This window comes from Gastrolobium bilobum, unplaced genomic scaffold (assembly GCF_033153095.1).
Source record: "Gastrolobium bilobum isolate Gb01-03AN ecotype WA unplaced genomic scaffold, APGP_CSIRO_Gbil_v1 utg12170, whole genome shotgun sequence".
Taxonomy (NCBI): Eukaryota; Viridiplantae; Streptophyta; class Magnoliopsida; order Fabales; family Fabaceae; genus Gastrolobium; species Gastrolobium bilobum.
This window is the reverse complement of record NW_026898901.1, coordinates 364,965-433,552: the sequence shown is the minus strand read 5'-3', so window position 1 is coordinate 433,552 and position 68,588 is coordinate 364,965. Positions and strand designations below refer to the sequence as shown.

Here is a 68,588-nt window from a genome sequence, read left to right as displayed (position 1 = left end):
ATATTTAATAGATATAACAGTCCATAGTAAGTCATATAACCAATCAAATATTCAAATTTCATAAGATAAATATAAACCAAAATAATTTTTCGTACCTTGTTAATTTTTCATGTCAAATTTCATAACAGAAAAAAATTGATTTATAAATGATTTTTTTTATTTTTAGTTACTAAAATAAAAATAAGAATAAAAAAAAAATAACGTGTCCGAGAGTATCCGAGCGTTGACCACGTGTTCGAAAAAGTTGACTGCGAGTCGGAAAAACTTGTCGGAAAGTTAACCACGTGTCCCAAAATATTGACCGCGTGTCGGACGCGCTCGGACACGGGTCCGACACGCATAATTCCAAAAAAATGACGAGTCCGTGTTTTATAGGTCCTATCCATGAGTTCGAGCATATATTTTTCTCAATGGATTACAAAAAAGGGGAAGAGTGGCCATTTTTTCCACACTTGGCAAAAAAAATTACCAAACTGCCACGCCAACAGTAAATTTTGCCAAAATGTCACGCGGCATATTTTGCTACACTGTGTAGCGAAATATGTTTGCAAGTAATTCGCTGCACAGTGTAGCAAAATATGTCATATCAGGATGCACAGTCAGCAAAAAATGACACGTGTCAAGCAGGCAGAAATTCACTACACTGTGTAGCGAATTATGCTTGAATTTTGTCTGCTTGACACGTGTCATTTTTGCTGACTGTGCAGTTGACATGGCATATTTCGCTACACTGTGTAGTGAATTACTTGCAAACATATTTCGCTACACAGTGTAGCAAAATATGCCGCGTGATATTTTGACAAAATTTACTGTTGGCGTGGCGGTTTGGTAAAATTTTTTGCCAAACGTGACAAAATGATCACTATTCCCAAAAAGGGGGGAAAAGGGGAAAAAAATATGGGTTGAAATAATCATAAAAATTAAGAGTTTGATGTTTGTTATTTTAAATGACATAATTTATGTCATTTTAGGAAAGAAATGAAAATCATGGAAGAGAGAAAGTAGGTGATTTTTTTTAATTTAAATTCTAAATAAAAAATTTATTTTGTATCTTTCTCTCTCCTAAAATGACATAACTTTATGTCATTTAAAATAACAAACACTTTTCCCAAAAATTAAAGATAGTATAAATTTGTATTAAAAAAAAAAAAGGTAGTATAAATCAATGGATCCTGCTCGAACAGCTAGGTCGACTCGAAATCCAATCATCTGACCGATTCAAATTAAGTATTGGATCACCTATGTATCTGACCCAATAAAAATCAGTTTAAACTGGCTGAGTTTTATCAAAATCGATGATCCGATCAGGTTATCAAAATTGGCGGGTCATGCATTTTTATAAATAAATAAAAAAGCAAAAGTTGTCTCATCTTATCATAAAAAAATGTGAAACTCATTTCAAAAATTTTTGTAGTTTTGTTTGCGATTTGCGAATAGTATACTCTCCTGCAGTGGCGGACCCAACAAATAATATTTATGTCTGCATATTTAGGGATGGAGGTTCGGAGACAATGTCCCCGAATTTTTCTTTTTAAAGAAAATTTTAAATGTATTAAAAAATAAAAATAAAAACTAAAAAAAAAACTAGAACTTATTAAAAAAAATAAAATACATTCTGGGTCCTCAATTTATCACTCGTGATCTCTCTGAATTTTTAAATAGACTCGTATTAGTCTTTTTGAGAGATTAATGTAAGTCTTCTTTGAATTTCAGAGGGACCACAATTTTGACTAACAGGATCTATTTTGAAATTTTAAGGGACTAAGAGTCGACTTTTTTTTCTAAGAGTTTAAATTGGGTCATATAATTTTTGTTGAATACTTAAAATATATTTTATTTTATTTTTTAAAAAATTTGTGTGTGCACTTGCAACTAAAGAGGTCCGCCCCTGCTCTCCTACATTGAACTCAGATTTCAGTTTCACAAACGGAACTAATGTGCAGAATAGTAGATTAAGAGAAAATGACCTGTTAATTCCTTGCAAATCCATTTTTATGGGAAAAATTGTTAATAAGTGCCTTATATTTATTAAATACTGTTACTATAAAAAATGTATTTTTTTTTATAATCCAAGATAAAGTTAAAAGCTAAAAACTCATTTTAGGAGCTTTTTTTTTTAGATGGTATGTAGTTTTTTGTGGTCCTCATATTTGTTTTATAATTTTACCCTCGTTCTAAACTTGTATTTACAAATTTTAACTTTAGTCCGAATAATTCATTCCAATAACAAATTTTTTAATCTTCTCTCTTTTAAAACCATAAAAAAATTTATATAATTATCAAACAGCTTTTAACTTTATTTTAATTTTTTTTTAACTCTATCTTTAAAAAAAATGCGTCCAACAAGCGCTTAATATCATGTCATTATTTAACTCTTCTTAAAATTTAAACTATTGAAAAAAGAACACATGAATGATACAGATAAAAGGCCTTTTGTATTAGTTTTTGAAATACTTATATATTCATAAAGATTTAAGACGATCATGAATTTGTGATACAGGGGTGAATACACCCATTCCATCTATTTTTTAAGTCAGGAATGTATTAAACAAAACCTTTTTGTAATATTTTTACATTAAAAATCATATTTGGATTTTCTCTTCCGGAGACACAAGTGGATGCCACTAGGGCTGAAATTGGGCCGGATCGGCCTACAGGGACTTACGGCTTGGCCTACATCAGGTCAAACTTGACCTAGTATATTTTGTAAAATAGGCCGGACTTGGGCTTTGAAAAAACTTGTTTAATAAACAGGCCGTATGTCCACTTTAACAGGGTTTGGCCTATGAGACTATAGGTCGGCCTATATTATACTTTTTATTTTAAATAAAATAGAATAGAATAAGTATGACTTAAAAAAAATATATAAATTTAATCAATTGCAATTGTTTATAACTTAATTATATTCGATTATATTTTAATAGAAAACTGACTTTATTTCTTATGTAAGAGGAACCAACATCTCAACATGTTAGATTGTGTATATGAATATATTAAAAGATTTTTGGAAGAGATTATATTTACTATATGTATCATGATGTGTTTGTTGGATTCATGTAGTTATTTTAATTTACATAGTTCGAATTTATTTGTTGGATCTAATGAAATATATGTTATTTAATTTGAGCATTTTGCTTTTGAAAATGACTTTAATGCAGATTGTGATGAGTTTTGTTGTGATTCATGATTCTGTTTGGACGTTGAAATTGTGACTTTTGGTTTAGCAACATAATTTGAATATTTTGTGAAGTTGATTTATAGTTAAGCTTGGAAGTTAAAAATTAACAGGCTAACGGGTCAGGTCAGGCCATTTATTTTTTTATAAACGGGTCGAATCAGGCTAACAGTTAGATTCTTACTAGGTTTGGGCCAGACCAAGTTGAATTTTTTTGGCATAAGCTTGGAATTTTCAGAGCAAAACTTGATCCAGCCTAGCCCACTTTCATCCCTAGATGTCACTTGTCTCATAGTGGCATTTTGTATTGTAAGAATGACTACAATAATTAAAAATGTTCCATGTTTTTAATGTGATAATGTAATATATCCTTAAGGAAATAAAGTATCTAATGTTATTTTAAAATTTTTTATCTAATGTTTAATAAAATGATGCTATTTTTGGACAAAAATTATGGTGTGCTAGTAATTTTAGTTTATTACAGGGTTATAATAGTTTTTATCATTCTAATTTTTCAATGATTCATTCATTCTAATACATGTGAATGAATGTTTTCCCTAAAATATATAGTTGAATTTATAAACAAAAAATTTGTAAATATAATGAATGAATATTTTTATAATATAGTTGAATTTAAATTAATTTTTTTTATAAAATATGTTTTGCGTGTCAATGATGTAAAAATTTAAATTAGTGCTGTTAAGTAATATAATAATTAAATATAAAATGTATAATTATATAAATAAATTTAATATTTATAATTTAAATATTTCTTAACAAATTTTTTGGCTTTAATTTTTCACAAAAAAAAAAGCAATCTTTTATAGATCAAATCATATATTGATCCAGTGTAAATTTTGAATTATCATTCGGATTGATTCAATTAATTGAATTTATTTCCGTATTGAATCATATAATAAAAACAATTAAATTAAAGACATAATTATTTTATAATCTGATGAATTAAACTAGTCGGTGCAATCCGTATTTAAAACATTGATTAGAATGAACAAAATAAATCCCTTTAAACTAATACAGAAATGTTAAAGGTCTACAATTGGGATGGAGAAAAAAGAGAGTTAAAACTCTTAAGAGTGCACATAAATACAACATCATATGTTCGCAAAAATAAATAAGTAAAACATCAAATTTTCTCTCTCCTTTTTTTTTCCCGTTCAAATAGCTTAAGTTTGTGTTTATATTAAAGAAAAAGTCCTTAAAGAAGTGAGAATGATTTACAGCTACTGCTAGTGTTTTTTTTTTAATAGTGTTTTTTTTTTAATAGATGCTGCCAGTGGTTTTCATTAAAGAATATATAATCTTGCTGTTACTCCCACCAATTCCACCTGCAATTTATTTATCGTTGTTCAATGCTACCTTTGCTATAACCAACAGACACCGTGTCTCTTAGATTAATGTAGAAGCAAGCAACCTTATAACGACAACCATTGAGCCCATCTTTTTTGAATTAACTGAGGGGGCGTTTGGTAGAAGAGAAATTTTTATTAATCCAGGAAAGAATGTTTACTGAGTTATAGTTAAAAATATATTTTACTGACAAATTTGTAAAAAGCTGTTTGGTATGATGAAATTTTCCCGGGAAATTATTTAAAAATTAGTGGGTGTGTGTTTGGTTGGTTGTAATATATTTGTAAGAATGTTATGTAATTTTACGAAAATGTCCCTGCCGTACTCATTAGTCCAACGGCAAAACCTGCGAGCTTCTCTCTCTATCTCTGTCTCAACGATGGCCACTAACTCAGTCCGAGTTGCTGCGGCTCAGATAACTTCCATCAACGATCTCGCTGCTAATTTCGCCACCTGCTCTCGTCTTGTTAAAGTCTTCTTTTTTCATCTTTAATCTTATCTGGGTTCCTTTTACTGCGAGCTTCACAATTTCTGTTTTTTTGTTGTTGTTTGTTATGATTTGTGCTTTGTTGTCATCTGTATGTTCTCCAAATACACGAACAAGTAAAGCAGCACAGCTTGCTCAGGATTTGACACCCATCGTACAAAAATGAGGGTTAATTTAGTCAATTATTTTGCGCCTCAAATCATCTTTTCCCGGGAACAAAATGGTTCCATCTTCAAGATGGAGTTTTCATCTTTGCAATCGGTACTGTTCATTACACTTGGTATGAATTCTCGGGATAAGTTTGTGGTCGGGAAAGATTTTCTTTTTGGTTTACCAAACGCGGGATTCAATCTTGTCAAGTGTTGTTTTCCCGGAAATTGCAAAATAAAACGCCTACCAAACGGCCCCTAAGAGACATAGCAAGAATCGGGTCTTTCTTCGTCAGCCTCGGGCTGGACCCTAACCGAATTAGCCCATCTCACTTTTTTTTGACAAGTTATTAGCACAGATCATTTTAACATTCTATTCTATTGATGATTTCAACATTTAATTAAGTCAAGTAAATGCATAATATTTTTAGTCCATTCCCTAAACTAATGAAATGAAGGCACCTAATCATTCTTACTTTGTTACGATTTTTTATAAGGTTCGTTTTTTCTACCGTAGATTAATTATCTGCAGCAAGTTCAATACGACGTCATTTTGGGTAAAAATCATGGTGTTTTTATAATTTTAATTTATTTCAGGGTTGTAATAGTCATTATATTTATAATTTTTTAAGATTTCAATACCAAAACATCGTTTTGTAAATAAATACAAATAACTTATCTGCAATAACTGCAGAAATACTTTCTCTTTCTTATACATAAAATTTAAAGAAATGAAGGTGTTGCCTTATTTTAGAATTAAAGTATGCCACTAGTGAGATATGTATGCGTGATATAACTACATATTTGTTTACCATGTGCATGGAGGGCGATGTTCATCACCGCCAGCCAACAAAGAAAAAATTTGACAGGTCAATTCCGCGAACTATACTTGAAAGTGAAAATATCTTTGGTTGGTAATTAGGAAAAGAATACTTTGGCACCAGTTGGTTACCTTTACTACCATCAGGGGACTTTTTTCGATTATAAGAAGAGATTCAAAACGACACCTCAGGTCAGCAAATTTTTTTTATAAGATAACGTGGAAGTATATGCTGATCCTATACAATTTCCTCCTGTTATCTTATTCTTACTGTTGCCCGAAGAAAGTACGAAACTAATTTTCATTTGAGAGAGAGGCAATTTTCTCTAATACCAAAAATTTCAAAAAATTATTTTGACTAACATTTAATCACTGGTCAAAGTAAATCTCTGAACAGTTAGTTTCAATCCACCTACTTGGGGGTTGGTGAGTAGAAATATTAACGTGTCGAGCGATCTTTGATTTTAAAAGGTTAAATTTATATTTAAATGTGTCAATTTAATCAAGTCTGTTACTTGTTATAAATATAATTATCAGCATGTGGTCTAACTTATAAAAATCTGATTTAACCTATTAGCTTATTTTAAAAAAAAATAAGACAACAAAAATTTATCCAAACAGAATATAAAATCAACAACACTAATAATTCTATAAATATTCATAAATTCAATGTATATCCAAATAACATAATATAGAACAAAATCATTCAAAAAGTCTGTTTAACCAATAAAATAAGTTTAAATGAATTGAGGAGAAAGATAGAGCCATTGCAACTAGTATAAAAAATATAAAATAATAATAATAATATACTAAGTCAGACTGTGAGGTTCTAAGACTAAATTTTTGAATTGAAGTCTGAGACCTTTTTATTAAACGAGATTTTATACAAGTTCAAACCTGGTACCAACAATCAATTTTAAACATGTAAGCTTAAGCTTTTACAAGTCGAGCCAAAAACCTCTTAGTCGTTTAATATCTCTTTTCTCCGTACGAACTATCTAGTCGGTTGATAAATCACGGGCGAACATTCGAGGGAATTACCTAATAAGCATGTATCATCTACAAAGGGCAAGGGAATAATTGGAATAAACTAAAAAGATACCCTGGCTGGAAATAAATAAAGCAAGGAATCAGGAATATTCGACAACTTAAACTTTCCCGTCGTGAACAATATCACTTTCTTTCTTTTCTTTTCTTTTTTAATTTTCAATTTTCGTTTTATACTTGATTTTGAAAAAAAAAATTAATTTTGACGTGAGTTTTGGAAAGATAGTTTAAGGACATTGGTGGTTAAGAAATCAATCAACCTGAAGCTGGTTACTTAATATGTTTATGATGCAAATTTTTATATTTTAATAGTTAAACCATAAGGTAGCGTTTGGTTCGAGAGAAATTTTTTTTTACTAGAAAAATGTAATTGATAGGGAAATGGTTGAAAAATGGGTTTGGTAGAAAAATGTAAAAAAAGTTGTTTGGTTGACCGAAATATTACCAGGGAAATTTATTTAAATATGCAAAATCTATGTTCGGGAGAAACTTTACACCTGTTTTTTCACTTTTCCAGTTATCTCAAAATACCACATCTCAAGTGGTATTCTGTAACAGTGAATTTCATCCAAAAATCAATACAAAAGTCATTTTCCCATCTATCCTATTTGCCTAGTATTTTTTGAAAAAACCTGAACCAAATGTGGTATTTTCCAATATCCACTTACACTTTCCAATCAATATCAAAATAAACCTTCAACCAAACACTACCTAAGATACTTCAAGATTCAATGTGCCTGTAAATTTTCTGGTACCATACATGTATTAATTATTATATTTTTAGTGTGTATTTTGATTAGATTATTCTATGTTCAAAACAGCTTACAATAGTTGAGAGAGCTTCTGATAAAAATAATAATTGTTCTTAAATAAAAACTAAAACCAAACAAGCACGAATTTACAATGATAAGAGTTGGGTTAATCATAAATGAACATATGATGGGTGGATAGGTGCATGATCTGAATTTTAACTATGTTAATTACTTAAAGATCAAATTGTTAGGAGTATTCTTTTGTACCTACTAGTTTATTTTGGCATAAATGACCTACTTCGACCGAATCAAAGAGTTGGCGTAGTTGACTTGCACCGAGTAAACCGTTATACCATTTGATAATAAAAAGAAAAGAAAAGATTAATGTTTTAATTCTGTTACCAACAAATTGATCTTAAATATTGGTTTATAAGGAAGTATCTATCTCAAAAACAAATACAAATACCAGTAACAACATATTGATAACGCCCATTATGTATGTTGATGTCATTATACATTATGGAATATTAACTTCGTATAACTAAATAAATTACAAAATACATGGGTTGTACATTATGGAATATTAACTTCGTTTAACTAAATAAATTACACAACACATGGAATACAGCCCATGGCCTAGAAGCTCCGGTGAAGAAACCACTAAATAAAAGCCGATCAAATCACAATTGTATCATGCAATCGAGGGCGGCGAACGACTAAATTCAAGATAACTGAACAAAATTGCACACATAAACAAAACAAGACAACGCCATTAACACAAAACATACACATTACAACAACAACAACAACAACAACAAACAAATATAACATCTTAGCTTCCACACCCACCAGTCCCTCTCTTTATTCACTGATAACATAAGACTAGAAATGCCAGCCCAAAGGAACTAAGGAAACAAGCCTTGTTATCAATGCATTAACATATCTGCGGAGGCCATAATGGGGTGAATTGGATAAGGAATCTGCCAGGGGTTGAGGAGAGAATCTGGTATCAGAGGGATCTCATCGGAGAACACATTAACATCTTCAGCGATCTCAAGGATGGAGTTCAAAAAGCGCAATCGATCAGCGAGTTCCATTGTCTGAACCTTCACGATGTCATTGGCTGCTTCCATCTCCGCGTACTGTTCCTCCTTCACCTTTATGCTCTGAGCTAGCTGCTTATTCTCGCTTTGCAATCTGCTCACTTCGTTGGTTAGGTCTTCCATCTGTTTCTGCTTCCTCATCCGCGATCTCCTCGCCGATTCGCGGTTCGACAGCATCCTCTTCCTCTTCCTCTCGTCCATCTGCGGATCTCCACCTTCCGATCCTGAACTTACAGGACGCTGAGTCGAGGCCATTTCTTTCTCTTCTCAACCGATTTGGAGCAACGAGTTTTTCGATGGATGATTTTCTCAAGATTATGGAAATAAAATTTGCGGATCTAATTTGCTAGAAAACTAAAAAAAAAAACAGAGAGATCAAGGAATTGAGAGGAAGTTCATGAGAACACGTAGAACCAGTAGAGGAACGCAACGGAGAAGGAGTGCAGAAGACGAATTCGACGCATAAGGTTGGCGAGGGTCATAGAAATTCCGTAAACATCGAGGTGTTCTGCAAAAGCCCTGTGCTCTCCACGCAGAAAGAAATCTATTAATCTAACTCAGTCCTAGATTGGAAGAACTGCACTGGCTGAAAACACACAATTTTCCGAAAAGGAGAAGGGAAATCACCGATTGAACAAGAGTTATGAAACAAACAAGAGATTGGGTGAATGGTTTTCTAATAGATGGGTAGGTGAAAAGGTTTATTCGAAGAAGATAAACATGAAAGTGAAGGTCAAGTTTTATAGGGAAAAACAAAAACAAAAGGGAATGGAAACGTGCGACGCTGAACCGGTTTAGGAAATATCAATTGAAAATCTCATCTAATCAAATATTAAAAATTAAAAAATCTATTTTCTAGAGCTTAATTGATACCGCGTCACAGCTGGCGGCAGACTGACGCAAGACAGCTTTTCCCCTCACATGTCCAACTGTTCTCAACTTTCTACGTTTTGATTTTTTTTTCCCCTTCAATTAGAGAGATAAAAAATGTAACTTCTTAAATTATAGACCTTATCTTATGTATTTATGAATGTTCGGGAAACGTATATTTGATTTAAAATGTATAAAGTAGTTATCCAATATATATATATATACATCGAATTGTTTTCAAACGGGACCATTCAATGATGTAAAATATCATAATGGGATACATAATGGGATAAGCCAAATAATTAATAAAATTAAAAGATATACTCGAATTCCAATTAAGAATTCGTCAGAAGTAGGATCTTTAACATCAGTGTTAAATTTAAAATTTGATACTTCATCTGAAAGTCATTAGAACAAAAAAGATCAATGATGTTCTGAGAGTTATTAGAACAAAAAAGATCAATGATGTCACATGCTTATAAATTATAGTCGTTGATCTTTTTTGATCTAATAATTTTAAGATGAAGTGTCAAATTTTAAATTTGACATTAATATCAAAAAACTCTACCTATATATATATATTGTTACGTTTTTTTATTTTATTATTTTTTGAATTGTTTGGTTGTTTAAGCAATGTGTAGTTATTTGAATTTTAACTTTCATAAAGAATAGGTCATAGTTATTAGTAGAGTCTGTCTGGTGCTAGTGGGTAGTTATTTCTAAGGTTGTCTTGTATTATCTAATTAAACCTTGAAGTATTTGAATAAGGAAAAGGTTATAGTTATTATTATTTTTCTTACTACTTGTAACCACCAAATTTTAATCGTTGATTTCTGCCAATCTAACGGTTATAATTTATTGGGTCACACTTATTAATTAATTATTAATTCTAATAAATTATAATCGTTAGATTGGTGAAAATCAACGGTTAAGATTTGGTAGTAATAAGTAGTAAAAAAAAAGTAGTAACTATAACCTCTCCCTTTGAATAAAAATAATCAGAAAAATTATTTGGAAAAAAAAAAAAGAGAAGAGACAAGAGAAGCATATTTTTCTTACTAAGTTTTGGATGGTCCTGGAAGGATTAAAAAAAAAATAGGGATAAAAGAAGAAAGAAAAAAATAATTTGATGAGGGGGAATATCAAATTTTTGTGTGCTCCTAAAGCATATTAAATATTTTCTATTTTTTCTTTTTGATAAATAAAAAATAATAATACTTTTTTTTAGAAACAAGAGAAGAGACCAAAAAAGTATAGATTTGTGTTCAGTTGCTAAACCAAAACAAGCACAACCATATGCCTGTGAAATTCACATGATTTGATTATGTGAAATTTTTGTATCTATTTTTTTTATATATACATTAAATAAATGAGATTCAATTATTATTAATAAAAAAAGAGATAGATACAAAAAGTTTACATGACCTGATCATGTAGAATTTTAACATGAGAGGATTTATTTCCATTATAAATACACTTGAAACTAAGTTTTCCTAACTGATTAAATAAAATAAGGGATCTATTGAATTAGAATTTTAAAAGATTATTTTGATAGATTTTAAAAGAATTAACTTTTCTCCTTATTCACAAAAAAATATATCTAGAAATGTAAAGATTTTAAGGACTTTTGTTATAATCAAGATTTTATAATATTGAATTTTAATAGAATTTATAAAATTCGAAAGGATAATATAGATTTATAAAATTTTAAAAAAATATATGAATTTTAACAACATTCAAATGTGATTCTTAAGAAGGATAATCAAATCAATAATTTATGGAAATTTTCTTTTCTTTTTCTCTTTTTAATAAATGTGGGGTCCACCACTAGTTGAGTCACAACATGAGAATTCAATTCTCATGCAACATGAGAGAATTAAATCCCATAATTTATAGGATTTTATTAATCTCATGTTAAAGGAGATAAGTTATCTCATGTCATAAAGATAAACTTGTGGGCTCCACCAACTGAAAAATAAAAAGAAAAAAAAAGAAAAAGGTGGCACAATTATCGAATGATGTGTAGGAGATAAATTTATCACATGTAACATAAGAGTAGTTTTTCCCTAATTTATATGCATAAAATTCATTAAAACCTTGTCATATATTTCCATGCTATTAGTGTGATGGAGCATGTTATTACATTTAAAAAAATTTATTTCATTTTCATCAATATTTTTTTAAATGTTTATTAAAATTATTATATGAAATTATTTATAATAAATACAAATGTATTTATCCCAATTTAATAGATTATAAAGTGAACAGCTAGCATACGTACTGTGCAATGAGCACGGTTCTTTTTCACATTGTCTTGTCAAACAGTAACTTGCATTCATTATGGTATGAGAATATTTAACATTGTTGAGTAGATGCTCTTTTAACTGAGTGACGAAAGCAAGTTATGCAATAGCAACAATAATTTTTTCCTTGTTATTCAATAAATGAATATTGAAATTTTGTCTCTCATTGTGTGCCTAATATGGTGCATAAAAAGTCTTGAAAAATTTTAATCGACAATATACTTTAAACATGTTTATCGTCAACGTATTATCAGTGCTACGATTATATCAAAAATAAAATAAAATATAACACATCGTTAGAGACGACAAGCACAACCATAAATCATCCGTTAATCATGAAGAAAAATAACATAAGATAAATGCCAAAAACAGAGAAAATATACGAGAGTACAAAAAATATACCTTGGCTTTGAGAAATGGTTAAGGTAGATTGTGAGACATTACAATAAAGAAATCTTAGGGTAGGGTGAGATTGTGAAAGAAACATGCTATTTATACTTCTCACTAAAAAGTCTCATAAAATCCACACTAAAATCGTCATATTTTTATATACCATAAGATTATTTTTCCTTTGTTTAAAATTCTGATTGAATACCACCGAATTTGGACGAACTCTAAAACAATCTTTGAAAATTATAATCGTAAACTATGTGACTTTTTTACAATCTTTTAAAATCATAATTGAATACCAATAATTTTTTTGTACAAAAATATTCCATTAAAATCTCAATCCAATACACGCCATAAGTTGATGTACGTTTGTGTTTTTTTTTAATTTGTAGTTAATTTTTTTCCAAGAGATGGGGGTATAAGTGTATTGGATTAGGATTTAAAAATCTTTTTCGAGATAAAAAATATTATAGATTTTAAAAGAGTATTTAGAAGTGGAAGGACTTTACAGATTTTTTTAAAAGACTTTTTTTAAAATTAAGATTTTATAACATTAGATTTTAAAGGATTTTAATATAATTTATAAGATTTGAAAGGATAATATGGATTTATAAGATTTTAAAAAGAGATAGGATATTGTTACTATCAATTAGTGTTATTACTAATGTTACTACTAGTTTATTTCACTGTTAGATCGATTATATAGATCCAACAATTCTGATTTAACTTTCTAAATTTTTTCTTCTTCTCCCTATATTTAATACTTTATACTTTTTTTTCACCTTGTATGGTTATGATTCCTCATATTTAATGCTTTTCTTCATCAAATATGAAAAATCATAACCATACAAAGGTAAAAATAAATATAATCGTTGGATCAACATAATTGATCTAACAATAAAAAAACTGATGGTGACATTGATAGTAACACTGATTAGTAGTAACAATACCCTATCTGTTCTTATAAACTGGTAGTAACACTAATTAGTAGTAACAATATCCTATCTGTTATTTAAATTGATATTGTTTCATTGATATAAAACGAAAAATAGTTTGAGAGTTTTAGTTCCTCTGTTATTCTTCTACTGTTTTATGTTATTTTTAATACAAAATTACACCTTTTTATGTTAAGAAAAATCGTGACTCATAGATTGAAAAATTATTTTTTACACTTCTAAAAGCTGTCAAAAATCGCTAAAAAATTTGCTAGTTTTTAGATGGATTATATTAGAATCTTGTCTGTTTCTGGGTTATGTTGTGATGAAAATTCCTAGAAAATCTGGTTTTTTGAGCTTTGACGAAGCTCATATGACGGAACTCGGTTTCGAACGGGTCAACATGCCAAAGGAAGAAGAAGACACTGCGATAAAGAAATATCAAGAAACTCTAGGGGTTAGGATGAGATTGTGAGAGAGTCATCCTATTTATATTTTTGATTAAAAAGTCTAACAAAATCCACACCAATAAAAAATCAATTAAAATCATCAAATTTTTGAATAGGACAAGGTTGTTTTTCCTTTGTTTAAAATACTGATTGATTACAAATGAATTTGGCTCTAAAATAATATTATAAAATTCTAATCGAATACCATGTGATATTTTTTTAATTCTTTAAAATCCTAATTGAATACCAATTGTTTTTTTTGTTCAAAAATAGTCCATTAAAATCTTTTGAAATCCCAATCCAATACACCCCCTTAAATAATTTAAAATAATTAAATAAGTTTTTAGAAAGTTAAAACTCGAAAAAAATATAAAATGTTACGCAACAAATATTTAAAAATATTAATAAAACGTACCTGAAATAATTTTTAGATAGACATTTCAATAAGTACTTATACAAAAATGAAATTTCAATGAATCGTGAAAGTTAATTTAGTTAAAAGTTATTAGATAACAAATAGATCATCAATTGAATTCATCTGCGAAAGTAGGCAAAGTAGCGAAAATTCCAAAAATGAATTAACCATCTGGTAAAAAAAATAGATTGTCACTACGAAGGAATTACTGCTAACCCTAGGATTTATTTATTTGCAAATACAATTTCACATAATGAACTCCATTTTCATGTACCATTTTACAATACGACTTACCTAATTCGCAGTTAGCATGTTCTCAATCGTTGTCATTCATCTCCATTTCTACATATCCAACGGTTAACACTAATTCTCCCTTCAAAAGAAGGTGCACCTTAAACGGCAAAAAAATTAAAATAATGTAATTAATTAAAATAATTACGCATTTAATGTTGTTTTATTAAAAATTACACATCTGTTGTACAATGAGACGCTCTCTTTGGGCGTCACATGTGACACCCCAGTGGGGCGTCTCTCTAGAGAAGACGCCCCACTGGGACGTCTCATGTGCAACCTATATATACCCCACTTTCCTTTTTTCACTCCTTACTCATTTACCTCTCTAACCTCTCTCCAACCTCTCTCTAACCGCGGTTCGTAGCGAAGCTCTGCCAACGTAGGTAAGGTCATAATACCTCATATGTATACATTTAAATTACAGTGCTAGTTAGTAATACATGTTAGGATTGATTGTATATTAGAGACTTGGAACATTAGGATAGAGTCACTTAGAAATTTTGTGTCATGCTATGAATGTTGTAATGATATAGTAATATTATTATTACGTAGTTATTATTATTACTGATTTTTAATTATGTATTAGGGTTTAGCATATTAATTAGTGATTTATAAATAGTGTTAGAGACTTTGTAAATTTCGTATGTATGATGTTATTAATGCGGGAGTGCATAACTTTGTAGTTAGTTAAGGATAATGGCTGAGTCATCATCTTCTTCGGGATCTGATTCGGATGTAGAGCCCACCGATCACAGCATGTGGATCATACCTGGACCCTACAGGTGGGAGGTCCTTCGTCAGAGAATGCAGAAAGGTCATATTTCACAGCGAGTGTGGAATACTGAGCATGTAAGAAAGATTAAGACGAGGTGTGGGAAGCCACAAGGGGGCCCACCTACCGGTGCTATTCCACAGGTTGTGGAAGAGTACCTCAGACAGGCGGGTTTCATACATGTTTCAGGATGCAACATATCCAGGTATGTTATTTATGTCGTTTTGTATTTACATAATTAAATAATGTAATTCGTTAACACGTGATAACTGCGTAATTTATCACAGATAGATACATTTTTAATTAGTGCTCTGGTCGAGAGGTGGAGACCAGAGACACATACCTTTCACATGACCCAAGGTGAGATGACGATCACCTTACAAGATGTGGCAGACATCTTGGGCTTGCCGACCGACGGTACTGTCGTCATCGGATCGACCTCTGAGGATTGGCACGCTGCTTGTGCTGGTGTTTTTGGACATGTTCCAGAGGCCGGTGAGTTCCATCATTCTGGCGACCTCCGCATCTCATTCTTGGATCGACATTATACCCGGTGGACTGATCTTGAAGGGAATCATGTTGCCGAGATCTACTTCACAAAAGCTCACATTGCGCGGATGTTGGGGACTTGGTTGCTGGCGGACAAGTCTGGAGGTAGCAATTTTGGTTGTCGGCTTGTCCCGTTGCTAGTGGAGGATTTGAGGACATTGGTCGATTCAGCTGGGGATCTGCAGTTTTGACACACTTGTTCAGGAATTTGTGTGAAGTGACAGATGCCCGTCGAAGCGACATGGGTGGTTGCCATATTCTCCTTCAAATTTGGGCATGGATACGATTCCCACCCATTGCTCCACCCCTTCCTCCTCATCTACAGCCGGGCACACATTATGGATGCCAGTATGATTTATTTACTTCATTTGATTTCGATAATGTATGCTTAATATTGTATGTACTAACTGTATACTTCTTGACTTTGGACGATTATGTATGGTTGATAATGTTTTTGATTGACAGGTTTAATGCTGTACAAAAGTTTAAACCTCATGAGGTCACCCATTATCGGGCAACATTGGACACACTCTGTAGAGATGAGGTTTGGTGTTAGATACTTACGGTGTTGTTATTTGTCCATTGGCCATATTTTCATCGTCATCTTCGTCGTGCATTTCCCAAGTCGGATCATTTTCATCTCCTTCAGAAAAGATACCAACTGGAGACGCATGAGCGGCAGGAGAAGCTGGAAGACGGGGAGAATTTAAATAAACTGACCTCACCGGTATGGGAGCATTCTCCGTTGCAACGATGTCGACATACAACTCTAGAAAATCTGTCCTTGACTGGTTGCAAAATTCTTCCATTGTCATCTCCAAGTCTTCATCGTCAAGCACTTTCAAACTAATGTATTTATCACCTTGCCACACCCTTGTCGTGATCTAAGTGATACATTGGTTGTCTTGAAGACTTAACTTCTGCCTAATTCTCTGATGCAATTCGCCAATGGTTGTGTTGCGTTGGATACGTGTCGGCCTTTTTTCACCTTCGAATATGACACCTCGTCGACCTTCTACCTTTCTACCATTGTAATATAACACAACACGAACAGAATCAGGATTTGAGCTCATTTTTAAATAGAATTACAACTAAAATTCAAATACTAAATTAAAGATAAAGGAATGTTGGTGGAGAAGAGAGATATGAAGAGTGAGAGAAGATGTGTGAATTGAATGGAGGGGGTGAGGAAATATATAGAACACACATGTGACGCAAGTTCTGGGCGTCACATGTGACGCCCCATTGGGGTGTCTCTCCCATGGATAAGACGCCCCAATGGGGCGTCACATGTGACGCCAAAAACTGACGTCACATTGTGCAGTAGATGTGTAATTTTTTACGAAACAATATTAAATGCGTAATTATTTAATTTAAATACAATATTCTAATTTTTTTGCCCACCTTAAACAGTTAAACATTCCCGCTGAAGAAGTACCTCTTTCAAACGGTGCCTAAGATTGAAGGCAAAGAGTTACGCTCGAGGGCAAAACTGAAATCAAATGTTTGGCATGATAAACAAACCGGGCCGGCCCATTTGTTTAGTAAATTGGCCATACCAGTTTTTTTGGATCCAATGGGCCCGATTCCATGGTGGCAAGCAGGCTGAGAGAAAAATCTTCATTCGCCATGGCCATTGCGTTTCCCCAAATCTGAGAATTTCATAGATCGTCATCGGAGTGAGTTGGCTTGGCAATTTGGCATAGCAAATCATAGCAGAGGAAAAAAACAAGAGAAAGAGGGAAAATGGTGGCAGATGAAGTACCAATGGACGACAAAGCAAAGAGGATGAGAGATCTGTTATCAAGTTTCTACTCTCCAGACCCTACCATGTCCTCCGATTCCGGCAACGCCTCCTCCAAGCTCGACGACATCAACTCTACCTCCTTTGATCCAGATCAGTACATGAACATCCTTGTAACCCTCCATGAATCTACCAATATTATTTTTCTCATTTTTTTTGTACTTCAACCAATGAACTACGCTTTTTTGTTTGTGTTGAAACTATTCATTGCTATCGTTTGTGGAAGACGAGTTTGAATTTGGAACACGAAAGATTTTATTAAATGCATTAATTATCGTAGGTGCATAAGTCCAATTTGGAAGGGCTACTCCAACGGCATGTTGAAATGGCAGCTGAAATAAAGAATCTCGACACTGACTTGCAAATGCTAGTCTACGAGAATTACAACAAGTTCATCAGCGCTACAGATACTATAAAGAGGTATACACTATACAGTTAACAAATTCTTAATGCACATTCTGTTTAGAGGGTGGTGTATAAAAGAATGATAATCAATATTTGCTTGTCAAACAGGATGAAGAGTAACATTTCAGGGATGGAGACGAATATGGAACAGCTTCTTGAGAAGGTAACCGTAGCACTCACTTATTCAGTCCAATTTTGAATTTTGTTTTCATTCCGCCAACTTTATTGAAAAGAAGCAAAATGAAGAGAGGGAGATAAAGAGAGTTTGATAGGAATCTATATTTTTTTTCCCCAATGCAGATAATGTCTGTGCAGTCAAGGAGTGACAGTGTTAACACTTCTCTATTTGACAAAAGGGAGCATATTGAGAAGCTGCATCGAACTTGCAATCTTCTTCGTAAAGTTCAGGTATAAAAGCTATCATGCATATTTTTCTTGGCTTCACTTCATTGTTCACTGCAATTTTTGTGTTTCCACATGTCTCTTCTTGTTCAAGTCTTTTTTTTATATAGTTCTTCTATATATATATATATATATATATCATGCATGACAGTTTTAACTTTTCATGATAAATGTCTTTGGAATATGACTTACACACTTTTCATCCTTGTTGAAGAGTAGTTCATATATGATCTACCTGATAGACTTGGCAAGTGCATCAAATCAGAGGCATATGCAGATGCAGTCAGGTTCTACACAGGAGCAACGCCAATTTTTAAGGTTGTGTTTGGCTGATATGGTTTCTAATTCAATCCCTTTATTACTTTTACACAGCATGTTGATCTAGGTCTCAAATGAAATATCTTGGTTTCCCCCCCTCTTTATCAGGCATATGGAGATTCATCATTCCAGGATTGTAAGCAAGCATCTGAAGAAGCAATAGCTATCATAGTAAAAAATTTGCAGGTATAGTGCTTTCACCTTTTCAGGCTCTTTGGACATGGGCCAATCAGCCAAAATGCAAGCCAGGGGACATTGTGGATTTCTTCATTTATTCCTTATTATGTTGACATCATTTTGGTCATGTAAGATCAAATATTATGGATTGTTTAATTGTTAAGTTGTTATTCTGCTGTATCCTACCTCCCTTGTATAAACAACCATATCAGCTAATTACATGGTATGAGGCTCTTGGTAGATAGCTATATGTTATCTTATTTACTTGCTGAATTCATTATAAAATTTGATAGGATTGGCTAATCCTATCCATGCTTTCTAATGCACTCTTCCAAACATGGGTAAAACTTAAAAGATTATGGATCCCTGTTAACTTAAAATCTCAAATATTATGCGGAATAAGTAGTTGATGCTCAAGTTTGTTTTGAAGAAGCTTGTCATTCATGATTTGACATTTTTCTCTCTAACCAGGAGAAGCTATTTTCAGATTCTGAATCAATACAATTGAGAGCTGAGGCTGCAGTGCTGCTTAAGCAGTTGGATTTCCCGGTTTGTACTTTTTTTAATAGCAGAATGACATTTTGTATTTTGTTGTGACATGATGGGATTTTATCAACTAGTAGTTATTTCCTGAACATTTACTAGTAAGGACTGTCCTTATGATGTGAAATCGTGTTCTCTATACGGAGAGTTTTGGGCATCCTTAATGTGCTGTTTCCCTCCCTCTTTACAGAGAGAAATAACATTATTTTTCTCAGGTGTTATCAATTAAGGTCATATGATGGCAGGTTTTCTATTTATTGGCAGGTGGACAATTTGAAGGCAAAGTTACTTGAGAAATTAGAACAATCTATCGCAGACATTCAGCTGAACCCTGAAGAAAATAACAATGCTTCAATGGACCTTTCTCCTTTAGCTTCTGCTCATGAGGTAACTAGTGGCAGAGTAGTATCCTTTTGTTTGATGTCCTCCTCCCTCTCTGGTATTACTATCCTAATTTTGAATACTTAAGATCTATGTAGCACCGCACGGGACACGGGACACGTGACACGTGACACGACACGACACGATACTCCGACACATTAATTCTAAAAAATATTAGATTTCAACACGTTAGGATACGTTTTGATATTAAATAATATTTTTAATTTATGTAGTGGATATTATATTTGATATTCAATAATTTAACAAAAAAATGAAACTAAACTTATAATATTCATCAATTTTGCAAAGAAACATAAGATATCCCAAATATTTATATTAAACTCAATAAAATGGTAATCGTAATCCAACGAATCTACCAGTTGAAACTAAAAACTCAACGCAACGCAACCTTTGGATCTTTTTTTGAATTTCTATAACGCGTGTTAGAGTGTCGGGGAGTGTCGAGAAATGTCGGACACGACACGTCAGAGTTTTTGAAGTGTCGGTGCTTCATAGCTTAAGATGTTAGCAAGAGACCACATTATTGTTACATGTGTATCTTCAAACTCCGTTTCAAGCAAGATATAAATGATTCTGTAAGTAATATGCGACACTGATCAGTACTTTGTGAGATGCCTATCTTAGGTGGTGCATTCTTATAGAAGATAGATTGTTGCACTGTTTGAGAAGATTCATTTATATATGTAGCTCTAAAACTGTTGAGGTTCATGTGATGGAAAGGAATATGTTGACTTGGCTAATAACCAGAAAATAAAGAAGAGAGTAACGATTAGAGTGATGGTTGATTCAGTATCCATGATTAATATGTCAAATTATCTGCCTAGAGAATTGATGAATGGAATATTTATTATTGTAAGATGACTGTTCCAGTTCAATTTAAAATTTTGTTTATTTGTTTTGTTCTGCTATTTAGCCTAATTTACTGTCACTAGTACATATATTTTCTTTGGTATCCGAGGTTATGAGACTAATGAATTAGCATCTGTTTCTGTTCCCATTTCTTAACATAGGAAGCCATTCATGAATTTGTGGAGGCAGTTCGTGCTTTTCGAGTAATATTCCCTGATTCAGAAGGGCAATTGGTTAAACTTGCTCAAGACTTGGTTACTAAGTTAGTATCTTTATGTACAATAGGATGCTTTTTTTTTTTACTGTACATAAAGTTTTCATAATATGTGCACTTCTTTAATGTTTGCTAGGAACTTTGTTATTACCGAGGAATATGTGAAGACACGGATTTTCCCAGGAGATCTAATTGGTGTTCTTGGTAAGTAGTATGACTTTGCTGTTACTTCAGTGTTTTTCCAGTTTCTGGACATGCACTTGATTTATAAAGCCTGATGGCTTTTTACTTTTAGTCTCACCTTGAGTATATGAGCCAACGACCTTTGACTCCTATGTCTGTTATATAATATTTATTTTTTATATGAATTATGGCATTTTCTTGTCCTTTTTTTTATATATGTATATCCAAGGGTAAGGCTGCATACAAGGATTGCCGTCACCCCTACCCTCTCTAGTCTGGGTTTAACGGGGAGTATTTTTTTTTAAAAAAAATGGAAGTTTATTTTTTTTTTAATCATCGAGTGATCCTGTTCTGTTTCTTACTTTTTGTGAATGTACACAAAACCTTTCTTCTCTGGGAATTGCTTTAAAACCTTTCTTCTCTAAGTGCTGACTGTATGCATCCATTCGGTTCTGTTTTGTCTTTCTTGATATCTTCTATTGCAATTCAGTATTAATCATGTCTCTTGGATGCTTATTACAACCATAAGAAGATGCTTATCATTATCTCCGTTTTTTCTGCAGCTATATATGCATCTTATAGATGTTGTGCCATATATGATAAATTAAAAGAGTTTTCTTCTATAATTTATAAATTTAATGCATTGAAACCACTATTTAATCACTAACACAAATGTGTTTTCATGAAATATTTTTAAAATGTTAATGACTGCACTTGCTTTTGTACATCTTGGCAACAATTTATCAAACTGCCAGTTTTCCAAGGCAAAATGAAGATTTATCTTCTGATATTGTGATGGCAAAGGGAAAAGCTAAGTTTCATTTGCCTTGTTCAATAAAATGAAAAAATTTACTTTCTTTTATCAATTGTTCTTTTTACTGTTATCCATGTGCAATTTTCAATATATTTGTGTCCAAGCCATTTTTTTTCTTGAACTTATAACTCTTCTATATGCATATTATTTTAATCGTTAAATCAATTTCATTCTTTTGTGACTTGACTATGGTTTCTTTAAATGAGTAATTACAGGAGTTATCTGGAATGATGTACTCCTCATAGATGAAGTCTTGCCGGAAGCAGCTCTATCTGACCATTCTCTTGAGGTTATCCATCAAAGTTATTTCTCAAATTTGATTCTGATATAAGTTGTAGCTTTTCAAGTCCCCCTTCTCCCTTTATTTTTCAGTATATAGTCATTATGAAGTTCATGTTTTAGAAATAGATTTTCATCAATTAACCATAAATATTTCCAGGCTGCCAAGGTTGTTGTCACCTTGTATGTTAGAAGTGCATTTTCTCATCTTCTGCAAGATATCTCAGGTCAGTTCTATGACTTGTATTCAGAAAATTTATATTAAGTTTCAGCTTGAAGGTTTGAAATATTTACTCTGCCACACTATAGGAGAATCAGGAAATTAAAAATCTCAGTTTGTTGGTTTGCCACAAGGTGACTGCTTGTTTTTTAATCAAAAGCGTACAATGCTGTAAATTATGTTGCCGCTGATCCTTGCTTGTCAACATAACTCGATGTTTAATATATATTCACAAAATTTGATCTAGTGGAAAAATTTAATAGAAAGTTGTTTTCATACCTTTGCTCTGAGTTAGCTTCTGTTTGGTAGATTCCCTCTTAAAGGTCCTGAAAAAGGATGGAGCAGAGCAGTACTCACTCGAAGTTGCTCTTGAAGCTAGCACAAAAGCAGTTCTCCAAGGAGGCATGAACGTTTTGCTGGTAAGCACATTTGTCTGCTTAAACTCATCTGTATAAGGGTATATGTAATTATGTATACTTGTAATACCATTTTTAAGATTTCTGTTATTTCTGTTTTATGTTGTTTCATTTACATTTTATCTGTCTCCTTCAGGACTTCCGCAAAATTTTGGATAATGACTCTGGGATCCTAGTTAGACTAAGAGAGTTGATCATTGACTGGGTTCAAGGAGGATTTCAAGACTTTTTTAGGCAACTTGAGGATCAGTTCATTCTGTTTTCAAGAAGAAATAATTCTGCAGCTATTCTAGTACATGGTTTGGCAGAGGGAGCTCAAGGTGACAAAGCTTTTATTGGCCTTGTCCTAGTGCTGGCTCAATTGTCTGCTTTTATTGAACAAACTGTCATCCCAAAAATCACTGAGGCAAGGATCCCTTAATGGGTTTAGATTTGATTCCTGAAAATGGATCAATTTCGGTGGTTAGATTTCCTTCCATATCCTCACGGTACACCTTAAAATTTTCCTTGTAATCTTCAGGAGATAGCTGCTTCCTTTTCTGGTGGTAGTGTTAGAGGCTATGAATCTGGACCTGCCTTTGTTCCTGGAGAAATCTGTCGAAAATTTCGGTCAGCTGGTGAAAAATTCTTGCACCTGGTATGTTTTCAAGTTCATATTTTCTTTTCAATGGAATTGCAATTTGTATTGAGACACTGACTGTATATTATCTTTGTCTTCATTTCACTCCCTTCCTCATTCTTATTCTTCTATTCCTTAGATAATTCCTACGAGCCTGCTTGGTGTTTTCCAGCTTGATTTTACAATGTTTTGCCAGATAATATTTGTATTTGTTTTGGAGGATATTTAATCTCTATTTATTCTTCGTACCTTTTTTATGTCTTCATCATTAAAAAATGGGGTTAAAATTATCTCCTACATACACATAAAAGTGTATGGGGCCAATGTTTTCTTTTTCTCTCTTTTCCCTTCACATGACCCCACAGGGACCCCATATACTTTTATGTGTGTGTAGGAGATAAATTTATCTCCTACAACATGAGAAATATTAATCTTTTAAAAAATTATCTTCAAGTTAAAGCAGCTTTTACATGTCCTGTTTCATTCTTTTCAGTACATAAATATGAAAACTCAGAGAATATCACTTCTCCTGAAGAAGAGGTTTGCCACACCTAATTGGGTTAAGGTCAGTCTGTAAATGCCCCCTTTTTTTTTCCAAAAAAAAAAAAAACTGTTAAGCATCTTTTAAGAACTTGAATCTGAAATTTTTTCTTTGCTTTGCACAGCATAAGGAGCCAAGAGAAGTTCATATGTTTGTTGATTTATTTCTTCAAGAGGTTGGTATATCTGTATTTTTAAATTAATTACTCTGTTTTCTATGTCTTTTAAGTTGCTTTGAATGGTATTGTAATTGAATATCAGTCTTACTAAATCTTACTTATTTGGAATAACTGAATGAGCATGAAGCGTTATATGTCTTTATTCCATGAACATGTATTGTAATTAATTGAAGCAAAATGGAGGAGAATTTTTACTCTCTTTCTGTTCCAGCTTGAAGTTATTGTCAATGAAGTGAAGCAGATTTTGCCTCAAGGTATACGCAAGCACCGCAGGACTGACAGTAATGGAAGTAGTGCTTCATCAAGGAGCAACCCCTTGCGGGAGGAGAAAATGGTTAGGTCAAATACTCAAAGGGCAAGAAGCCAGCTTTTGGAAACACATCTAGCAAAATTGTTCAAGCAAAAAGTTGAAATTTTCACAAAAGTAGAATATACACAGGTATTGAGCGATAATATTGGTGATTCAAATTTAATTAATTGGTTGCAAGCCGTACTTGCTTTTATATGATTTCATTGATTGCGGATCCCAACTAGTTTGGAAATAATGTGACGATGTTAAATTGGCTGGGGGCCATGATATCATTTTTGCTTAAATACTACAGGAGTCTGTTGTTACAACTACAGTTAAATTGTGCCTTAAAAGTTTACAAGAATTTGTCCGACTCCAGACTTTTAACCGGAGTGGATTCCAGCAAATTCAATTGGATATCCAGTTCCTAAGGATCCCTTTAAGGGAAATAGTTGAAGATGAAGCTGCAATCGACTTCTTGCTTGATGAGGTTGGAAAAAGTCTTACTTTGGGTTCTCATTTTGCATATTGGTGTTATACTTTTATTTCCCATGAGTATATTACCTTTAGTTTTACTGATTTTTTGTTGTAAACTCATACCTCGACCCTAGCTTCTCCCTATGTTCTCTATGCGTATTTGATTTTTGTATTTTTTTTCACAGGTAATTGTTGCTACTGCTGAGCGGTGCCTTGATCCAATTCCATTGGAGCCTCCCATACTGGACAAACTTATACAAGCAAAGTTGGCTAAAACCCGGGAACAAAACACAATCTCTTCTTAAACATTTTGTGGGTGTAGAGGCTATATTGATCATGTCGACTTTTCATATCTTCTCTAGAAACCGTAATTTCCTTGTATGTGTTTTAATATGTATATTCAATATTGAGTATATAAAGAAGAGCTGAAGAGAAGGATGTGTTTGTTGTATTTGTCATCTCTCTAGAATTAGTTATGGTTTTGGCAGTTGATAGTCAACTTGTTTCCTGTTTGTTCACTTTGTAAATCTCTTGTAACATGTCACATTACCGTATTGTTATTTGTAGAAGTATTGAAACTCGAGAAAGTTATATCCATTCATAACTCGAGAGCTCATTTCTATCCATGCATGAATTAGTGCCGTACTCTGGAATTTTTTTATGATGGGAAGAAAATAAAAGATATTATATTATAAATAAAAGTACTTATAATATGATTTTATTTTATTTTTTTTCCCACGAGAGCTATGTGGTTGGGTTGGAAGATAGGGTTTTCTTTTTTTAATTTAGGGAGAGAATAACTATTAAGATTAATAGTTTATTATTATTATTATAAAAATATATTATACCTAGAGTAATTAAAAAAAAAAAAAAGGTTTAGGGAGGGCAGTTGTCAACCTTGGCCCCTCACTTGGGTCCGCCCCTTAGCATGATGGTTATGTCTCAATAATATTACAAATCTGCAATCAGCTTTTGACATTTTTTGTTGTTGTTGATACAAGTGGAAATTAAATACATATTCTAATACAAATTATTTAAGTCTTTCATCTCTAGACCAAATCTAGTGGCTTAGCTCATAATATTTTAATTAGATTCAAATGTATATATTGATATTCGAGCATAGTCTCAATCTTGATCTCGTTATCGTCGAGAATGGTCTCAAATTCCTTCGTCTCATCATAATAGATTGAGCCCAAGGCCAGTTCGCACTACACACATATCTTTGTACTTAAGCAATGGTGACATGCCACAGGGTGGGAAAATTTCCCCACAATGCCACATCAAAATCCCACTGGCGCCAGGGAGCTGAGCAGATAGGGTGAGAGCATGCGTTCGATCTTCCCTAGTACTATCTTTGGGATGGGCTTAAAGCCTTAATCCCGGTACCCACCCCGAATCAGACTAGTTGCGAAGCGATGAACCGATTGGAATATCTTAAAAAAAAAAAGTCCTGTTGGCTTTGCTAGCATGATCATTTTTTCTTCCCACATGGCCCAGGATCATCAATTGATAAGTGGTAAGGGTGGTGATAACTAGGAGCACTACCTCATTAGGCGGACATAGATCAACATTAAAATCACCTTTTGTGTTGGTATTCGATGAGTCATTATCCAGAATTGTAATTTATATACTTTATCCTCATCACTGTCCACAACCCACATATGATTCACTTTTTCTTTCCAAATGTGATTTGACTTAAAAATGGTGGAGGTGGAGGTGAAGGTCTAGGTCTAGGTGAGAATACATTCTTATTTTCATTATCAAAACATAATTCCCTATTGTACTATTGATTAAATCAGATCCATTGACGGCTCACGCAAAGAGGACTTACCAGAGTCTACTTCCACATACAACTCAATTAATCTTTTGAGACCGACTCATAAATGCATTTATCACACACGTCATATTATATTCATCACTGATTTCCACATCAATAAATTGTCCATCTCTAATGTCAAGCAAAAGCACTATAATAAGAACATTTGGTAAAAGTTTTTCCCAATCAGAGCACGTTTGATATGTTTTGCCATATTAATGTAGTCAAACTCGTAGGTGGCAAGTACGTGAGCAGTCCCGTATGGATTCATTACGGGATCAGTGCCCACGTTAGCTCGTCTCATGTAGTCCTATCAGCTTGGCATACGGCACTACAGTCCCGTCAATTTCCTTACGGGGCTAGTCTCGTCAGATAGTGGGTAGGAACGAACAGATGAAGCAAAACAAAGTATCTATCAACTTATGCTTCTTCATTGAACATTGTACATTGTGTGGGGATTGAGAGTCTCATAGGACTATATGACGGGACTACAGTGCCGTATGCCAAGCTAACGAGATTGCATGAGATGAGATGACTAGACACGGGTCTAATATAAATAAGCTACGTCCAACTACATTACAAGTTACTCAGTTTATAAGGGAATATAAATAGGATTTAGAAAACTCTAACAACAGTTATTCATGGACTCAAGCCAACAAGAATCCTCATCAATATGCAAAATATAAGTTATACTCAACTGAAAAGAAAGAAAACAAAGCTCGAACTCAAAATAAAGAAAATGGAAAAAGATGAGGAGAAAGAAATTTCGGCTTTTTGGCCCTTTTATCCTTCATTAATTAATTAATAACCATTTTGCCCCTTATTCAAAATTATCTACTAATCTGCCCCTCTTTAATTGATTAACTTGAAGATTTAATCGATTAAATGGTCAAAACTGGCAAAAATAGTTGACTTGAAGATTTAATCGATTAAATCTTCAACTTAATTGATTAAATCTCCCCAGAATACAACCATCTGCACAATTTGCAGCTCTTACATCATTCATAAAACAGACTTCAACAGGGGCAAAACAAAAAATTTGTTTGGACTTCTAAAGCTGAAAAACGATGTTATGACAAATAAAAGTATCCTTAACAATTCTTTTTTAAAAAAAATGAGAATATGTAACATACTGAAGAAGCAAACACAAACTACAAACTTGCTTTGATGCTAGATATATTAGTCCTAGACTAAAAATGCTTGGTTTACAAGCTTCTATCTTCCATAAGGATGATATCAACCGGCAACACCATATCCTCCTCTGCTGCCATAGAAGGAGCCTCCACTAGCCCCTCCATATCCACCTCCGAAACTGGCATCATAGCCACTTTGATAGGCACCACCACCACCAGAAGAAGAACCCCCGCCACCGGCACCACCACTATATGCTCCATAACTCTCACTAGGTCCACCATACCCACCTAGATCACAGCCTCTGCTTTAGAAGTCCAAACAAATTTTTTGTTTTGCCCCCTGTTGAAGTCTGTTTTATGAATGATGTAAGAGCTGCAAATTGTGCAGATGGTTGTATTGCGGATAGATTTAATGGATTAAGTTGAAGATTTAATCAATTAAATTTTCAAGTTAATTATTTTTGTCAGTTTTGACTATTTAATCGATTAAATTTTCAAGTTAATCGATTAAAGAGGGGCAGATTGATAGATAGTTTTGAATGAGGGACAAAATAATTATTAATTAATTAATGAAGGATAAAAGAGTCAAAAAGTCAAGAAATTTCTCTATTACTTTTGTATATAAAATCATGTTATTCCTTATAATGGAAATAATATTATCTCGTGTTCTGAGGAACAATAATTCCTTTAGATCAAATGCAACCTATTAATAACTTCGACTTATAGATCAAATTCTTTTGTGCACTTATTAATTTTTGAACCACAAAGAGGTTTTAGAAAGAAAAAAATTGCCTTGCTCGTTTTCTTTTGAGTTGAGATTTAGTAGCTCACATAACAAGGGAGTGAAATAGAGATTGACTAATTTATCAAAAAAAAAAAATAGAGATTGACTTGGGTATCCACCTAGCCATCTAGCATGTAAAGACTAATCTAACCTATCAGAAAATGTCAAGTATTACACCGGCTGAGAGTACGGGATTTTAATTCTCTACTTTGATGCACAATATAAATAAAATAGTAGATCATAAATGATTCATTGATAATTATTGTATTACCGGCTGTTTTCAGATTAATGTACAAGATTAAATATTAATTTTTTGATAAAATTTTATAGAGATAGGATATTATTATGGGAAAGGATATACTTACCATAAAAAAAATTTATCACCTTTATAACCAATCTAATTACAGTTGATTTCTGTCAATCTAACAGTTATAATTTGTTGGAAATTATTGGGTTGTATTTATTAAATAATTAATTTTTAATAATTCAATAAATTATAACCGTTAGATTGACGGAAATCAACGGTGATTAGGTTGATTGTAAAAGTGGTAAACTTTTTTTGTGGTAAGTATATCCTGTCCCTATTATTATTACCAATTCGTATTACTACCAATGCCAATGTCACTATCAGTTATCAGTTTGTTTTAGTATTAGATTGATTATGTTAGACCAAAGGTGATATTTATTTTCATCTTTGTATGATTATGATTTCCCATATTTAATGTGAAAGCATTAAATATGAGAAATTATAACCATATAAAGATGAAAATAAATATAACATTAAATATGGGAAGAAGAAAGAAGGTTTTTAAAAAGTTAAATCAGAACTGTTAGATCATAATCGATCCAACCATAAAATAAATTGGTAGTGATTATCCTATTTCAATTTTATAACTTAAATTAATAGTTAACAAATTTAGATATTTGTCTTATTTATTATCTAATACTTTTAACAATTAAAAAAGTATACTTTTTTATGGTGCCCTTAATTAAAAGATGTATATTTCTTTAATTTAATAATAGGGGTTTGCATTCATCATGTAACATGACCACAAAAAATTTCTTACACACACAACATTTTATGGGGCCCGCATCTTTTGAAACCTAAAAAAAAAAACTACGATACTCAAAACAAATCTCTATAACATAACACAATGACTTTTCCTACAACATAACTTTTATAAAATCCTTAATAATATTGTTAAATTTTAAAAAATTTGCTAGGATAAGAAGTACAATATTTCCGAGTAGTCGTACATTTGTTATTACACGTAGAAGCTTCATCTAATCCCGTAATGCCCAATTCAATTTTTGTTAAGTTGTGTTATTATTGTAACACCCTAAATTTCTAACAATTTATAAAACAATCTTATAATAAATAAATTGTCAAAATTCATTTTTTTTTTTACAATTATAATAATAGAAATATTGCGGAAGCTAATCTAAATCTAATTTGGGGAATGTTACCGCCGCACCTGTACAATGGACAGGTGCAAGGCTAAATTTATTACATTAAAATAAAACCAAAGACTAAATTTTAAATAAAGGAAATATGTCTTATGCATTTAAATCTCATAAAATTTCTAAAATTAGGAACTAGCTAGAAATATCTGAGTCGTGATCCTCACTGCCCACAGCTAGCCCCATCCTTGCAACCTGATTTACTGAAAATCTGCTCCCCCGCAGCCGCAGGATCATTGCAGTCAACAAACACAAAAGTCAGCAAAGCTAGTAATCCCAATCAAAATACAAAAATAAATAAATAGAACTCATAATAATTAAATCAAGTAATATAACTCAAAAATTCAAATCAAGTATCAACTCGTTATTAATTATATTAATCTTTATTTAGTCCATTTATTGTATTTAGTAAGGGTAATTTATCAACTAACATATTCAGCACAACATTAATCATAATATTACATAAATGGTAATATTCACAACTCAATGACATTCATCATAATCAAATCAAATAACATTTCATTATTAATCATGTTTAAGTTCATTGTACTTAGTGGGAAGAGAACCATGGTAGACCCGGAAAACCTTGCCAGTCTACCCTGTGACCCGGGAAACCCTGCCAGTCACAAACAAATCACATTGGCCATAATCAATTCACATCTTCCTAGTGTGCACACCTCTTCCCAAAGTTGCTACTAGTATCCCGGGAAACCCTGCCAGACACCACTTTGGGAAGAACAGATACAATCTTTTTCACATCGGAGGCATAAAGCCCAAAAGTTGTGTTCATCACCTTGGGAGGTACCATCCCAAAGCTATCCTCCCACCATTAATTTATTACAAACACACACAATCTGGAAAGATTCAATCATAATTATTTATTCTTTAAGTATTATCATCTCTAAATGAGTTACTCAAGGGCATTATAATTTTCCAAAGTATCATAATTCAAACAACTATTATCATAAATTTTTGAATTTATATAACAATTCAAATCTTCAACATTCATCGTAGTAAAATCCAAATCCGATCATCATCATAACTTTCCAATTTATTCAAGGATATGATAATTCAAATCTTCAACATTCATAACAGTAAAATACAAATCCGATCCTCATCATAACTTTCCAATTTATTCAAGGATATAATAATTCAAATCTTCAACATTCATCGTAGAAAAATTCAAATCCAATCATCGTCATTCAAATAATCCCATCACATCATTTATCATAGTTATAAATATTCAAATTACATATAAGGATTATACCCAAATTTCATATAATAGAGATAACCTAAACACCTAGGGATTAGGATTACATCAAGTTTTATATAAAAGAAATAACCTACGAATAGGATTACATATACCAAAATTCATATCAATATAATCTATGACTCTCTAGGGATTAAGATTACTATTAATAAACTTCAAACAAAATTATAACCTAAGGATTAAGATTACACATATCAAACATACAACTACCTAAAGATTAGGATACACACAATAAAATTTCATACACAACGAATCTACAAACATACAACCACCTAGGTCTCCGTTTTCGCTAACTTCTAGAAGAAAAGAGTAATTTGGGACAGAGAACCGGTTGGTAATCAGAAGAATATAAAATAAAATAAACTAAGTTTCTGAACTAAGAAGAGAGAATAGTAAAAGAGAAATGTTGAAGAGCGAATTGGTTTGGTTAGGCTAGACCTCTATTTATAGTTGAAGTTTAGGGCTTACACATTACTGACTCAATGCTGACTCATCATATCTAAACAATTTATGTTTGTTGACTCATCATATCTAAACAAATTACTAATCAATCATTACTAATCAAACATAAATACATAAATCATCAATCAGTTAATAAATCAATTAATCATAATTTATCATCTAATATATATATATACACACACACACATATATTAATATTATTTTATTATTAATAACCTAGAGTATTACAAAGTATCAAAATTACTTTTCCAATAAAAATAAATAAATATATATATATTATTACTACTAATTTATAGTTTATTATTATTATTATTTTATTAATAAAAATATGGGGTATTACATTCTACCCTCCTTAAAAGAAGTTTCGTCCTCGAAACTTAAAAGTTTGAACTCCTCAAATTAACTAAAAAAAACATAAGATTAAAGTTAATAAAAATATGGGGTATTACAATTACCATGTTACTACCAATCAATCTCACCGTTAGATCGATTATGTTGATTCAACGGTTATATTTATTTCGTTTTTTGTATGGTTATGATTCCCCATATTTAAAGTGAAAGCATTAAATATGAGAAATCATAACCATACAAAGATGGAAATAAATATAAAATATTAAATTTGGGGAATCATGACTATACAAAGATGAAAATAAATATAACCGTTTGATCAACATAATTGATCTAACTGTGAGATTGATTGGTAGTAACACAACTTGATTGTTACAATCAAGCAAGCACGGACACACAACGAACACGCTCCGACACGCGGTCAACATTTGGAGACACGCGGTCAACTCTCCGACACGTTTTTCCGACATACAGTCAATTTTTTCCGACACGCGGTCAACGCTCGGACATGCTCGGACACGTTATTTTTTTTAATCTTAATTTTATTTAGGGTTTGGTGTTTGTCATTTTAAATGACATAAGTTATGTCATTTAAAGAGAGATACAAAAAAAACGGAAATCATTGGAGAGAGAAAGTGAGTGGTTTTTTTTAATTTAAAATTCAAATTTTCTGTGTCTGTATCTCTCTTAAAATGACATAACTTTCTGTCATTTAATATGACAAACACTTTTCCCTTTTATTTATTAACTAAATGTAAAAAATAATTTATAAATTAATTTTTTTCTATTATGAATTTTGACATGAAAAATTAACAAAGTACGAAAAATTATTTTTATTTATATTTATGTTATGAAATTTAAATATTTGATTGATTATATGACTTATTATGGACTCTTATATGTATTAAATATAAATTATAGTATATATATTAAATTTTTTATTTAATATTAAAACATATCCCAACATATCAAAGTATGACATTTTTAAAAATTAACGTGTCGAGTCCTTCCCCTTTTTGTTCTAGCTTTTGCAAAACGCAACAATTCAATTATTATTATTATTATTTTTCCAAGTCGAACATATTTCGCTGAAATAAATAATTTTTAAATAATAATTTTCCAATTTCGTCCTCTACCTCGCTCTCTGGCTCCGTCCTGGACACCAAAGAAACAGGGCAAAATTCCGGCTCCTCCGTCAAGAGACCAAATTGCAATTAAAGAATTATACTGTAATTTTCTTTTTTCCTATATAAGTGCAGAACCCTATTAATCTTTTCCTTACCCAATTCCAAACGCATCGAAACAGAAAAGGTTAGTAATGAAAACCCAAATAATTTTCTGCAGTTCTGAGATTTGCTTTTTCGGCAACTGTATTTACAATTGGATTTTCTACGCCCGAACCCTATCTTGAAAAACATTGTTCATTGCATTTGAATACAGCTTTCTGTTTCGGATTCGGCGTCTTATTCTTTCTTAAATCTTCATGTGGCTTTTCGAATGGACTTTGGTGACTTCGAAGTGAAAGCCATAATTGTAGCTGCTCCACTATCTTCAACGTGAACTATTTTAGAGGTTTTTCCCTGTTGTCCTCTCCCCTTTCGGTTTTTTTTTTTTCCGTTTTCATTTTCTGTTACTTTGTTTTATTCTGTTTGAACTGTTTCGTTCTGCTTTTATTAATTGTTCTCCTAATTATGAAGCATCGTTGCGTTGCAGCTTCCGAGTTTGATTTCTCTTGTAGAGATCCTTGCTTGTTCTTAATGTTCAAAATTGAACTAACCTAACCCCATTTAGGTTTTGCCACAATCTGTCAATCTCTCAATTGCCATGCATGCACAAAAACAAAAACCAGGGAACTTCTTTTGAATTTAATGGAATCGAGATTGAAAATGGATGTTACTTTTTCTTACGAAATCCAGAGTAATTATGGCTTGTGCTGTGTCATGTGATGCACTATGTAATGCAGATGTACTTGGAAAGAATGTAGGGGCTGCTTTTGAATTTGTAGCATATCAGTACTTTTTATGTACTGTAGTAGTTTGTTCTTTTGCTGTAGGCTGTTTCCCAAACATGGATTCGCGGAAGTGCAAACCTTCTGGTGGTGCATCTTCCCTTAGTGTTGCGCCTTTGAGTGTTTCAAATCAGATGGGTGAGATGGCTAGGTCCGTCAAGAATATGGGAGCTGTTGAAACTGATGTGGATATAGAGCTCAGGGAAGTTTACTTTTTAATCCTACACTTTTTGTCTGCCGGGCCATGCCAGAGAACTTTTGTACAGTTCAGGAATGAACTTTTAGAGCATCAGCTTCTACCTAGAAGATATCATGCTTGGTTTTCTAGAAGTGGTGAGCCCAGTGGGGATGATGTTGACGACAATGATGGCGTCTCTTTACCTTTAAATTACAACAATTTAATGGACAGGTATTTTTGGTTCATATAAGTGACTAACATTTAGAAGAGGGTAGTTGTAGTCCGTAGTCAATGCCAGCGTGCATGAAAATTTCTTGTTATTTAAGCATTTAGTGGCGATTCTTTTTATTTATTTGGAGTTTAGTATTGGAAATGTTTTTTATTTTTTAAATAAAAAATGGAAAAGAAACTTATGAAAGAGTGTGATTGCTATTGTTAGAGGTATCTCCATTTAGAGATTACAAGGAAATGGAGGACGCTTCATATTTTAATCCAAATAGTTGTTATTTGGTTTTAAAAACTTTTCTGAAGTTAGTAATGGCTGCTTCTTGATATTACACGTATGGGCACTGATTATGGGTCATTTTGTGTAACTACAAGGTATCCTCACATAGCTAAGGATCACTTGGTAAAGCTTCTGAAGCAATTAATGCTAAGTGTGGCCCATCCTTTGCATGGAAAACAAGGAGGAAGTAGTCCTAATGCAGCTGATGTTCCTACTTTACTTGGATACGGTTCATTTTCGCTTCTTGATAGTACGTGATATGCTATTGTAATCTTCTTTCTCTAGTTGATCATTCTAGCTAAGATTTAAAGATTTTATCTTAAGATACACTGAAATAATGTCTGCAATCTTAGGCTATTATATTAATGCAGCGAATTAGTGATTTTTATAAATCTATTAATGATTTTCTTTTCTTGTTCGGAATGTTCAGAGGGATGTAGTAATATGTTAGGGCTAGCTGTAAGTTACTAGGTTTGGGATGGATATTTCAAACCCTGTTTCAGTTTCTGCTTTGGTAAGAATTGATAATTGAGTGTATGAACTACTCAAAATTATATTTACTTCATAGAATACGGAGTTTACAATGATTATCTTTGGCCAGTACAGTTGGACTGGTTCTGGGGCATATATAATTTAATCGTTGTGTGGCATTTAGTAATGAGCATGAATGAAAGGGGAAAGGTCCAATATTCTTTATTTTTAAATACTGGATCAGATAGTTTTCCTGGTCTTACCTTTTACACATGTAGTACTGATATGAAGCTTCATAGAATACAGAGTTTACAATGATTATCGTTGGCCAGTCCAGTCAGACTGGTTCTGGGGCATATATAATTTAATCATTGTGTGGCTGGTAGTAATGAGCATGTATAAAAGGGGAAAGGTCCGAGATTCTTAATGTTTTAAATACTGGATCGGATAGTTGTCCTGGTCGTGCCTTTTTTTACATGTAGTACTGATATGAAGCTTCTATTGGCAAATTTGCATTTAAATATTTCTGGCAATTGCTTTAGTTGGCCCTGTTCCCTGCATTAACCAGGGAATATATATGTAGAATAATGGTATGTTTGATGTCTAATTAATTTATTTTAATCCTTGTGTTTGTACAGTTGATAGAAAAACGGCTGACAAGCAGGTTAAGCCACCTCCACTTTACCTGCGTTGGCCACATATGAAGGCTAATCAGGTTCAGGGGCTAAGTTTGAGGGAGATTGGAGGTGGTTTTACAAAGCACCATCGTGCTCCATCTATTCGCAGTGCATGTTATGCTATTGCCAAACCATCTACTTTGGTGCAAAAGATGCAAAATATTAAAAAGCTAAGGGGGCACCGTGTGGCTGTCTATTGTGGTATGACTTACTCTTCTGCTAAACTTGCTAGCTACCAATATGGTTGCTTTATGGGCATGCCATTTATTAGATCATGTTCATTTATTCTCATGAAAATCATTAATTAGATGTGAGTATAAAAGTTGATTCCATTGCTTTTTCATGATAAGTGTTGGTTTTTATTCTCTGAGTTTCCTTCTGAAGTTAAACATTGATTTCATAATAATTTGCACTTAGATGCATATAAGTAGTTATTTTAATAACTGAACTCATCGTCAATAAATTTTAAATAAGTAATTTTATCTTGCAGCCATATTTGATGGATCAGGGAGATATGTTATCAGTGGTTCAGATGATCGTCTTGTCAAGATTTGGTCTATGGAAACTGCATTTTGCTTAGCTAGTTGCCGTGGACACGAAGTGAGTTAAGAGTATGGTTTATGGAAGTAACTTTGATATGTTTGTCTTTCTTTTAATATAATTTGTTCTTCTTTTGTCATTCTATAAATTGAAGGGCGATATTACTGATTTGGCTGTAAGCTCAAACAATGCTTTGGTGGCATCTGCTTCCAATGATTTTGTCATTCGAGTTGTAAGTAGTATACATTAATTTTTATGTTCTGTCTTGTCATCCATGGCAACTAAATTAATATTTGCATTACAACAGTGGCGTTTACCAGATGGGATGCCAATATCAGTTTTGCGGGGACATACTGGAGCTGTTAATACCATTGCATTTAGTCCCAGGCCCAATGCTGTATACCAGCTACTATCGTAAGTTCATTTTAAGAGTTACTGCTCCCAATTGTTGCCTTTGTAAACTTTGTCCTTGTGATTCTTGTGGCTCATATGTCTATTTGCTAATCTGTTCAGTACATATATAATTAAATCCTAAAATTTTTGCAAGTGTCATGTGTCGTACAAAAATCTTTTAAGTAATTTTTATTTGTACAAGAGTTTTTTTTTTTTTTTTTGGGTATACTTGTACAACTAAGCTTTAGTATTGTAATAAATGCTTATATTGTGAATTTAGCATGCTCCTTTATTGAATGCCATTTGATCACTCTGCACTCATCCAATGTCTGTAAGAGTATAGGTATGTTTTTTTTTTTCAGCCCCACCAATCTCGTGACAAGAATATTTCGTAATTATAATAATATTGAGTTATTCTTTTACAAATTAGTTCAGTTTAATATTAATGTCATTAATTCTTAAAGTCTTTTTTCTTTTTAAAAACATATAGTATGCTCATAGTTCATTCTTATTTGTGATTTGATGGAAGCTTAAATTTATAATAAAATTTAGATGACTGTTTTATAAAATCAATCTTTTTTATAAAATTTACATAAAATATCTTTGACAGGTAACATAGTAGTAGTAGTAGTAATAATAATAATAATGTTATGCAAGATTCCTAGTATACCTTATTTTATACTTTTTGGAATCTGGAGATAGCTTTTTTTAAAGGATTTGATTGACAAAATTATTGTTTACGTAAACCCTTTGTTTTCAAAGGAAAGAACCTAAAAAGTAATAATAATAAAAACAAATCTGGTGTTATGAGATTGACAACTAACATTGGTGTGTTATGAGATTGACAACTAACAATGTATTATGAGATTGATAGTAAGATGTTACTCAAATACAATAACCTGATGTACTTATTTATGCCACTAATCTGGTCAAGCACTAGTACTACTAGTACAAGCCCGAGTCCAATACTAATAAGACTATTAATCCTAATATCTTCTAACAATGCAGTCGAATAACAATCATACAGGGGTTGACTTTTTCCCCAATGCTAATCATTCTGATGATGACTTATATTGGCTATGACTCACACCAACCTTTTCTTAGTCCCAGGTGTGGTCCGGTCTCATCATTAGTCTCAAATACAGTCTAGCCCCATCTAGAGTCCGAGATGCTTTGGCTCTATCTCTAATCCCAGATGTTGCAACCTGACATTGCGTTGCGTGTGTGTATTTTTAGTTTATTTCGTTTTAATGTGTTTAATTGTAACAAACTTAAAGCTAAGTAAGCTTTAGCTAGAGGGTGAGTGTTAAAATATCTAGAAAATATTTCATAATATCATTATTATATCTTAGAATATTCTAAAGTATCTTAGATGATCTCTTTGGTGTAGTTTCCATATTTCATTATATTCATGATTTGTTTCCTTATTTAATTAGGATTTGGAATCTAATATTGGTGTAAGTAGGGGAGTGCTTTATATTTTTATCATATTAAATGAATATCAATTTTAGTTTATTCAGTCTCTATTTTAACTTTTGCTCCTTCCTTACTTAAATATCTATAATTTCAACAAAACAGGAGCGAGGTGGGAGTAATTTACTAAACATATCCTTTAAACTGTTTTGATTGACCCATAGCACAGGTTTATATCTTTCTTTTTTACTTGACTGTTATGGCTTATGAGATGTGTAGGTCATCAGATGATGGAACTTGTAGAATATGGGATGCAAGAAATTCACTCAATCCACGAGTATACACGCCTCGACCTTCAGATGCTATAACTGGTTAGATCATTGCTTCGAGTTATGTCAATGTCAATAGATCAGGCCTGGATCTGGAAGTAGTCTGAGTTTGGGATTATTACCATACCAAATTGATATGGTGGTACAATATATTTGGTTTTTACGTTTGATCAATTAGAATCTATTGAAGTCTAAATCCAGTATAAAAGATCATTTTACTCTAAAACATGATGTTTTAAATGAATATTATTATGCAAGTTTGGACATACATATTGATGGTTTGTTGCTTAAACCTTCCAGATCAGTCGTTTGACCTGTTGACTGCCAGAATTGCTTTTTTGTTATTAGGTTATTCTTCATTGATTATAGGATTGTTTAAGGTAATTATAAAGTTTTGCAGGGAAGAGCAATGCTCCACCAGCTAATTTACCGTCCTCAAGTAATGTTCAACAAAGCTATCAAATACTTTGCTGTGCATATAATGCAAACGGAACTGTTTTTGTTACTGGTAGCTCTGATACTTTTGCCAGGGTATGCTTACAGATGTACTCTTTAGATATCTCCTATTCTTCTTCTGTAAATACAATTGGCCTTTTCTTGTTTAAATATTTTATCTATTCAGATTTTTGAGAAAAACACTGCTATTTGCAGGTGTGGAGTGCTTTAAGGCCTAACACCGATGATTCAGAACAACCAATACATGAGATGGATTTATTATCTGGTCATGAGAATGATGTTAATTATGTACAGTTTAGGTTAGCCGTCCTGGTTATATCCTCTTATTTGTTTTATTTTTTATTTTCTAAAGATTCTTATTGTGTTTGCTACCTCCGTATGCAGTGGTTGCTCTGTGGCTTCAAAATTTTTGACATCTGACTCTTGGAAAGAAGAAAATACACTGAAGTTCAGAAATTTCTGGTCAATAAATATCTTAATGCTTATTTCCTGTGGTTCTTTTAACTACACTTGTTTAGTGTTTATTTAATGATATGTTTATCCTGCTCTCATTACTAAAATATGTTGCATATCGATGTCATAATTTGTGTGTTTTCAGGTTTTGTCATGATAACATAGTGACGTGCTCTCGTGATGGAAGTGCAATTATATGGGTTCCCAGATCTCGTAGATCTCATGTGAGCTCCTTTAAATAAGATTACCATTGAACTGCGGTCTATTTTATCCTGTAGACAATTTCCTCCATTTTATCTTTATGGCATGTACAGTTTCACTTTTTCCCCCTCATGCCTACTGTACAAAATATGTATTAGTTTCCCATTGCTATTTTAGGGGAAAGTAGGACGTTGGACTCGTGCGTATCATCTAAAAGTGCCACCACCACCCCTGCCTCCCCAACCTCCGCGAGGAGGTCCAAGGCAGAGATTTCTACCTACTCCTCGTGGTGTCAATATGATTGTATGGAGCCTGGACAACCGCTTTGTACTTGCAGCTATTATGGGTAATGAATTTACTTACTAAAAGTAATAGCTATATCCGGTCGGGAAAGTTTACACCAACATATTATTATTATTATTTTTTGTATGCTTATCTTGCATATTAAATTTGTGGTACCTTTTATTTAAATCAGTCTAGGTGGTACAGAAAATATGTATTCTGATTTCTACAATTTGATTGTCTCTTGTTTCTCTGATGTTATTTGTTCCTTATCCTTTGGGGATCTCTCTTGAAGTAAATCACCCATTTTGTTGTAGATTTTTCAATGACCTGTTAATTACTAACTCTTCCATATGATAACTTACTAGAAAGACAAAATAGAATTGTTCATTCAAAGGATTGAATTCATCTAATACATTGTTTCAAAATCGATTTTCCCATTGACTAAATCTGTCAGGGAGCATCTATATGTTTTGCTAACTTTGTACTACTGATTGCTGCTGTTACTGTATTCCCAATGCATTATATTGCCTCAATATGGATCCTTATTTACTGTGCAATTGACATTGTATTGCCATATGGAGTAAAAAATGCATTGTCATGATACTCTACATCTTTATTCATTTGACATTGCATGCATTCACAACTTTGTGACCCCCTTCTCTTCTATGATAATCGATTCAAGTTGTTTCATGGTAGAGAGAAGGTTCTTGCATGCTTTAACTGAGGACTTGTCTTTTCATCTTGAAGATTGCAGAATTTGTGTTTGGAATGCAGTTGATGGCAGCTTAGTGCACTCTTTGACTGGTCATACTGCATCTGTATGCCCTATCCTCTCTCTTTCTCTCTCCCTCTGCCCTCCCCCTTTTCTTTGTGTTCTCCCTATTTCATATGATGCTAATTTGCTCGATTAATAAACATGCTCAACTTTTTTCTGGACTAAAATAAAATTCTAATGCGGTCATACTTTTCTTATTGGGTTCAGTTTAAGCCTCTTATCTTTTTTTCTATCTCAGTTTGAATTTTTGTTCTTTCATGAATAAATGCTGAGTTTTAAATAATTGGCAGTCTTATGTCTTGGATGTTCATCCTTTCAACCCTCGGATAGCTATGAGTGCTGGGTATGATGGACGAACCATTGTGTGGGATGTAAGCTTCTTTTATTTCAGGTTCTTAAATCTTAATGCTAGCATGTTCTTCGCAAATCAAAAATGAATTTATGCTTCTCTGTTCTTTTTTTCAGATTTGGGAGGGCATACCTATTTCGACATATGAAATTGGACGTTTTAGATTGGTTGATGGGAAATTTTCTCCGTAAGCATCTATAGAATAATTGTTATTATTGGATTTTTTTTGGTTGCTTGCTTATTGTCTATTGTTTTTTTCCTCTCAGTAGATTTTGGATTTGTTCCTTGGTAATGAATGTCTTCCGTGTTCTTCTTTCTCTGACTTACTAGAAGTCTAGAACTTGTGTCTGTCAAATATTAATTCTTTTTACGTAAAGATATTACATAGCTCAAAACTTTAGAGGTACTAATCCCTTTATGTGATGTCCATGTGAAGCAGGTATGCTTAAGCTGTTAGGTAAATAATTATTAATGGTTTTTATCTAACACGCCACTTCATGTAAAAGCCTTTGGACTTGAAGTGTGGGCAATGCAGGCTTACTTGAAGCTGTTAATGCTGTTCAACAGTAACCAATATGCTTGGTTACTTTTTTATTGCCTTTGGAAGTACAGTTGCATTGAAAAAAATAGATTTTTTGAGAAGTAAAATTTTCTTGCTTTTTAGATTAATAGAATTGATTCTAGAAGTAGGATTGAGATAATTTCAAAAAAAATTGGAAGTACAGTTGCATTGAAAAAAATAGATTTTTTGAGAAGTAAAATCTTCTTGCTTTTTAGATTAATAGAATTGATTCTAGAAGTAGGATTGAGATAATTTCAAAAAATACACCAATAATTACATCTCAAAAGTGATTCTACTTTACTATCCAAACAAAATTAATTCTTCTAAAATAAATTTTGAAATATTTTTCCCAAACATAAATAAATCCTTTTAACTTCAATTTTTCGTTTTGAATCAATTATTTAAAAGCAATTCTACTAATCCCTAAATACAGAACATATATTGAAGTTTTGTATCTACCTTGTGCCTAAATTCAACTTTTAATTAGAAGATTAGGAGTGGTAAGAATTAAACTCTTGACCACTTGATCATAGTCGCTCTAATACCATGTTATGGACTCACTCACCTTAAAGCTTAAGCTATTTTTGTAAGGTCTTATGAATGGTTTTATGTCTAACTTTCTTTAGGACCTTTAATTGCCTCCTCCCTCTTTAATGTATGTTGGATGATTCTGAATCATGTCATATGTATAATAACTAGCTTTTCCTTTGTTCTATATCAAATCTGACCGACAAATATCTTACTTTATTGTCAGTTTGTCACCAATAGTAGCTGTTTAGATCCATCCCAACAATGAGCTACCCTTGTGAAGTTTGTATATATTGATAGGTTCAAAACATTCATGTCATGCTATGGGTTTATGCCTGCTGCTCTTTGTCTTGATGGGGAAACTCTGTAGGCTTTATTATACCTTCCTAGCTGATGATGAGTTCCATGTCACAGATATTTTGTCTTCTTGTATCCATCTTAGATGAATTAGGATCTCTGACGGTGTAAAATCTAATCTATTACTATATTGTTGTGTTCATTTTAGGGATGGAACATCAATTGTGCTTTCAGATGATGTTGGCCAAATATATTTCTTGAATACAGGTCAAGGCGAGTCCCAAAAGGATGCAAAATATGATCAGGTGGTCAAATTTCGCAATATTGCTTAACCTACCTTTTTTTAATATGTATCAGCTCCATAGCAAGTTAATTTATACGGTTGTCTCTCGTTATATTTCTGGCAGTTTTTTCTTGGTGATTATCGACCCCTTATTCAGGATACTCAGGGAAACGTTCTTGATCAGGTTGAGAGGAATCATTGTGCCCCTGTACTTTGTTGATTTTTCCATCATAATTAAATTGATAAATTTAAATTTTATTTGTTGGCTTTTCAATATGTTTGGTAACCTGTGTCAAACCTGATGCAGGAGACTCAACTTCCACCACACAGAAGAAACATTCAGGAACCTCTATGTGATTCTAGTATGTTGTGGTTTTTATTCTGAAATTCTTGCTGTCTTATTTGGATACCATTTTTTCTTATCATAAATTATTTCATTACCAGGTATGGTGCCATATCCAGAACCATATCAAAGTCAATTTCAGCAACGTCGGCTTGGTGCTCTTGGCATTGAATGGCGTCCTTCTTTGATAAAATATGCTGTTGGTCCAGATTTTAGTGCTGGTCAGGACTACCCGGTGATACCTTTGGTAGATTTGGAAGGAATGGTTGAGCCACAACCAGAATTGATAGATGCCATGTTCTGGGAGCCAGAATATGACATCATAAGTGATGATGCTGACTCTGAATACAATGTGAATGAGGATAATTCTAGTGCAGCCGAGCAAGGTAGTCCTAGTGCCATCTCTTCTAGTGATCTAGAATGCAGTGAAGATGACTCTGGTAATCGGGATGGCCTTCGAAGATCAAGAAGGAAAAAACATAATATTGAAGTAAGTTTTGTCTTCATTTTTGTTGGATCAATATTTAATCAAAACTTGTCATCTGACTATAATGTTTTTCAGGTTGAGGTAATGACTTCTTCTGGAAGGCGTGTTAGGAAAAGGAATTTGGATGAGTGTAACGGTAATACTTCTGGAAGTAACAGAACTAAGAAATCGAAAGGCAGCTTGAAGTCATCAAAAAGGAAATCTTCCAAAGCTAAGCCATTGAGACCCCAGAGAATTGCTGCACACAATGCTCGTAATATGTTCTCTCAAATTGGTGAAACAACTACTGATGGGGAAGATAGTGACTCGGAAGATGAATTATCAGATAGTTTGCAAGATTCAGACAAACTCAGTGAATCTGAGAGAAAACTGCATAATAAGCATGATGAATTTAAAAGACCCATTTTGCAAGACTTTGCCAATGTGTCTAAGCCTCCTGCTTATTCTGAGTCACAGGTAAATAATGAAAATAGACGGAGACTGGTTGTTAAGTTTTCACTTCGTGATTCTAAGAAGAATGCGCCCTTAGAGGACACCAGACTAGCATGTGAGACTCTGGCTAATATGGCATGTCAGTCTTCTAGATCCCAACCCCCAGAAAGTGTTCGACAAACTTCGCCAGACAGAATTTCTATGGACCCACCATTATCTTTTAGAGCTGCAGCAAATGCTAAACTTTCTCAAAGCCACAACAGAAATGAAAATACTGATAAAACACAAGCTGAAAATGCTACAAATAATCTGGACACATCCATATGCGTTGAGGAGAACACAGATCAGTGCAGACAGATGAAGAGACACACATATGAACTTTCAGGATCAGGGGATGCTTTGTTGACTGATACTGAAGTTGATGGCCATCTTGAACACAATCCCAATGGGTATGTAATGCCTGTGACTAATGTTAAAAAATGTTTATATACTGCTTCCTTTTCTTTATTTGTTAATCTCTTTAAGCTCAGAATCAAATTTTTTTCCCACCATGTTTGCAGGAGATCAGAACATATGACCACCAAGTTAGAGGTTGTGGGCAGCATGATTAATACAGAGCTGGCATATCTTGATAGTGCACCTAAATCCAAACATTCTTTGCTTGGCAATCATAAGCCAAATACTGATGGCTCCTTGACATCTGATTATGATAAGTTGAATAGTGGTAATAAAGGCCGGTCTGGATCTGACAAATATGCAGAGGACTCACAGGGAAACAATGAACTTGTTCACTCAAGCCACTCTCCCGACCTCAAAATGAAAGCACCTATGAAATCAACTAAGTTAGTTATTAAAAAGAAACAGACTTCAGCAGACATTGAAGGTCCTTGCAAACTGAAATTTGTTAGTTCTAAGGCAGATTCAACAGATGCTAGAGATGATGTAATCTTAGGAAGTTCCTCTTTTATGGGGCCTAATCTAGTTATGGAAGTACCAGAAGGTGAAGATGACAGAAAATTAAGTTCTCCACAGCTACTGCAGTTTGATCCTGACCAGAATAGTTACCATCACATCCATGAAAGGGACAAGTCTTATAAAGGTGGAGTCAATCCAGGTGGTTCTGGTTGTGATCAGGAAGAAAGTACTTCAACTTTCAGCAATGAACACTATTTAGGAATTGGTTTATCTGGTGTTTTAAGTGATCCAATCCGTCGAACACGATCCACCAGGATGAAGACAACTTCTGAGGAGCCAAATGCTTTGAATACAAGGATTAAATTTAGAATGGGCCAAAATTCCAGGGGCACATCTAGTCGGGAAGATTCTTCTATTAAAGTGTCCAATCAACTTCACCAAAGAACTAGGTCTGCTAGAAACAGGCATGGTGAATATATTGCCAATGACCCTGGTATTTTAACTCGAACAGTGTCGAATCACCATGTCAAAAAATTGTCATGGCTGATGCTATCAGAGCATGAGGAGGGTTACCGTTATATTCCTCAACTTGGTGATGAAGTTATGTACTTGAGACAGGTAGCTTATGTTATAATCATTTTTTCCTTATAGCTCGTACTATTTTATTGTTTGTTTTGGAATGTAAGTTTATGTAACCTAGTTTATATTCATGACCTTATTTTATTGGTTCTGTAACTTGTTTCCCAATTCATATTCTTGGGAATATTTGATTGACAGGGCCATCAAGAGTACATAGAGTCGTGTATACCATCTGAATCAGGTCCATGGAGATCATTTTCCGGATTAAGTGCTTCTGAAATCTGCAAGGTTGAAGAGCTTGAGTATGCGGAGCTCCCAGGTTCTGGGGATAGCTGTTGTAAACTAAAACTAAAATTTGTAGATTCTTCTTCAAATGTGCATGGAAAGTCATTTAAATTAACTCTGCCTGAATTGATTAACTTCTCTGATTTTGTTGTTGAGAAAACATGGTATGATACTGCGATTAAGAGAAATTGGTCTTCAAGAGATAAATGCATGGTCTGGTGGAGAAATGAAGATGGGAAAAGTGGAAGTTGGTGGGATGGTCGAATTATTTCAGTGCAGGCAAAATCTCATGACTTCCCTGACAGTCCTTGGGATAGGTATCTGATCCAGTACAAGACTGATCCGACAGAAAATCATCTGCATAGTCCGTGGGAACTATATGATCCTGAGATTGCATGGGAGCAACCCCACATTGATCCTGAGATCAGAGATAAGCTGCTGTCTTATTTCACTAAATTAGACCAAAAGGTGAGTAGACCTTAAGTTTCATTTCTCCATGCTAAGTTTCTAACTTTGATTTTAGGAATTCTAAATGGGAATGACATGTTATATTTCAAAATTGACGGGGAGGTGGGGAAAAGAATGGAATATTAACTTCGTTATTTTTTTCCCATCAATCCAGGAGAAGTATATCCAGGCATTGAACCAAGTAGCTGAGAAGTTAGATTTTTCAAACAGGTACTAAACATGTTTGCAACTTAACAGGATATATCAAATTCAAATTTCTGTCTGAGAAAGAGGGCCCATGTGCCTGTGATTTTATATGTAGCCCTGTTCTGCAATTTCCGGTCCTTGAATTTAAGCAAAATAAGAAAGTAAAAATGGTAAAAAGAGAAAGAAAGAGAAAATGACAATATCAAATTTCAAACTTTTAATGACACTTATCATCTTTGGATTTGTATTACAGGTTTCCCGTCCCATTATATCCTGAACTGATTCAGTCAAGGTTGAAGAATGACTATTATCGGTGTCTGGAAGGTGTCAAGCATGATATAATGGTAATGCTATCAAATGCTGAGGAGTACTTTACATTAAATGTTCAACTGTTGAAGATCAGGCGAATATCAGAATGGTTTAGAAGGAGACTTGAAAGGATATAGAAAGCCCAAAGCGGGTTTTATAGATTTCTTCTAACATTGTTTCTCATTCTTTAATCCAATTTTGGATAATTATTTGGCCTTTAATCAATGGTTTAATAGAATGGAGAAGGCCGTAGACGGTGGTAAATATTAGTTGCCACGTCACGTGGGTGTGTATATATATTTACGTACTCATCATTTTAAATACCAAGTGTCATTATGATGATTCGTATGAGCATCTTCGGCTTTATGACGTCGATTTCGATTTTGAATGTTTTGGTGGTTTTGCCTAGGCCCCTCTAAGTTTCAATTTAAAATAGTCTAAAAGCAATAAATCACTACGAAGCACCGACAATTCAAAAAATTTTGACATGTTGTGTCAGACATTTTTTTACACTCACAGACACTCTGATAATTCCCGACACTCCAATGTTTGTTGTAAAGACTCAAAAAAAAGTTCAAAGGTTATGTTGTGTTGTATTTTGAGTTCCAACTATTAGATTCGTTAGATTACGATTACGATTTTATTGAGTTTAATATAAGTGTTTGATGTTTGTCATTTTAAATAACGTAAGTTGTCATTTTAGGAGAGAGATAGACACAAAAAATGAAAATCATGGGGGAGAAAGTGGATGAGTTTTTTTAATTTAAATTTTAATTAAAAAAATTTATTTTGTGTCTATCTCTCTCTTAAAATGACATAATTTTATGTCATTTAAAATGACAAACACTTTTTCCTTAATATAAACATTTGGGATATATTATGTTTCTTTACAAAATTGAAGGGTATTATAAGTTTAACTTTATTATTTTTAAATTATTGAATACTAAATATAATATACATTACGTAAATTAAAAATATTATGTAACATCAAAATGTTTCTTAACATGTCAAAATTTAACATTTTTTAAAATTAACGTGTCATCGTGTCGTATTTCGTGTCTCGTGTCGGTGCAACATAGATAAATCATTCACTTCCTACTTGTCATTGCATTCAAGTTGGTCGTCAAAAAGGAATTGTATTTAAGTACTTTAAGAGCGCAGCATTAATTTGGACTGTGGTGCAATGGTAAACTCCACCATTCTACGTGCATTAACATAATATGCGTAAAGAACCCTACAGACAATGGCACACGCATGGAAGGGCAACCTAAAAGGCTAAAACAGAAGATGACGTAGCATAGCCGTAACAATATTTCAGTCTCCCTAATAGCTAAAACTTTATTCCTATTGTGGAGATATTCATCGTATTCTGTAAAAATTGGAGCAAATTAACTACTCGTCCAATCTTACATTTATGTTCAATTGAGCGTTCTGAACAGTATCACCAGAAGCAGTTTTTAGTTTTTACTATATTGGACAATTTAATATATCGAATAAGATTGTTCTTTTTTTTTTTTTTTTTTTTTTTTTTGGGTATAAAAAAAATCGATTTATTTATATATGTGAAAATGGAACGTTGAGAATAGTCGGTTAATTTGATTTCTAAAAATATTTAAAATCATATTATTGAAGAAGGATGATCTTATACAGGTATAGGAATATTAAGTCTAATGTCTAATTTTAACTTTTGATTCTATTTATATTTAATGGCTCTTACTTATTAATCATGCGAATCATTGGAGACAACCAAAATCAATTGCTTAGATTGAGTATAAAATTTATTCCTATATACGATAAGTTGATTCTTCTCTTATACTATTTATATTAAAAAAGGTTTGAAATCTTATAATAAATAGTGATTTTTTGCAATTTTTTTAATAACTTAATAACATTATATGCTTACCAAAAATAAAATAAAATAAATAACATTAAATTATAGAATAATTATAGTAACCATTATGTTGTATGCGAAATATTTTAAAATATTCAAAAAAAGGTGTCAAATACCTTTGCAAAGTCTTTTTGATTGTAAGGAATATAGTTTTTCATGATACATGAAATAAAATGTCTCATTCAACACAAAAAATAAATAAATGAATGGGACTCACCAAAAAACAGAGAGAAAGAAAATAAGTGGGCCCGCCCACTTTTTTGTGTGTATATGAGGAGTGAAATTAATGTGCTCCCGGACCAAAAGAGGTTTGGTGGGACTGGGGAGAGAGAGAAAAAAAAAATTAATTCAGGTGTCAAATTTTAAGTGGAAGGACCATGGTGGTCCTGGACCACATTAAAAAATTCCGTATATGAGATCATTTTGTCTCATACAAAAATTCATAAGGTTTATAGTGTTATGTAACATAATATAATATAATTAAAATAAAGTTAAGAGAAGCAAAAATTTTAAGACACTAGTAGCTGTAACACCCCGTTCTAGAACCGGTTTATTAACATCGCATTATGATATTAAGCGCAGTTACAATCACATGGGTTCAATTAAAATCCGGATAAATTTTTCATTTTAAAACATGTCGAATTTATAATACCCAATTTCGTGATCATAACCGTATTACCTTGCGGAATCAGATAAATCAAGCTTAACATCATGTTCTTATTCCATTTTTAAATCATTAATTTGCTTCTTATTTATTTCACCATTCTACTATATTTTAGATCTCTTCGTTAGCTACGCGTGGCTTCAAACCGCTTCCCATTTAGAGCACTGTAGCCCAAGTTAGGACAATTGGAAGCAACACAAGAGAGTGTTGATCACAGGCCCTGCGCGCTTCAGCGTGCTACCGGGCGCACAAGCGCGCGTTATCGGGCGCTTAAGCGCGCTATCCTGGGCGCTTAAGCCCTCATTTGGGACGTTTTAGCGCGCAGAGGCAGAAACATCTCCTCCTTCAGCGGCTGAGGGCGCTCAAGCGCGAACCAGGGCGCTCAAGCGCTCGACCCTGGGCGCTTAAGCCCCCACTCTGGGCGCTCCAGCGCGAGGAGGCCGAAAGCATTGGCTCTCACAGGGGCAGCAGGGCGCTAAAGCGCGCTGCCAGGGAATTCCATTACCCTCATTTTTCAAGTCCAAGTCTAGGGGAAAATGTATCCCCATTCCAAACCCCAATTGTTCATGTCTCAAAACTTAATCCTAGCACTCATCCAACCTCTCCTCATGAGATTTAGCTAGAATTTGGGCAGCATAACCTTTATTTTCACAACGTTTTCCAATTTAAACAAAAGGTACCTAATTGATTCTCAGCCCAACCAATTCAATAACTCAATACATAACAATCATGCATATATTGAATTTCAAGTAGGCATCATTTACAGTACATATTCTTTACAAATCATGGAACTTAGCTTACAAAACACTATAATCATTCCCTTGGCTCCCATCAACAAAAGAGATGACCAAAGGCATGAGCATAGGCTAAGTCCATTCCAATATACAAATCATAAATCTATCATTGCCTATTAATTACAATTCTATACATATGAGCTACAAAACAACATGTATAATCTCAAAAATGCAACACTTCATGCATAGGCTAATCCAGATATGGCCACTTTCCACCAGAGGCTCCTGTAGTATCCTTACCTGAAAGGGGATCCCCACAACACGGGGTGAGATATACGAATATATCCAGTAAACCAGGGGTCCTTAGAGCATCTCTCCACCCACAGTTCCATATCAGTGTAATATCAATAACAATAATAATGCAGTAAATACATATCTATGCAAAGTGCAATAACATCTCCAGGAGAAATTCCTCGAGCTCTCAAGCTGTCCTAAGGAAACTCAAATGCAAATAGTCCTACTGGCCAGCTAACTACCAAGTATGATTTACGCATCGTCATGCAACATACCACATAGGGAAACACCATCCTATGCCACACCAAATGCATACACATACGTATAACAAAGCATTACACTATTTCATTGCATTTATATACACTATAATTACCACTACCCTTTCAGGGCTTGGTGGAACAATCAAGGGAATTACACCCAAGGTCCGAAGGCTTACCTCAAGCTTCAATTCGACCTTTGTTCACCACCCACGGATTCCACAGCCCGTTAATTACGATATTCCACTTCTCAAACAAAACCTACACAAGGTTTAATGCAATTAACACATATTGCATCCAATAACATCTCATAGCTATCAACCAAGCTATACAATTCATACCAAACATAAGCATGAACTCACCTATCCAATGGAGCTAATCAAGCTCCATAGCTTGCTCCAATGGTTGATCACTTACGGTTGGTCCAAATGCCTCAATCCTAGACATCATTAGGACACAATCATCAATCAACCAAACCATTGAGTACAATTGCAAGAAAGTCCAATATCAAGAATCATATTCTTGCCATTTTCCAAATATACTCATTTAGCTATCTAAGCTCATTTTCGCCGATTAAACGTCGTTCCTAGCATTTTTCACAACATGCTTTAAGCTCTATTCTTCCTAGAACATAGCTAATTTAACAACATTTCATCAAAACCCCAATTTACTATTCATTGAACCCTAACTCATGCAATTTTCCATGAAAAAAAGGTTCAAGGGGTAGAATCTTACCACCAATGGTTGCACAACCAAGGATTGATGGCTCCTTAAGCTTCAATGGAGGTTGAAGTACTCAAAACCCCAAATTTCCCAAATGGGCGAATTTTTGAGAGCCAATATCCCTCTCCACAATGCTCCCCACTCAAAACAAAGCTAGGATTATGAAAGAGGAGGAGATTCTAAGCGATTTAGACTTTTGAATGGATAGATTTGGTCAACGTTTGCCTCCCCTAGGTTCTCTCTCTCCCTCTTCTCCTTCCTTTCTCTCTTCTTCCTCTCTTTTTTCCCTCCTTCTGTTTCTCGACGGGTTTCTGGGGGGTTTGGGGTTCTTTTTTGTTCTTTAGTCACTTAACATAGGTTAAGTGACTTTAAGCGGGTATTGGTTCGTCTATCTATTTAACTCCAATAATTACCAAACTTCACCCAAAAGTCTGGAATATTATTCTAGGAATATTTCCACTTTTATTTTTATATTTTGGGTACTTTTGCCTACACCCATTTATAGCCCTTAATTTTCACTGAGTACACTTTTTAACTTCAAAGTGACTCAGATTCATTTAATTAAGCCTTATACTTAATTTTACTCACTAAAACATGCTTAATTATTTAATTACATGTAATTTGCTAATTAATTAAGTTAGGGCTATTATAGTAGCTACACCAATTTGTGAGCTAATTCAGCGGGAGTTTCTCTATGCTACGCAACAGTCAATGATTACATAATCATTAAATTTAAGGCTATGCCTTTTAATAATTTTCTTAGACACTAACAATGTAATTATTTTTACTTTTATCATAATTCCACCTGTTAGGAGATCAACAAATATGTCAATTGAAGTGACAACCAAGATTTACGTGAAAAACTCAATAGAGAAAAATTACGGATAAGATCAAAGAAGATTTTTTATTAAGTAAAAAAAATTACAACCTCTCTAAATACAAAAAGAAAATAATATCATTATCTTATATTAGGAAAATACGCCTCACTCAAAATAATATTATTAAGAGACACTTGAGTTAAAGAGATGCAAAGAATGAATAAGAAAGTACTTATTTATAGGGTGATCTGGATAAAATACAATGGGCCCAACAAGGGCTAAAACCCAAAAGATTAAAGGCCCAAACACACAGGGCCCAAACAATGCGCGATATGTATATCGCGCATAAAGAATCAGGGGGCGCGATGGTTTCATCGCGCTCAAACTACCTTAAACATGACTTCAGAGTTAAGAAAGTGATCAATAATACGAATAAAGAGCCACCGCGCCATAGAATCAATACATGGAAGACAGCTCTAGCTTGCCATCATTCTACCAAGATAGCTTGACATATAGAGATAAGGCTAGAAAGACACCAGCTGAACTTGCAGCCCATAAACAACCAATCAGAAGACATACCGCCTACCAAAGGCGGCATCAGATTCACTATATAAACAAATGGTACATGCTAGGTACAACGATCTAATTCAGTAAGAATATAACATAAGCCTGACTTTGATACTGACTTGAACGTCGGAGTGTCATTGTAGGTACCCACCCCAGTCAGGCTCTTCGCGCCAAAGGAGAATCATGTCCATCTCACTACAAACAGCCATCAACAGTCCAAGAAGCAGATAATCCAACCCAAAATCTTCTTTCATCAACTGTGTGTGATTATACTCGATACATATTGGCCAGCTCATATTATATTGGTCTGATCATAATGCAAGAGATTTTTGCATTCCGCGTTTTAGGAAATCATCATGTGCAAAATTTTTCAATCAATGAACCGTGAAGATTTTGGTCGTAGGCAAAAAAATAGCCACCAAAATGGTTTTAGGCGTTAGTGCATAAGTCATATAGATAAACTATTTAGAAGAAAAAAAAAGAGAGAGTTAAAAATATGCATATCACCCGAAGATACGTAGTGTCAAATAGCACGATATAGCTTGGGGTTTGTATACCTAGAAAACACATAAAAACTGGACGCGGATACGAAACGATTCTTATATGTGAATATAATAAATTTTAAAAAATATAGACACGATATGATTAAGATACATTTTTATAATCTTTAACATAAATAACAAAAATTCTAAATTAGAAGAAAAACACTAATGTTTTGTAAATTAGTTTTAGCCATTATAAACATAATAGAATAATAACATTTATCTAATCATCAAGGTATCTCAGTTGTACCAGTAATTTTTTAAAAAAAATATAGACTAAAATGTATAAAAGCAACGGAAATTGTTGATAAAACAAGTATTTTAAAAACATAAGTTATTCTACCTATATCTTTTCATGCTTATTTTATCTATCATTCTCCAATACTATTAGATGAGAATCTCAACTAATTTTTACCATTTCTATTTCTTCTTGAGATTCCGATTTAACAGTGTTGAAAATTGGTAGGTAAAGTAGGTAAAAAAAAAAGTAAATAGAATAACTTATTCCTATTTTTAAAATATCATTATTTCCAAGTTACATATCATATATCATATATGTTTGTGTCCCTTTTATCTTCCCAACTCATTCCAATCAGTGTAGAACTTTGGCACATGTTAGTAAAGATCTGATGGCAAATATGCTATTTGAAAATTACGGGACAAATAATCATTGCTTCACATCTAATTATATATGCCCATTAATGCTTCACATCTAAGAACGAAAATAGTTATATTAACATCCAGGCTCCTTTTTATATTTCGAATGCCCTCGACATTACTATCAAATATTCCCTCTGGTGGTTATTACTTATTACAATTAGTACGGCCTACCCATCGGTTAAATCAGTTAAATTTCAGTTCCTTCAAAATATATAATTAACACGCATACTGAAATATGATTCCCAATTTATGCTATTCAAATATCTATATAAGTCACTTTAATACTGCTAAAAAGCGCATACGTATATTCCCACTTTAATTTGCTTATATACAGATTATATATAAAAGAGGAATACCAGAAAGACTTGTACATTGTGTCACTCTTGACTAGGGGTGAAAATGGGCTGGGCTGGGCCGAATTTTGCTCCGAAAAATCCAAACCTACGTAAAAAAATTTCAATTTGGCCCGGCCCAAGCCTAGTATGAGTCTAACTGTTAGCCTGGTTTGGCCCGTTTATGAAAAAAACAAATAGCCTGGCTTGACCCGTTAGCCTGTTAATTTTTAACTTCCAAACAGAACCATGAATCAACTTTACAAAATACTCAAATTTTGTTGCTACACCAAAAATCATAATTTCAACGTCCAAACAGAATCATGAATCATAACAAAACTAATACAATATGCATTTAAGTCATTTTCAAAAGCAAAATGCTCAAATTAAATAATATATATTTCATCAGATCCAACAAACAAATCCATACTATGTAAATTAAAACAACTACATGAATCCAACAAACATATCATGATGCTTGTAGTAAGTATAACCTCTGCCAATTTTTTTTTTAATATATTCATATACACAATCTAACATGTTGAGATGTTGGTACTTCCTATATAAGAAATAAAGTAAGATTTCTATTAAAATATAATCGAATATGATTAAGTTATAAATAATTGCAATTGATTGAATTTATATCTTTTTTTTTTTCTTCAAGACATACTTACTCTATTTTATTTAAAATAAATAGTACAATATAGGCCGGCCTGTAGGCTTATAGACTCGGCCTTTTGAAAGTGGGCCTACGGCCTTTTTATTAAACAGGCTTTTTTAAGGCTCAAGCCCGACCTATTATATAAAATATACTAGGTCAGGCCTAGCCTGATATAGACCAAGCCGTAGACTCCTGTAGGCCGGCTCGATCCAGTTTCGCCCCTACTCTTGACCATGTATGTATCTGATGGCTTCAAGTAAATGCTCTCTCTTAATGGGTTTGACTATATGAAAGTCCATTCCATCCTCTTTCTTCATTTTATCAGTGAGAGCAGTTAATGCAATGATAGGAATGCGAACACCATAGGGCTTCTCCTTATTTCGTATCAGCCTTGTTGCCTCAAGCCCACCCATTACTGGCATCTGTTGAATCAATCATAGAAAATTAAAAGCACATATTATGTTACAATGAAAAATCACTTATGTAGTATCCATTTTTTTTTTATGAGTACGTACTCAAAGCGAGTTGTGAATTATTTATTACCTATTAATTATATTTAATAGCTAGACTTAAGCATTAATTTATTGAGAATTCAACCTTTAATAAATCATGAACAACTCACTCTGGGCATGATATGCATTAATGGACCATAATGTTCACCTTTTATTTAATTTAAATTATATCATAATTTAAAATTTAAACCATATATAGTCCATAGTGATTACCAGGCAGTCCATTAAGATGTAATCATAAGGAGGATTAGGAAAATCCCGAGCTAGACCCTCATCAACTAGCCGCACAGCTTGTTCACCATTCTCGCATTGCTCGATAGTTGCACCAAGGGGAATCAAAGTAGCCGAAGCTAGCTTTCGTAACAATGCAGAGTCCTCAACAATCAAAAGTTTCTTACCACTCAAGAGTTTTCCACATTCTTGTGTTTCCCCCTGATGAACTGGATATTTTCTTGCAGCTTTGGGCCAAACATGTGAAGGATCTCCATTTGATTGTTGAGTTCCCTTCCAAGTTTGTTCAACACTTTGGAATGAGCTATCATTATATGGGGATACTCGTGATCTCTCCAGTGGAGGGAAATCCAGTCCAGCTCTATGATCATGAGTACTTTCTCTCTTTGCTTTACTAGAATTACTTTGCCAAGCACCACCATACTCAGGAAGAAGCTCTATAACTTGGCACAAACGACTACCATGAAAAGGTTGGGATATGACAATGTCATTTTGATCAATTATTCTACGTATAAGTGGCTTACCCAACCAAACAACCTTAAAGGGGTTGCAAAGGTCTCTTTTGAACTGGGACACAATCTTATCAAGTTCAGAAAATGGTCCTGCATTTGCATCAATTACAATCAGGATGAAACCTGGGGAAGCTCCATTATGTGTCTTCTTGAAGACTGAAGGCATATACTCAGTTCCATCCATACCACTCAAAGGAACTACTCCTTTGGCTCTGGCAAGAGAATTATGAGAACTTGTAGACCCAGGAGTACTTTTGCCACTGGAAAGGTTACCCTTCTGTTTGATCTTGATGAGAGTGTAGAACAGATGCTTCCATTCCTTCACAACATTAACTTTAATCCCTAATCTCTCCATGAACCTTTGTGAAGTTTTTCGGCGCTCCTCGCTTGCAATCAAAAGAACAACACAAGAATCCTCAGGCCTAGGACTAGTACTAGTAGCGTGAATGGTTCTTCCTTCAGCTTGATTTCCATCACCTAATTCCCTTGTGCTATCATCAATCTCTGTCTCACATACAGTTAGGTGCACATTGAACCTGAAGCATGTTCCTTTTTCACCTTTATCCTTGTCCACAATTCCAATATCTCCATGCATCAAACGCACCTAAAGAAAATAAGATAAGATTTTTATCAAGGGAATTTGTGGCTCAGTGATGTTACCATTCACAATTATTTAAAAATAACTAACAAGTAATACCTACCAAAGACTGAACAATCCCAAGTCCCAAGCCAGTTCCTCCTTGGCCAGGTCCAGTTTCTTTGACTTGGACATAATTCTCAAACACAGATTTGTGCTTCTCCTTAGGAATTCCTACTCCTGTGTCATCCACTTCAAACACAAAATCCATAGAACACGGATCTTGTTGGATTGAATTCATGGCTTCTATATCAACATGAGCTTCGTTTTTCTTATAAAATAAGCATGAAAAATGTTTGGTGAAACTATATTGATTAGTAGTGATTATTGAGTTCTGCAAACTTGGCTTCTGAGCCCATGCCCGAACTGCTATGTGCCCCTCATCAGTAAATTTAACAGCATTGCTCAGTAAATTGCACAAAATTTGTTTAAGTTTTCCCCTGTCACCTTTCACACGTGCATATTTGATAACAGAACCATTACAGGGGTCCAGCACAAGATCAACACCTTTCTTCATAGCCACGGGATGGTATAAATTAACTGCTTCTTCCACAAGACGGAATACATCAAATTCCTCTTCCTCAAGTTGTAATTTCCCTGCCTCAATTTTGCTTGTGTCAAGTATAGAATTCAACAATCCTAATTATGTATGCATATAAAGAAAACAAGTCAGTGATACCATATAAGAATTAAAATTCATAATTATATAAAGGGTACAATCACATCAAGTTTGGATGACATTTACCTAGTAAGTCTTGGGTACAAGTATCCATTTGATTTAAATTGGTCTTCAATTCTGAACCGGCGACAACTAACTCCTTGGACACTTCTATCAAACCCATAAGACCTGCGAGAAAAGACCGAACATCATGGCTGGCTTTAGCAAAAGCCTCGCTCTTATTCATATTCTTTTTCTCAGCTTCTTGTGTGGCTTCCATCTGTTTGATGAGTGAGGCAATCAAATGCATTTCTCTCCCTGTGGCTCTACCATTTATGTATAGAAAACTCAAGATAGCAATAAATATCATCACCATCGATACAATCAACAGTGTCAATCCCTTCCTGTTATAATTCACATCAAAGCTGACAACTCCGTTTTGTGGCACAGCCAAAACATACACCTGAACCATTATCAAATTAGATATAAGAAAAATTATTCAATCCCAATGTTAAATTGCTACAGTACTACTCTTGACTACTGATTTTAATTCAAGCACGTGTTACTTTATTAAAATTTTATTTTTTATGTTCTTTCTTTGAATTAAAATTATTAATTCAATTCCATGCAAAGCATTATGGGCGCTACTCTATAGTCTATAGACTCTATATAATATTTAACGTCACATTTACAACGGGGCTTAGGAAAGAATATCTCTTTCATTAACATTCAAATCTGATTATTCATTAATTCAATGTTTTGCAGTTATGACGAGAAAATAAAATCCCTGTTAATTAGTGAAGATATGATGCATCTCTTAATTGTAAATGTACTACTATTGGAATTTATTGAAAATAGTTCTATGTTTGTGATTCAGCAAATATGTACAAATATAAAAACGTACCGATTCTATTCCCATTATATCAATGGGGTAGCAATGAATTAAATATTCAGAATCCCGAATATTCAAATTAGAAGCAACGGCTTTATCCTTGCACGAGACATTGCCCTCATTACCCGTTAAATCACCATTTACGTTCACTGATTGGAAGGAAACCGCATCATTAGAAATCACCAAATGGGTATGTTGAAACCCTTCTACATGAAGAACTTTTCCATCTTTGGTAGCCAAATACGAGGTTGTGCCTTGATGGCTAATTATACGAGTAACAAAATCAGTTATTGCTGTTGCCGAAAACCCTAGAGAGATGACTCCTGTTCTTGTGATGCTAGCTGAACTGAGGAACAAAAGATCATGACCATTGCTCCACTTGGTTCCCAATGAAGTAAAACCATGTGAAATATTAACAGCTTCCCTAATCCAACTTGCACTGATAGAGGGGTTAGATATTATTGCTTCCCCAAAAACCTCTCCAGTTTCATGATTTACAGGCTGGATATAGTATAAGGTTTTATTTGAGGCACCAGAATTTAAAGACGAAGATGATGATGAATTAGAGTACATTGCTAGTGCCTTATCATGATCAATGTAGTATGAGAAAAAGAGACCTTCCATCCCTATGTATGAGATTTGGGCTAAGTGAGGAACTGTCTTAAATGCTTCAAATAAAAACGGAGCCACCTACATTGCACACAAAACAAAAAAAGATAAAATCACAAAGAAACTGTTTTTATATAAATATAGGGTTATATTACTCTATTTTAACACGACATTAAATTTTTTTTTTCTACTTACTCGTGGATTTCCATGCTCCTCTCCTTTTTTTTTCTTTTTTTTAAGAAATGATGGGTTCCATCACATGCTATACAATAGGAGACAATTACTCTCGTGTTCCAGGCGAGTAATATGACACATAAATATATAGAAAAATTAATCAAACAATATATTGATATATGTGATTTATATGAGAAAATATACTAACCTTGGTCTCAATATCAGAGAAAGAGATATTCGTTGTATCAATGGATGAACTCAGAAATCTTGCTAAATTGGTAGATGATGATTTCATAGGGTGTAAGAGTTCAGCAGAGTACTCAATTTCTGATGGAAATTGGGACACGATATTTTCTGAGTTCAAACTCACACGTTTCTCCATGTGTGTGACTATGCCATACCAGCATGGCATCAATGAGACCAGAACTATCAGGGCACCATATGCCTACAACAAATGTTTGTTTAACACAGACAGCGTTACAAAAAGTAAAAAGATACTCCTTGTCATAGGGCTCTAATAAAATGATAAAATCAACTAATTTAACTATAAAAAGTAATGTTGTTAAACACAGTATGTTATGAGCAATTGTTTCTTTCAGTTCCAAATGAAACCAAGAAGAATAATAGATTAAATCAGAGCATGGGAACCTCTCCTTCATTGACCATGAGGTTAATACCATGAATATCAATAATAAGAAAACATGTAAAAACAAAAAAAATGGCAAGAACTAATCAATATACCAGCAGGAACACGAAAGATGAAGGTCGCAAGGCAATTGATAAGCAGAGATTCATTGTCTTGTGAATGTGATGAAACTGTTCAGTCATTTCTGTATTGGAATCTCCATGAAATCATATTGATGTTGATATAAGTACTAGTAAAATACTATGGGCAATAAATTTTTTGCAACGAGTATTATCATTATACAAGGCAAGATATTAGTTGGCAACTAATATTATTATTATACAAGCTTAAACCATTATTATTATTGTTATTCATACCATTATTTTACACGGCAGGATATTAGTTGGCAACTAAAAATGTAGAGAACTTTTTTATAGATATTATTATTATACAAGGCAAGATTTGGAGAAAATATACCTCAGGAATATTTTTTACTCTTTCTAGAATATATTCTCCATAATGGAGACTCAATCTTGCTCATTACTGATACCTACCAAAGAATATTGCAAATTAATTCCATTTTTATGGATGATCAAAACTTTTTGAATTGCCTAGCGTTTAGCCAGAACAATATTTAAACACAGAATCAAAAAATTAATTGAGATTTTGCTGACATCAACACAGATTTATTATGATTTTTATTTATATATATAAAAGAAAAGAAAAGGCTTCCATGAAAGATTTTTATTTGTTAATTTTCTTTGTATTGTTGCAAATGAACCACTTCTAGGATTAAAAAAAACTCTCTTATCTAATAAAAATAAACAAAATTATACATTCGATATAAACATGCAATTGAAATCGGAGTGCATAAATGACTTCAAGTATATAATATTAAAATATGTAATCTTATCTTCTTACACAACCGTTTGTTGGTGTTGAATGAGGCTCGAACTTACCGTAAATGAAAATTCCTCCAGTTATCTCTGCCAGCTATAAGCTTTTAAAACAAATTAACAATATGGATTTCAAACTTATGATCTCTTCCAAATTATTAACGGGAAAAATGTTTCTGCAGTTAATGCAGATAAGTTATCTGCATTTATTTTCAAAACAACGCCGTTTTGGTATTGAAATCTTAAAAAATTATAAATATAAAGACTATTATAACCCTGAAATAAATTAAAATTACAAAAACACCATGATTTCCGCCCAAAACGACGTCGTATTAGGCTTACTGCAAATAAGTTATCTGCAGTAACTGCAGAAAAAGCAAACCCTTTATTAATTACCCAATCATTTTATCAAAACCGGATTCAGTGATTTGATTTTATTACCTTTTAAGGTTTTTTATAATAACTATCCAGTATTATTATTTACTGCAGTCTATACAAAGGTAGAAATTTTTTATATTTCATTGATGATAAATGATAAAAAAAAAAAAATGCAATATAAATATTTAAAAAATAATGCACGCACACAACAGGATAAAAAATAATGCACTGTATATACATATACATACACGTATGCACGCGCGCACACACACCAGATATATATATATATATATATATATATATATATATATATATATATATAATCTTGCTATGTGAAAAATAATTTTTGTCCTACAAACATGCACTTTAATTATAACAACATTACCAAAAAAAGAAAATAAAAAAGGAGATTAACATCATTGTTAGGGGTTTAATTCTCAATTAGATCACATTCCCTAAGTTCTTAACTTTATATTTAAAGGTAATTATATAATTAAAAGGCACTTTATATGTATGGATGCATGATCTGAAATTATTTATTTTCTTTTAATTTTTTCTTAAATTTTTTCATGATTTATTGATTATCCGACAAAGAGACAGGTAAAATTAGAAATATTTTAAAATTTTTAACTTAAAAGTTTTGGCACTTATACAGTTTTTTTATTTTATCATAACAACTAAAAAGTTTAGCTTGGCTGGGATTTCTGATAATAACTTATATGGAGATTATTTAATGCTTTGTAACGACAAATTCATTAATCCAAACTTAAAATATAATTATAATAAGTATGGGTGAGCCAAATCCATAGATTAGTAAAACATTATTATGATTAAAATATGAAATTCAATAGTGTAATTATAGTTTATAAGCCGTTTGTATATTATATGCCTAATTTATGAGTAACCTGCCCGTTTAATTTTGTATAATCACCTGTACGTTAATGTTTATATTTGAATGATTTTCCTAGTTAAGAATTATGATTTTTTTTATACCAACTTTAATTAATTCTTAGAGACGAGTAGGCTTCCCCGATATTCTCATAAGTTTTAACTTTTTAAGCCGGTTATAAAACTAATTCAAGTGCTGGATGAGTCTGGGATTAAGATCTTATGTCTCTCCCAAGATAACATTGTGGGAATCGAACCGAAGCCCTTTTACCATCTACTCAGCTCGCATGGACCAATTGAGCTACCAGAATGAAATATTTTTTAATACTTTACGTATCAAGTATATCAATTCATTTACATATATAAGTAAAGTACCTGCTTTGCCCATCCAAAAAAAAGTATAAGGTGCTTTTATATATATATATATATATATATATATATATATATATATATATATATATATATATAGGGTTTTATAATCCTCATGTTGAAGGAGAATTAAAATCTCATGTTGTAGAGATAAAAAGCATGTGAGACCCATGTGTTAGAAAAAATTATATGTAGAACCCATGTCAGGACGGAAATCAAAGGGTATGTAGGAAAATTGTAATTCTCATGTTAAATGAGAATTATAAAACCCATATATATATATATATAACATGCTTAACATTTTGATTTGGATTATTTAATTGATATATGACTTTAATATTTTTACAGTGAGTGTAGATAAGTTATCTACATTCGCTCCCAAACACGTCATTTTAGGTTGAAAAATTAAAAAATTATAATGAAAAAGACTATTATAATTTTGAAATACATTATAATTACAAAAATAACTTCATTTTTGCCTCAAACGACATCGTTTTGAGCTTAATGAAAAAGACTATTATAATTTTGAAATACATTATAATTACAAAAATAACTTCATTTTTGCCTCAAACGACATCGTTTTGAGCTTAATGTAGATAAGTTATTTACATTGACGGTAGAAAAAGTGAAAGCTAGATGTACAGGCATAAAGAATAGGGAAAAGTTGAAAACCCTCACATGGTTTGCTTTATAATCATTTATCCTCTATATTTTTTTATATAACTTATTTTCTTTGTATTTTTTTTATCCAAATCCATTATTAACGTCACTAAATATTAGCTAATTTATCCATTTTACCCTATGAACAATTAAAAAAACACAAAATAGGTAAGCAATTAAAAAAAGGAACAATATGGGACTAAGTGATAAAATATTAAATCATGGGAGAGTTTTTGAATTTTTTTCCTTACAACAATTTAAAAAAATGGAAAAAAAAATTATGTCAGAAACAATATCAAACTCAACAAGCTAATGGAGATATATGACCATTGCAAATAAAGGGTGTATCAATTCAACATTCACGAGAATTTGTTGCCCAAGATAAAAAATTTAATGCGTCGTTGTGAAAAAAAACAAAAAAAGAGAATTAAGATGAACATTCTTATATATATATATTTTTATACTTTTTGTAATGTAATTAAATTAGGATTAGATGTTTACTGAAAAAAAATTAGGATTAGATAATATAAAGTTCTTATTTATTTCTTTTGAAATGTTAATAGATTTGTTAATGGGTGCTATATTTCTACTATTTTATTTTTAATATTTTTAAATATTAATTTTTAATTTATTAAAAAATAAATAGATAAAATTAAAATAAAAAATAAAACTATTAAGACAATAATATTTTTTCCTTAATTAACTATAAACATGTATAAAACTAAGGAAAAAGTTTAAAATGAAATTAAACTAAACTATAAGTTTTTAAATACAAGTAGTCTTACTAATTTACTATGATGAAGATTAAGAAAAAAAAAACCATAAATAACACAGTTTTCAACATTTTTTAACGTTATCTTATTATCTAGTGAAATTTTATACTATCTTCATTAATAATGAATAAGCATAAATAATATAGAAAAATTAACATGATATTTCATCTAATAATAAAAGAATATTAAAATAAAAATATTAAAAAATGTGTTATTAATTTTATTTTTATTAAAAAATAGATCATAAAAAATATAAACAGAGGGCACAAAAATTACGCAATACTGGAGCGATCTATATCATCATCTCCACTAATTTATTACCTTCTTTCAAGTTCTGAAATTTGGCGAGTTCGTTGGCATATGTGTATTAATTATTACTAGATAGGTGGCAATAAAGTTAAACATGCATAAACGGTAATAGATCAAGAATACTGGAAAGAAAATCGTCTTAGATCATGAGTTTATGTGTTGCGACACACTTTTTTTTAACAATAGGCTACATACTTTTAATAAACAGTAATATATTATATTTTGGATTGAATTATCAATTTAGCATTAGGGAAACAAACTTTTTAAGAAAAACTTTTAACTTTTTTATTAAGAAATCCAATTTTAGTGAAGAATCTCGTAATTAATCGAAAAATATTAACAAGGTGAAATTATCGAACATATAAGTGCACTGTGCATGTGCATGGGACTGGGCCACGACAACCACTACGTGCTTAAGATCCATTGATATGCCCTTTATTTGATACCATATGGGCCTAACACAAAGTTTTAATTTGTCGCTTGTGGACCTCATTTTTGTCGGAATGAGTGACACGGGACTGCTAACTGAGCCAAAGTCCATTGCTAACTGGCTTTCAGAAACTGCAATAATGCATTTTATTTAATCACATCTCGTCAGGATTTCCGACTTCCATTCTTGAAAAGGCTGCTGCTAAGTCTGGGGAATTTGAGAACCTTTTATTGTAAATACCAGAGGTGTTTTCTGAAACCAACTCTTTCAAGCAAAATTGGGTTGATGATATAATAGTACAACCGATTAATCCACTAATTTAAGTTGTTACAGAGAGAACAGTTACAATATCTCCCCAAATTGTAACTATTTCATAACAAAAAGTTACTATCGAAATTCTTTTACGCACACCCATCTAAGTTTCATTTTCAATCTAGTCATTGATTTTATTTGTTTCTAACGGCTTACATGATTAATAAATTAAAATTGTTAAATATAAAAAATAAGTTATTTTATTTACCTTTTTTCATGTCTACCTTTACCGTTTTTATTTCTTCTTAAAATTCTGATATAAGAGTGTTGAAGAGTGATAGACAAAATAAGTATGTAAAAAGAAGAAGAAGAAATAGATAGAATATCTTATAGCTAAATATAAGTAGATCAAAGGTTAAAGTTTTGTGTAAGCATTGTTATTTTTATACCGGTGTCAACTAATTCTTCCCCATTGAAATATCAAATTGCTAGTCCTCGGTTGGATTTATCATAGAAATGGTAAAATTCATTCTTATGAAAAGGAACAATACTTTAAAGCCATGTATGTTGATGTGAATCCTGATAAGGTCTCTTATCCAACATACCTATTTCATTGGTCGTGTGCTGCCTATCAATAGTTGCAGTCGAAGTGTCGATGTAATTTCAACTAACAAATTGAAGGCTGTCCCGTTGTACATGTTTTGGACGATAGTCGAATAGACTTGTTTTACAAGTGAATACACATAGGTGAATTTGGTTGTTATATATACTTAGTTTGTTGGGAGGTAGAGAGTAGATAGACACCGTATAAAGACGGCAAGTTCGATCTGAATTGCATTCTTTTTTATAACAAATTTATGCCCCATAAAATGTGGAAATTTGACAGAGCATCAGCATAATGCTCTGATAAAAGTTGAAGCAATATAATGACCTACTATGACACTATGAATATCTTGAAATAACATCATTTGAAGTCTCATTTTCTTCGTCATCTTCATCAGACATTGATGAGTCATTGTTAGAATCCTGACATACAGAGGAACAATCATTTTTAGTTGTGGTTTCATGTCAAACTTGAAATTGGAGAATTAGTCTGTCCAAACAAAAAACAGTAACTGAATGAGAAACTTTTAAACCTGATAATAGTGGTGCCCAATACTATTATGAATGGATCCGATCGTCCTAATAATTATGTACATGGGTATAATAATTCCACTTGCCCTTAGTATAAAGACCTACAAACAAAACTGAAAGTTAGATGAATGATTCACAAAGCAGGTATTTTTCTATCCTTCTTTTTTTTTTTCATTTTAGTTGAAAACTAAAAAACCAAGTACCTACCGTAAGAATTGTAAATGGATAATCTTCCATTCCATTTGCAAGCAATGCGAAAAGATGTCTTACAAGCAAGATGAGGGTAAACTGCAACAATAAAAAGGCACCAGTTATTTTTAGACATATCAACATGCATTTTGAGTTAAACTACTTTAAAGTTTGCTAGAGTTCATTCCAATATCTGCAAATCCACCACAACCAAAGATTATAAAAAACGTGACTCAAAAAGAGAATAAAACTTTTCCTTGTTGATTTGAATTACACGAAAATACACCCAAGGATCAAATCCTTTGTTTACTTAAAGAGAAAATATGCTGAAGGTCAATGCAATATAGCTCAGAGCCATGTGTTGGTGGCGGCACCCCGTTGACTAAAACTGGCTAATCTAGTTGGCAATAATAGCAACCTACGTTGGAGTCTCTGACTCAATTATTTTTCAAGTTCATGCAACATGATTATATCCTAAGTGTCCAATTTCAGATCTATTAATTATAACTCAACAAAGAGGCATGTACCCCAATTCCAGTATCCACACTATTATTCACTATCATTTAAAAGATCTGAATTCGATTAAGATTTATCCATCACCGTCCACAGAAGGAAAAATAAATAAATAGTAAAATATAAGTAATGCTTACAGCTAAAGCCAGTGATCGACAACAAGACGCGCTTCTATCTGCAGCATATGTGCATTCAGAGTAATTGTTTTCTAATGCTACTCCTTCAACTATTTCCACTATTCTTCTGTTGGACGGTTCTTGTTCACTCCTTGAAATTTGTAGGCTATCCCTGAAATAAATAATTAAAATTGGTTAAAAAAATAAATTTTGTGTACCAAAAAATAAATAATTTGGCAATAACTCGCTTCTATTTGTCAAATTTCCTAAAAATAATTTTTAAAAAAAACATTTTGCACCACAACAAGTAGTAAAAAAAAAAGATAAATTTTTTTGCTTGAGAGAAAAAGTATTGCAACGTAGCTTAGTAAAGGTATCACATTTTAGAATTGTGAAATGATCGAGGCTAAATAATTAGTTGCAAGGCACATATGTTCACTTTGATTGAAATGCACGCGGAAAAGAGGAGTGACTTTGAGACATGTTGCAACCAAGAAAACTAAAATTGTGTTGCATTCAACATAAGCATGTTATATATATTCAATTAAATTAAACGGAAAAATATATATTGGAGAAATTACCTTATGGTCATTGCTGCGTCACATACTTGAGATTTCTTTGGAGGTGCTGTATATCCAGGTTCATATTGCTGCAAAAACAAAGGAAATATATAAAAAAGAATCACTTCGTGCTCATCAAAAGGGGACTCTGTTCATTCAATGTATAAACATTAAAAGTAAAAAATTCCATGGACCCCATTTTCCAAAATTATTAAATGGAATTGAAGATTAAAACAAGTTAAAACCAAAGCAGGGTTTCTTCTGTAGAAACAAATAAGCATTGCTACCGAAATGGAATACAAATACTACAGAGAGACTTTACTTTAATACTAAGCAAAGACCCCAAAATAAAAATAAAAATGGCACTGCAATCCGCAATAAAACAGGAGAAAAACGTCAAAAAGGAAATTATCATCGGAGAGTAACAGAAGAAGAAGGGACCACAAACAATCCTTTTTCCTCATTATTAAAAAACGAGGAATTTCTTAGCGTCAGGAAATCATAATCAACTGAAACTTATAAAATAAAAAATGATAAAACATTGTGCAGAGTACAAATCAAAACAAGAAACTGAAGGCTCGTACCTGGAGACATATTTCACAAGTTGTATTTCCTTTCTCATTGCACCATGTCTGTATGCAATCTCTATGAGCAAACTGGACAAGAAAACAAAGATATTGATGAGAAGATTCCCAAAATCACAATTTGAAAAATCAAACCCAGAAAAGCTTAAGAAAGTTTGGATTTACCTTAACGGTCCCAGAACAAGCACAAGGAGCTTCCAAGCTTTTGGAGCTCTCAAATTCTTCTTCGTGACATATTCTACAGCGAGAAATCCCAGAAAGTAATCTTAAATCATCAACTAGCAACACAACTTGTTCCATGTTTCTCACAATCACAGAGAGCTCTTATGTTTCTTAAAGCTCGAACTTCTGTTTTCAAATTCTGTCTAGTCCTCTGTTCTCCCCTCTCTCTAGAATCTGTACTTTATATATAAAATAAACCGCTCTGGATTCCAATACTGCCCTTTAAGTGAAAAATAAATTTGTCAATATTGTTTTTTCCTTTGTTTCTAATTTTTAATTATTTTTTTTGGTTTCACCCAAAAAAAAAAATTTATTTTTTATTTTGGAAAGAAA

The 68,588-nt window shown here is 32.7% G+C and overlaps 6 protein-coding genes across 8 annotated transcripts; 3 read left to right on the top strand and 3 right to left on the bottom strand.

The window, feature by feature from the left end:
- Positions 1-8,344: 8,344 nt before the first annotated feature.
- Positions 8,345-9,652, bottom strand: LOC133285248 (bZIP transcription factor 53). The gene has a single exon (XM_061482458.1). It carries the CDS (start codon positions 9,154-9,156, stop codon positions 8,725-8,727), a length of 432 nt encoding a protein of 143 aa, XP_061338442.1. The 5' UTR covers positions 9,157-9,652; the 3' UTR covers positions 8,345-8,724.
- Positions 9,653-15,253: 5,601 nt separating this feature from the next.
- LOC133285244 (protein MAIN-LIKE 2-like) lies at positions 15,254-16,069 on the top strand. The gene is made up of 2 exons (XM_061482455.1): positions 15,254-15,534; positions 15,652-16,069. The coding sequence occupies exons 1-2, from the start codon at positions 15,254-15,256 to the stop codon at positions 16,067-16,069; spliced, it is 699 nt and encodes a 232-aa protein (XP_061338439.1).
- A 1,483-nt stretch (positions 16,070-17,552) lies between these two features.
- Positions 17,553-25,597, top strand: LOC133285222 (vacuolar protein sorting-associated protein 51 homolog). Its single transcript, XM_061482425.1, has 20 exons — positions 17,553-17,795; positions 17,963-18,102; positions 18,196-18,250; positions 18,388-18,495; positions 18,709-18,807; positions 18,916-18,993; positions 19,456-19,533; positions 19,792-19,914; positions 20,940-21,040; positions 21,129-21,196; positions 22,205-22,278; positions 22,429-22,495; positions 22,798-22,907; positions 23,041-23,310; positions 23,425-23,541; positions 24,017-24,088; positions 24,189-24,239; positions 24,454-24,681; positions 24,845-25,021; positions 25,194-25,597. The coding sequence occupies exons 1-20, from the start codon at positions 17,625-17,627 to the stop codon at positions 25,311-25,313; spliced, it is 2,307 nt and encodes a 768-aa protein (XP_061338409.1). The 5' UTR covers positions 17,553-17,624; the 3' UTR covers positions 25,314-25,597.
- Positions 25,598-33,449: 7,852 nt separating this feature from the next.
- LOC133285221 (uncharacterized) lies at positions 33,450-47,340 on the top strand. Of its 3 annotated transcripts, XM_061482422.1 has the most exons (26): positions 33,450-33,593; positions 33,723-33,854; positions 34,336-34,699; positions 35,069-35,223; positions 36,083-36,322; positions 36,612-36,721; positions 36,816-36,893; positions 36,969-37,075; positions 38,747-38,838; positions 39,197-39,327; positions 39,448-39,551; positions 39,637-39,714; positions 39,851-39,929; positions 40,084-40,252; positions 40,939-41,009; positions 41,257-41,337; positions 41,432-41,502; positions 42,911-43,007; positions 43,110-43,169; positions 43,293-43,347; positions 43,430-43,818; positions 43,891-44,696; positions 44,808-45,780; positions 45,940-46,494; positions 46,649-46,704; positions 46,934-47,340. In XM_061482422.1, exons 3-26 carry the CDS (start codon positions 34,350-34,352, stop codon positions 47,124-47,126), a joined length of 5,100 nt encoding a protein of 1,699 aa, XP_061338406.1. In that variant the 5' UTR covers positions 33,450-33,593; positions 33,723-33,854; positions 34,336-34,349; the 3' UTR covers positions 47,127-47,340. The 3 variants fall into 3 exon arrangements, with proteins under 3 accessions (XP_061338406.1, XP_061338407.1, XP_061338408.1); XM_061482423.1 differs by lacking the exons at positions 33,450-33,593; positions 33,723-33,854; positions 34,336-34,699 and having other exon boundaries at positions 35,197-35,240; XM_061482424.1 differs by lacking the exons at positions 33,450-33,593; positions 33,723-33,854; positions 34,336-34,699; positions 35,069-35,223; positions 36,083-36,322 and having other exon boundaries at positions 36,617-36,721; positions 38,755-38,838.
- Positions 47,341-55,353: 8,013 nt separating this feature from the next.
- LOC133285243 (histidine kinase CKI1-like) lies at positions 55,354-60,185 on the bottom strand. The gene is made up of 7 exons (XM_061482454.1): positions 60,099-60,185; positions 59,566-59,802; positions 58,587-59,264; positions 57,770-58,145; positions 57,089-57,663; positions 55,858-56,991; positions 55,354-55,554 (listed from the first exon to the last, which is right to left on the bottom strand). The coding sequence occupies exons 1-7, from the start codon at positions 60,183-60,185 to the stop codon at positions 55,354-55,356; spliced, it is 3,288 nt and encodes a 1,095-aa protein (XP_061338438.1).
- A 5,653-nt stretch (positions 60,186-65,838) lies between these two features.
- LOC133285259 (uncharacterized) lies at positions 65,839-68,348 on the bottom strand. The gene is made up of 7 exons (XM_061482469.1): positions 68,199-68,348; positions 68,034-68,105; positions 67,471-67,538; positions 66,911-67,061; positions 66,279-66,359; positions 66,074-66,172; positions 65,839-65,963 (listed from the first exon to the last, which is right to left on the bottom strand). The coding sequence occupies exons 1-7, from the start codon at positions 68,331-68,333 to the stop codon at positions 65,880-65,882; spliced, it is 690 nt and encodes a 229-aa protein (XP_061338453.1). The 5' UTR covers positions 68,334-68,348; the 3' UTR covers positions 65,839-65,879.
- Between the last annotated feature and the right edge of the window lie 240 nt (positions 68,349-68,588).

What these genes read in the sequence shown, in the direction of transcription:
- LOC133285259 (XM_061482469.1), bottom strand. Translation starts at nt 68,333, where the DNA reads ATGGAACAAGTTGTGTTGCTAGTTGATGATTTAAGATTACTTTCTGGG. An exon ending in ATCCATTTACAATTCTTACG is followed by an intron (nt 66,173 to 66,278) that starts GTAGGTACTTGG and finishes TTTTGTTTGTAG; the next exon opens with GTCTTTATACTAAGGGCAAG. An exon ending in TTGGGCACCACTATTATCAG is followed by an intron (nt 65,964 to 66,073) that starts GTTTAAAAGTTT and finishes TCTGTATGTCAG; the next exon opens with GATTCTAACAATGACTCATC.
- LOC133285248 (XM_061482458.1), bottom strand. Translation starts at nt 9,156, where the DNA reads ATGGCCTCGACTCAGCGTCCTGTAAGTTCAGGATCGGAAGGTGGAGAT.
- LOC133285244 (XM_061482455.1), top strand. Translation starts at nt 15,254, where the DNA reads ATGGCTGAGTCATCATCTTCTTCGGGATCTGATTCGGATGTAGAGCCC. An exon ending in TCAGGATGCAACATATCCAG is followed by an intron (nt 15,535 to 15,651) that starts GTATGTTATTTA and finishes TCTGGTCGAGAG; the next exon opens with GTGGAGACCAGAGACACATA.
- LOC133285221 (XM_061482422.1), top strand. Translation starts at nt 34,350, where the DNA reads ATGGATTCGCGGAAGTGCAAACCTTCTGGTGGTGCATCTTCCCTTAGT. An exon ending in ATGATTTTGTCATTCGAGTT is followed by an intron (nt 36,894 to 36,968) that starts GTAAGTAGTATA and finishes GCATTACAACAG; the next exon opens with TGGCGTTTACCAGATGGGAT. An exon ending in GACGAACCATTGTGTGGGAT is followed by an intron (nt 41,338 to 41,431) that starts GTAAGCTTCTTT and finishes TCTTTTTTTCAG; the next exon opens with ATTTGGGAGGGCATACCTAT.
- LOC133285243 (XM_061482454.1), bottom strand. Translation starts at nt 60,185, where the DNA reads ATGACTGAACAGTTTCATCACATTCACAAGACAATGAATCTCTGCTTA. An exon ending in ATATAATGGGAATAGAATCG is followed by an intron (nt 58,146 to 58,586) that starts GTACGTTTTTAT and finishes ATAATGGTTCAG; the next exon opens with GTGTATGTTTTGGCTGTGCC. An exon ending in TTGTACCCAAGACTTACTAG is followed by an intron (nt 57,664 to 57,769) that starts GTAAATGTCATC and finishes ATACATAATTAG; the next exon opens with GATTGTTGAATTCTATACTT.
- LOC133285222 (XM_061482425.1), top strand. Translation starts at nt 17,625, where the DNA reads ATGGTGGCAGATGAAGTACCAATGGACGACAAAGCAAAGAGGATGAGA. An exon ending in ATCTTCTTCGTAAAGTTCAG is followed by an intron (nt 18,496 to 18,708) that starts GTATAAAAGCTA and finishes GTTGAAGAGTAG; the next exon opens with TTCATATATGATCTACCTGA. An exon ending in TTAAGCAGTTGGATTTCCCG is followed by an intron (nt 19,534 to 19,791) that starts GTTTGTACTTTT and finishes ATTTATTGGCAG; the next exon opens with GTGGACAATTTGAAGGCAAA.